At 33.1% G+C, this 70,238-nt stretch overlaps 10 protein-coding genes across 11 annotated transcripts in view; 7 read left to right on the top strand and 3 right to left on the bottom strand.

Moving 5' to 3' along the window:
• Positions 1–1,932: 1,932 nt before the first annotated feature.
• LOC111695721 (collagen alpha-1(XXI) chain-like) lies at positions 1,933–5,054 on the top strand. The gene is made up of 3 exons (XM_023465133.1): positions 1,933–1,960; positions 4,405–4,853; positions 4,899–5,054. Exons 1-3 carry the CDS (start codon positions 1,933–1,935, stop codon positions 5,052–5,054), a joined length of 633 nt encoding a protein of 210 aa, XP_023320901.1.
• Positions 5,055–5,888: 834 nt separating this feature from the next.
• LOC111695707 (unconventional myosin-XVIIIa) lies at positions 5,889–20,336 on the bottom strand. The gene is made up of 20 exons (XM_023465117.1): positions 20,326–20,336; positions 19,262–19,386; positions 17,856–17,955; positions 12,656–12,703; positions 11,554–11,638; positions 10,897–10,943; positions 10,489–10,696; positions 10,068–10,247; positions 9,685–9,806; positions 9,471–9,618; positions 9,228–9,416; positions 8,973–9,173; positions 8,625–8,743; positions 8,501–8,574; positions 8,272–8,429; positions 8,039–8,198; positions 7,873–7,978; positions 7,644–7,796; positions 6,837–7,100; positions 5,889–6,167 (listed from the first exon to the last, which is right to left on the bottom strand). The coding sequence occupies exons 6-20, from the start codon at positions 10,927–10,929 to the stop codon at positions 6,087–6,089; spliced, it is 2,196 nt and encodes a 731-aa protein (XP_023320885.1). The 5' UTR covers positions 10,930–10,943; positions 11,554–11,638; positions 12,656–12,703; positions 17,856–17,955; positions 19,262–19,386; positions 20,326–20,336; the 3' UTR covers positions 5,889–6,086.
• LOC111695709 (dynein light chain 1, axonemal) lies at positions 12,715–16,981 on the top strand. Its single transcript, XM_023465118.1, has 5 exons — positions 12,715–13,218; positions 14,189–14,308; positions 15,238–15,295; positions 15,567–15,625; positions 16,521–16,981. The coding sequence occupies exons 1-5, from the start codon at positions 12,967–12,969 to the stop codon at positions 16,647–16,649; spliced, it is 618 nt and encodes a 205-aa protein (XP_023320886.1). The 5' UTR covers positions 12,715–12,966; the 3' UTR covers positions 16,650–16,981.
• Positions 20,337–30,423: 10,087 nt separating the features above from the next.
• On the top strand, positions 30,424–36,634 carry LOC111695720 (serpin-Z1B). The gene is made up of 9 exons (XM_023465131.1): positions 30,424–30,500; positions 31,059–31,282; positions 32,415–32,477; positions 32,842–32,961; positions 33,473–33,862; positions 34,152–34,243; positions 34,368–34,435; positions 34,997–35,114; positions 36,200–36,634. The coding sequence occupies exons 1-9, from the start codon at positions 30,426–30,428 to the stop codon at positions 36,466–36,468; spliced, it is 1,419 nt and encodes a 472-aa protein (XP_023320899.1). The 5' UTR covers positions 30,424–30,425; the 3' UTR covers positions 36,469–36,634.
• Positions 36,635–37,535: 901 nt separating this feature from the next.
• On the bottom strand, positions 37,536–48,602 carry LOC111695706 (arylsulfatase I). 2 transcript variants are annotated; one of them, XM_023465115.1, is made up of 15 exons: positions 48,471–48,602; positions 47,263–47,397; positions 45,922–46,050; positions 44,617–44,662; positions 43,776–43,842; positions 42,805–42,857; positions 42,255–42,316; positions 42,089–42,175; positions 41,515–41,581; positions 40,579–40,643; positions 40,175–40,363; positions 39,924–40,052; positions 39,765–39,853; positions 37,890–38,030; positions 37,536–37,726 (listed from the first exon to the last, which is right to left on the bottom strand). In XM_023465115.1, the coding sequence occupies exons 1-15, from the start codon at positions 48,559–48,561 to the stop codon at positions 37,571–37,573; spliced, it is 1,506 nt and encodes a 501-aa protein (XP_023320883.1). In that variant the 5' UTR covers positions 48,562–48,602; the 3' UTR covers positions 37,536–37,570. The 2 variants fall into 2 exon arrangements, with proteins under 2 accessions (XP_023320883.1, XP_023320884.1); XM_023465116.1 differs by lacking the exon at positions 48,471–48,602 and having other exon boundaries at positions 45,926–46,050; positions 47,263–47,380.
• A 1,289-nt stretch (positions 48,603–49,891) lies between these two features.
• Positions 49,892–50,860, top strand: LOC111695703 (actin, muscle). Its single transcript, XM_023465112.1, has one exon. It carries the CDS (start codon positions 49,991–49,993, stop codon positions 50,762–50,764), a length of 774 nt encoding a protein of 257 aa, XP_023320880.1. The 5' UTR covers positions 49,892–49,990; the 3' UTR covers positions 50,765–50,860.
• Positions 50,861–52,180: 1,320 nt separating this feature from the next.
• Positions 52,181–52,869, top strand: LOC111695704 (actin-1). The gene is made up of 2 exons (XM_023465113.1): positions 52,181–52,379; positions 52,435–52,869. The coding sequence occupies exons 1-2, from the start codon at positions 52,254–52,256 to the stop codon at positions 52,867–52,869; spliced, it is 561 nt and encodes a 186-aa protein (XP_023320881.1). The 5' UTR covers positions 52,181–52,253.
• Positions 52,870–53,012: 143 nt separating this feature from the next.
• Positions 53,013–59,881, top strand: LOC111695711 (arylsulfatase B). The gene is made up of 15 exons (XM_023465120.1): positions 53,013–53,395; positions 53,508–53,555; positions 53,991–54,034; positions 55,397–55,437; positions 55,940–56,141; positions 56,457–56,502; positions 57,016–57,154; positions 57,215–57,341; positions 57,397–57,481; positions 57,543–57,648; positions 57,707–57,787; positions 58,221–58,319; positions 58,790–58,935; positions 59,131–59,172; positions 59,754–59,881. Exons 1-15 carry the CDS (start codon positions 53,193–53,195, stop codon positions 59,806–59,808), a joined length of 1,464 nt encoding a protein of 487 aa, XP_023320888.1. The 5' UTR covers positions 53,013–53,192; the 3' UTR covers positions 59,809–59,881.
• A 98-nt stretch (positions 59,882–59,979) lies between these two features.
• Positions 59,980–66,493, top strand: LOC111695733 (phosphatidylinositol 4-phosphate 5-kinase 7). The gene is made up of 9 exons (XM_023465160.1): positions 59,980–60,090; positions 60,880–60,971; positions 62,049–62,093; positions 62,575–62,643; positions 63,821–63,900; positions 64,459–64,516; positions 64,574–64,643; positions 65,684–65,751; positions 66,137–66,493. The coding sequence occupies exons 1-9, from the start codon at positions 60,010–60,012 to the stop codon at positions 66,420–66,422; spliced, it is 849 nt and encodes a 282-aa protein (XP_023320928.1). The 5' UTR covers positions 59,980–60,009; the 3' UTR covers positions 66,423–66,493.
• A 3,643-nt stretch (positions 66,494–70,136) lies between these two features.
• The window catches only part of LOC111695701 (U1 small nuclear ribonucleoprotein C), a 1,410-nt gene continuing 1,308 nt past the window's right edge, over positions 70,137–70,238 (bottom strand). The window contains exon 2 of the mRNA XM_023465109.1: positions 70,137–70,238. This exon is cut by the window's right edge and continues 377 nt beyond it. Within this exon, the coding sequence (XP_023320877.1) occupies positions 70,151–70,238 (88 nt within the window). The 3' untranslated portion in view covers positions 70,137–70,150.

Genomic DNA, 70,238 nt, shown 5'->3' with positions numbered 1-70,238 from the left:
TTTTGTTAGCCTTGGATTAACTGCTAGCTGCCCAATTTATTTAAAAACTTTTGTTTCGGTTACGCTCTGTCCAGGACAATAGAGAGAGATTTGATACACAACCTTATTCAATATTGCACCCCCCCCCTTCTCTTTATTGTTTTCTCAATCCCTCCTTATATGTATTCCCCCTATATATAACCCCTAGACAAAATATGGTTCTTTATTATATTTCTAAATTGGGTTTAAATAATTCTGTTTTTCCCATTTTTTTATAGAAACTCTTTAAATCTTGTGAATAACTCACTAATGGCTGCTTAAAAACAAAATAGCATGCTAACTAGCGACAAAAATCCTGCGAATAAACTGCGATTAGAAAGGAATTGAGTCTTTGCCACAAAGGCATATTTTTTAATCCATATATCTTAGCAACCTGATGATGTAAACCTTTGATATTTCAAACTTTGATTATTTGATCCAACAGAATTCATAGTTTGAAATATTAAAGGTCTTCGAAATTTGGTTGGAAAAATCTCAGGATTAGAAAATCAAAGTTTGTGTCAAATACTCAATTCCTTTGTTACAAGAATGTTACTTGTAATTTGTCACTACGCTTTATAAAATGTCAGAATACAGAAAATGTCACTTTTTACGCTATTCCATAAAGAAGCTAATTTACAGCAAAACAAAAAAATCTACTTCAGACGTGTTTTGAAAAAAAATGGAATACATCTATAATGCACTAGACGGTTCTAAACTCTTAACCTTGTATTGATGGATTAATTGGTTTAAATGTATCTAGTGGAGCAGAGATGAGAATGATGAAAAGGTTTAATATCGCCCACCAAGGGTTCGGGGGCCTAATGATCTAGATAAATTAGTCTGAACATGTCTAGACGGAGAATAAAATCTTATCGCGTGGGCGATTCATTTTCAATATTTTTAATATAAGGAAATAGGAATTAAACAAATGTTCAAGTGATTTCGGATTTGGAAAAAAAATTAAGAAATTCAGATTGTCCGAAAACCTTACTGTCAGAAATAATATATGTCAAGCATAGCAACAAGGAGGTTAACAGTATTTAACAGTATTTAACAGTATTTAACAGTATTTAACATTATTGCAAGAATTTATATGGAATCCTTCTGACTTATTTTCCGTAAACAGGCTTCTATTTAGTATACATAAAGGCTTCTTTATGGTAAAAAACTTACATTTTATTTGTCTTTCTTAGATCAAAAAAAAATGAAAAAAGCTTGACACCAAGAAACATTTAATTTTGTTGTATGGAAAGATTTGTTCCGGAAACATTTGTGCGGAAATATTTGTAAGTTCTCATGTTGTCTATCTCCATAAAATGCTTAAACCCATAATTATAATTTTCAGATATTATAATCTCTGGTTTTGGTACGATGTCCATATTTAAGTTTGTTCTCTTTACTTTTCATTCTGGATTCACCTTGTACTAAAATTACCATTCAAACCGCGCCTGTATGCAGAGAAGAAGGAGGAGGTTTATATCTGTTCAATCTAAACCTAGGGTTCAACCATAAACCAAATCCCACTCAAGCTTCAAAGTAGGATTAAACCTACGGATACATGTCCTTTTTTGCGTAATCTCTGTCAACCTAAATTTGTTTGCGTAAATGCGTATTGGTAACCGCCCGAGCCAAATAAGGTTGGATAAAGAGTTCAGATAAATGTTTAAACCGGATAAACTGAACCCGGCGTACACAGAATAATTACACTCTTTAATCATTTTAAACTAAACCCATGGATTTATTTAAACTCTTCCAATCTATTAAACTTCTTGAACTCTTTGAACTTCGTGTCAAAAAAGTTAAATTTAAGATAATGAAGGATAGCGCCAGTCTTCACACCATAAACATTATTCGTTTGTCACATAAATAGGTTTTCTGATAGAAAACTTGAGGGATGGACACTTTCAGAAGATGGTTAGGAGGTTCAGGATAAAAGAAGGTAGGAGGTTCAGGATACAAGAAGTTATTCAGGAGGTTCCGATAGAAGAAAAAAGGAGGCAACACTGAGGTCCAAGGAATACAAGGAGGTTCAGAGAAGACAAGAAGGTAGTTAGGAAGTTCATAGAAGACAAGAAGGTAATCAGGAGGTTCAGAGAAGACAAGAAGGTATTAGGAGGTTCAGAGGATACAAGAAGGTAGTTAGGAGGTTCAGAGGAGACAAGAAGGTAGTTAGGAGGTTTAGAGATAATAAAAAGGTAGTTAGGAGGTTCAGAGTAAACAGGATGGTAGTTTTTAGACGCAGGCTTGATTGATAGCCTGGAGTAACAATTATTCAGTTTGTCTTGGACCTTGTCTCCTTAAAGGATTATTTTAACGTGTTCAAAGAGATTTAATCTTTACAAATCAATTCTAGGAATGAATCTCTAAAATTGATATATGACTTGAAATAAAGAATAGAGATATTTTTATACATGGGTATCTTCTAGATACTGAATCCATAAAATAGATTTTATCGTACATTGAGGTACATAATTTAGGTTAAAACCCCATTTACCATAAAAGTTAAGATTTACACATTAAAAAGAATGGATTGTGCTTAGCAGTATTAAGGGATGAAAGAGTAGAGATTAGAAAGAATTAGAGCATAGAGATATGAGATTTCAGAATCTAGGTTTAGAGAAGTTTAGTTAGAAGTTCGATGGAGCTAAGTTTGCGGATAGAGGTTATATGTGAGATTATATGAGCTAGGTTTAGTGATAGAGGTGTAGAGATCAGATGGAGCTGGGTTTAGAGATAGAGGAGTAGAGATGAGATGGAACTAGGTTCAGGGATAGAGTTATGAAGATTAGATGGAGCTAGGTTTAGAGATAGAAAAGTAGAGCTTATATGGAGCTAGGTTTAGAAATAGAAGAGTAGAACTTAGATGGAGCTAGGTTTAGGGATAGAGTTTAAAGAATAGATAGAGCTAGGTTTAGGGATAGAGGAGTAGAGATTAGATGGAGCTAGGTTTAGAGATAGAAGAGTAGAGCTTAGATGGAGCTAGGTTCAGGGATAGAGTTATAAAGATTAGATGGAGCTAGGTTTAGGGATAGAGTTTAAAGATTGGATGAAGCTAGGTTTAGGGATAGAGTTTAAAGATTAGATGGAGCTAGGTTTAAGGTTAGGAAAGATTTAGGAATGGAGGATTAATTTAAAGAAAGAGTAAGATATTTTGAAACAAATGCTTTTATTTTTTTCAGTTGGGTTTAGATCTAGGATCAATGGTTTGCAGAGGAGTAAACTTGGAACCCAATCCACGATCTAGATTATAAAATGCAGGTGGGTGGAAAGAAAATCCAAGATATGCATGTTTAACTTTTGTCCTCAATGTCAACCTTGTTCAGTTGAATCAGATTATTCAAATTGCTAAATAATATATCATTCAACTTTACTGTACATGATGTAGGTGGATTCGTAACTTCAAATGGTTGGAATATTATTTTTAAATCCAATTTAACGGAAAAATAAAGTTAGCTAGCTATATTGCACACTCTGTGCGATATATATAACTGTATTTTTTTTCTTTAAATGTGATAGATATATCTATTGGAAAAATAGCGTTTTCGCTGCAGTGTCTGGTTAACACCGGCCGGGGCCTTTTTTGTTTTCTTTTCAAAAAACTCAAATTGTCTAATTCCAATATCTTTTCAACCTGATGACGAAACCTTTGATATTTGGGTTACAAAGATATAGATTAGAAAATCAGAGTTTGTGTCAACGACTCAATTCGTTTGAAAATTTACAATTTTGGATTCTCTTTACAAGGGAACTGCAGATTTCTGCAGTAGAAAGAAGGAAGGAAATTGACAGAGATTATCTCTTTCCAAATAGAAAAAGTAGTACAGTCCCTGTAAAGTATTTGAACATCATTGAAACAATTGATCCAAAAATATTTTAAATAGTTCTTCTTAACCATTCATTGCCAACTCAGTGCTCATATATCAGTGAACAAATTATTATAATGTTCAAAAATCAACAGTAAACGGATCTATTTTTTAATTAACAAATTATTGTTGAACTCTTAATCTTTTTTCAGCACAGAGATTTAATTCATAATCCGTCCTCAAAGAATTCTCCATTTACAAATTGTTAACGACCGATTTTGATAAAATTATTCAAAAATCTATTAAATATTGAGTATCTATGGACCGGCATCTTTGTGCCTGTAAACTCTGGAATGGGATCAGATGATTAGTATGACTTGAAAAAATTGCAGGTAAAAACCGAGTTTGGAGAAAAATGATGATTCATGATTTTAATTTCAAGAACATGGAGACAAGAGGGGTTTAAGTATTCACTCTTAGCTGGAGAAAAATCTGAAGTAAAAAGTTTGGGTGGATCCTCTCAACTGCCATATTACCATTGGTCCTCAGTAAATCATTAGATCTGGAAATACACAACCAGGAGATCTCGGAACCAAGAATAAACCAGGATTTCACGGAACCAAGACTAAACCAGAATTTCAGGGAACCAAAACTAAACCAGGATTTCAGGGAACCAAGACTAAACCAGGATTTCTCGGAACTAAGACTAAACCAGGATTTCAGGAAACCAAGACTAAACCAGGATTTCACGGAATCAAGACTAAACCAGGATTTCAGGGAGCCAAGACCAAACCAGGATTTAACGAAACCAAGACTAAACCAGGATTTCAGGGAGCCAAGACTAAACCAGGATTTCAGGGAACTATGACTAAACCAGGATTTCTCGGAACCAAGACTAAACCAGGATTTCAGGGAGCCAAGACTAAACCAGGATTTCAGGGAACTATGACTAAACCAGGATTTCTCGGAACCAAGACTAAACCAGGATTTCAAGAACCCAAGGCTAAACCAGGATTTCAAGGACCCAAGGTTAAACCATGATTTCAGGGAACCAAAACAAAACCAGAATTTCAGGGAACCAAGACTAAACCAGGATTTCAGGGAACCAAGACTAAACCAGGATTTCAAGGAACCAAGACTAAACAAGGATTTCAGGGAACCAAGACTAAACCAGGATTTTACGGAACCAAGACTAAACCAGGATTTTACGGAACCAAGAATAAACCATGATTTCAGGAAACCAAGAATAAACCAAGATTTTAGGGAACCAAGACTAAACCAGGATTTTACGGAACCAAAACTAAATCAACAATAGTAACACAGTTTCAAGGCATATTAATAAACATAGAAACTTAGATGCGACATTGAATAGAGCAAATCTATTTAAGTCACCCCTTACTTTTCTACCATATTCATATATGAGACACCCTGAAAGTTGTTCACTTTTTGAAACTTTTCTCATCTCAAAGTAAAAAAAGAAAAAAATTCATTTACTACAACTAGAATATATTTCAACTATTTTTAGCGTACAACTCTAAAAGAACTATTTTTAACACTGTTATTTTGGTTCGCAGTGTTATAAAGTTTTTGGACAGAAATTTTCTCTTTATCGAGAAGGTTGAACCCTTTTAGATTTAGTTTTGTCCCAAGCTTTAGCGAAGGACAAAATATAATCTAAAAAGGCGAGAACCTTCGAGATATAGAGAAAACTTAAGTCCAAAAACTTTATAGCACGTCGTACCAAAATAATAGTGTTATTGGTATTTTTATGAAACGTTTGTGTACTTGTCTTATTTCTATGGCTTTTTCTAGATTCCATAAGCTTAGGAACAAAACAGAAGTCAAAATATAAAGTTTATCCAATTTTATTTTCATTTCAATTGAAAAAAAATATTCTGTAAATATCCTAAATTTTTTTGGAGAAATCCTTGAACCAATCAAAACTTTATTGCACACGTGCTATAATGTACAGCTAATTTAACTTTATAGCACGATGATTACTTTATAGCACGTTCATTATGAAATTCACGATGAAGCGAGGAAAAATGATAAAGTACACAATAGTTTCGTAATATATATATATTTATTATAACAGTTAACAAAAATTAGTATTCTAGATGTAATGAGAATATATACTTTTTTATTGAATTTTCTCTCAAAATCTGACCAATCTTTTTCCATCTAGTATATTTTGATTGCATTTTAGCACCGTTCGAAACAAAAAACACTATTTCTTGTAAACATTGTTCTATCTAGTTTTGACTAAGTATAATCTAGTAGACTCTGGAGATTTAGATTAAGTTTTCCGTTCTGAAGCAGGAGTAGTCCTGTCTCATCCACAACCTAGAGAAGGATAGATAGTTCTTGGGAGATCAAACAAATTGGGTTATAACCAGGAGTACAGATTAGAATTAAAACTAGAGAGGAATGAATTGAGATACAACCAGGAGTACAGGATATAATATCACCTAGAGAGGAATGAATTGAGATACAACCAGGAGCACAGAATAGAATACCACCTAGAGAGGAATGAATTGAGATACAACCAGGAGCACAGAATATAATACCACCTAGAGAGGAATGAATTAAGTTACAAAAAGAAGTGCATGATATAATACCACCTAGAGAGTAATGAAGTGAGATATAACCAGGAGTACAGGATAGAATAACACCCAGAGAGGAATGAATTGAGATACAACCAGGAGTACAGGATAGAATACCACCTAGAGAGGAATGAATTGAGATACAACCAGGAGTACAGGATATGAATACCACCTAGAATAATGAATAAATTGAGATATAACCAGGAGTACAGGATAAACTCGTACCGTACGGAATGTACTTTTTCATTATAAACTGAGGTGCAGATGGATATAGCTTGAAGCCCATGATATACTGGAATAGGAAACCTTATTATAATGGAATGTAAACAAGAATTAAAAATAAAATGAAAACCTAGAACTTTTTGATGAGAAAGATGTAACTCTAGCTAGACTGTAGACTGCAAAGTACCTGTGTAAGAGGATGGGATGGAAGACTAACAGTTCTTGTGATAGATGATATTGCTCTTTCAATAGAATCCAAGTTAGTTACAGCATTGAAGACAGCAAGCTGAATACACTGCCAGAGTTCCCCAGCCAACCCTGGTCTAGTGTTCATCTCCTCAACCCTGTAGATACAACTCTCAACCTGCTCCGGTAGGAGTGTAAAGGCAGGAGGACTGTGTCCTTGAGACTGGAGAGCATTTAGATAATCAAGGATCTGGAAACCTCGAATCTATAAAGCAAATTTTATAAAGAATTATGATGACGATTAAGAATTAAAAGGATTGTAAGCGTGTAATGTCAAGTTAGCCTCCATGCAAAGATGACAATGCTCGATACACAAGGGTACCCTTCAACATTTTATCTGATCAATAACGTGGAAGATATTGTGGTTTTAGAAAGGCGCAGTTGTAACTTTTGAAAAGAAACCATATTTGACAATGATCAGTTCTTAAGATTAAAAACATTGATATCTAATTAATACTTGATCAAACAAGGTTTTAAAGGGTATTGTTGTTTATCGGGCATTGCCAGCTTTGCATGCATGTACTCTTCGTCACGAAAAACAATGCGAAAGGTTTCTTTTCCGAAAAATCGGACATTGTCGAACTTTGATTTTATGACTTTTTTCGGACATTGAGAGGAGGTTCGACATCGAAGTAGATGTAGGAAGCAATCGGAACTGTTGACATAAATCGACAGTTTGTTTGGCGGAGTGAGATGTTTCTTGGGGATGGTCACTTGAAACTACGCTTACAGTCCCTTTGATGCCTACCTGGTCCCGTAAAAGCTTTTGATTTGAGTGTCTGCCCGGACTTCTTTTAAATAGTTCACATAACCCAGCCAGGTTGTGTGGAAGAAAACAGAATACAAAACTGATTTCAGTTTTAGCAAGGAGTTGGATCATTGCATCAACTTGAACCTGGATCTAAGATTATTCATCAATAGCTTGTGAGTTGATACAAATATTTATTTTGGATAAATATGTTTGTGATAAAATCTACCTGGAGACAAGACATTCTTGCTCTAACTTCAGAAAAGCTAAGAGGAGTCTGACCAAACCCTGCTCCAGGATAGAGAAGAGCTGGATTATCCACACACAATTCCTTACTGGAGAAAAGCAAAACATCTTAAAAAATTCTAAATAAAAGAACAATAAGATAAACCCACCGAGTTGATTTTCTCAGCAGCTCCAGAGCTAGGTTTGTACGTCCCATGGAGTATGATACATGTCTCCAACCCCGAACAGAATATTTGACTGGATTAGTACCAAGGGAGTGTCGAAGAATAAATTGATCTTCCCCAACCCTCTCCAACAGGTTTCCTTTACCTGAGAAATATACCATTATAGTTGTTAAATAAAAAATCAGAAAATTGAGATTTTATGAAATGTATTAACTTACAAAGATGTCCCCAGTGTCCCGAGAGCCTGTGGAGAAAAACCTCATCGTCAGACCAGGGACAGTTTCCAGCTCTGTGTAAGAGTGTAAACAAACCCGGAGCTGAGTTCTGAAACCGAACCCGTTTGCTCCCTCTTCTCCCAAGTGTACTGGTACTTTTACTAAATAAAGATGAGTTTAGCAATTCTAAACTGCACAATTTCCTTCCTTTTTTAAACATCAATTTTCTTACCTTCGAATTTCCTGTTCTTGTCTCTCTAGCAGGTTTAATATTTGCTCAGGATTGCCTCTGTTACTGAAGAGCATCTGGAACAAAAATCCTGATATTTCAAGTTTTCCACAGTTTTAATCCTTACCTTTCCTGCTCCCTTTGTCTTTGTAATAGTTTCAATCTTCTCCGTGTTAAACATATTCTGAACCTTCTCCTGGAGGTAGTTATAACAGAGATCAACAAACCCAGCACTTGGTTTATCTCCTTAACATTTACTGGAGTTAGTTAAACTCGGTAAGGGTTATGTAAATACTAGAATAGACGTGAGTGCACTAGAGAAGCAGTTAAACTAGCATCACAGAGTTCAACTAATTCTCCCAAATCATTGAATCCAACCTCAGATTGTTTTTAATAGCATTTCTTTCAATCAATAAATGTTTTAGTTTCATGTGAGCAAAATGTTTTAAACTATTTAATTTTTTTAAGAAATCACCTGATGTTGACGGGTTCTGAAAGCCCGGAGAATCAAAGAGAAATATATTACAGGGTTGTCTTGAGCTAGGCTTCAAACTTCTATTTATATACGTGACAAGGCGGGAGAGAAGGTCGGAGTAAAGGTTTACAGCCAGGCGTCTTACATTATCCACAGCTAGGGTACTACAGTCGGGTAGAACAGAACAAGCAGCTCTTAATCCTGTTCACAGATGGGGTACAGTTTCAGGATTCAAATAAAATTTAAATGTATTACCTAAAGACGAAGATGATGGAGACGGGGACGGATTTCTTGAAGAAGATGAGCTCAGGGTCATAGAAGATGCAGGACTGATTGTTCGGGGCGTATTTGCTCTGGAGAATACTAATCTTAAATCTTCTGGTTTAACACCAAGTAGGTTGGAGATTTTCTCTAAACTGGACGGATCTACTGATTCTCCTGATTCTGGAAAATGACAGGTTTAAGGTTAGTATTTTTAGTGACTTGTCAAAAACTCACCTAAACACTTTGCCACATATCCCAGGTTTGTTATAGCTGCAAGAATAATCCAGAATGAATCCTGCTCTTCACTACTAAACTTCAACTGGTCCATTGCTTCTCCAACCCGTCCCCAATCCTCAAGAGCCGTTAAAATCTCCATTTCATCCTAACAAGCAGATTTAATTATTTTCTTTTATCCGTGAAATATATCTGATATAATCTAATCTCTGACCTGGAGCGGAGTAAAAAATGCGTTCTTGTTTAGTGTCCGGGGAGGGAGAAAAAGGTTGGATTTGCCTAGAGCTGCTTGAATCTGATAAAGGATCGGAAATGTAGGTTCTCCTGCCATTCGTCCTGATACCAGAGATCTTATCCATTGGTAAAAATACAGTTATGTGATGTATAAAGAGAGTTTGAATAACATGAGAACAAAGTGTCAATTCATTCTTAACTTTCACCACAATCATATAATACAATTATATTTTCCGATAATTTATAATTTATATAAACAACCATTCAAGACCAATGACAAGATTAAAGACGTTCTAAGATTCCCATGCGATTTGAATCTTCCTAAAGTCTGTAAATAAATTAATCTTTGGATATGTTTCCTCCCTGTTCTAAGTAATCTACTTGTATCTGGTAGAGCAATCTCTAGTCCTCCTCCTTCCAACCCTCCGTCCAGGTTAAACTCCAACTCAGTGATGAGAACCAACCTGGAGGCGTGAGTGTTAAGACTAGTTCTGGTCGAACAAAAGCTCTCCAGGAGACAATCTACAGCATGCATCTTCTCAACTTAAAGAAAAAACGATTAAAAATTGTTTACATAAGATTATAATGAATTCAGTTAAAGTTATAGAAGGGGTTTCAAGACATGAACTGTGAGAAATTTGTAGAGCAGTTTTATTGGAGAACATAAGACAAGGTTAGGAGAACTATACTAGGTTAAGATTGAGAGAACTGTCCTAGGTTAAGAGAACTATACTGTACAATAAATATAAGGTTGAGAGAGCTTAAATAACAAAAGAGCACTAACTTGTAAACCTTGACTGTTCAGGTTTCTGTGTAGTCTCCAGGAGGTATCCGAGGGACTGTTTAAAGTTACAGGATTTCCCTGAACCTGATCTACCCAACATTACCAGGGACTGAGTTTTACAGGATAGGATGGATCTCCTGTACAGCTGTTCAACCTGATCTTCTAGCGGAGAAGAACCCGTCCCACCACCAGAATGTTTCCTTCGTGCCTACAGAAATACAATCTGGTTTTCTCATCTACATTTAACAACCGTTCAATCTTTATCTCAACAAATAAAATAAAATGTACAATTTTAAAGTTATTTTTATCATTGAATTTTATTAATCAACAAATATATTTTTTTTCTTCAAATATTTATCCATGCATTTGAATATAGTTTATGATTAATTCCTTGAAATAATGACCCACCGTTCTACCACACCCACTGTCAGTTCGCCTCATGGGGTTTATGGAGACTGGAGAGAATACAATCATTAATCAAACATGTATTATAGTCACAGAATATAAATTCCAATTTACCACTTTAACTTCGCAGAATCAGTTTGCAGCAATTTTTCAAATTGTCAACATAATTTGATTTGATTTTGACTTCAGTTATTCACAGTTTGTAAAATTTTATTAAATGAAAAAATGAAATATCCAAAAGTTTTTAACCATTTTATTTTTAGCCCCTTTTGAAAAGCGTTAAATATTCTTTTTATATTATAAATAAAGTATGCATCCGTTAAAAATGAAACAATTTTGAAAGTTTGATGATTTATATGGGGAATAATTTTTATTTCACATGTTAAAGAAGCACAAAAAATAAGACTTGAGAGACACCTTGAGAGAAATTATTTTGTCTTTGCTTTAACATTTATGGTTCCCTGCTGATATCAACATGTCTTTAATTTTGCCAGTACATTTAATGGCACCAAAAAAAGGAAATTTGTTTAGGTAAAACCCCAAATTCAACCTCTGGATAGTAATATATATTGGTTTTAAGTTACATATTGTCATAATTTTATTATCTAAAAAAAATAATTTTAATGAAAAAATGTCTGGGTAGAATTAATGGATATATTCCTAGAGATGATCCAAGTTTGGTCTGATATTCACCCTTAGAGAACCTGGCGGATAGGCTCGCCAGAACCTGACTCTCGGATACAACCTACAATCAGACCAAAAGATCTATGGAATAGGAAGACGACTTTCAGACTCCAGTTATGACTTTAAAAAGTCCAATAAGCATGGAACACAGCAAATGTGAAGTGTAAACAGACCCATTTTACTAAATTCATATTTTGATAAGTGTCTAGTAAAACTATTTGCTAGGTAACAACATCAAATACACAATTAAGTATCGCTATAAAGTCGTCTTCTTATTCCAGAGTTTTCTGGTTATCACTGTATTAAAAGTACAAAAATATGAAACACAAGCAATTGCATACGTAAACACAGACCTATTTTACTCAATACGTTGATTTTCAGTTACTTGCTTTGGAACAATATGAAATAGACATAAGACCATACTTAACTTAAACTGTATTTATCGATGATGAATTAAGAATTAAAATTTTAAAAGTTTATTAAAATTTTGTTGAGTCAAAGTGCTGAATGATTAATATTTGTGTCAAAAATTTCTTTTTGTTTAAAGATTGTTTGTGCTGCAAACTATCTAGATTTTAAGTAACCATTGCAATGGTTTAACTTCAGATCGTTTTTAAACAAATCCCAACCCTACTCTCTATCACTAGAATTACATCATTTTATTCTCTTAACAATGGTTAAGTGATATAGCGTTTTTATTCATTTTTAAAATCTGAGGTTTTAAAAATATACTCCCACTGTGGTTGTTATTGTTTTCCCCAGAAATCTTGGAATCAAATCATATGAAAAAGTAAACAGTAAATAGTACCTTCAGATTTGAAAGATCAGTAAATTGTACCTTCAGATTTGAAAGATCAGTAAATTGTACCTTCAGATTTGAAAGATCAGAAAATTGTACCTTTAGATTTGAAAGATCAGTAAATTGTACCTTCAGATTTGAAAGATCAGTAAATTGTACCTTCAGATTTGAAAGATCAGAAAATTGTACCTTTAGATTTGAAAGATCAGAAAATTGTACCTTCAGATTTGAAAGATCAGTAAATTGTACCTTCAGGTTTGAAAGATCAGTAAATTGTACCTTCAGATTTGAAAGATCAGACACATTTTCATCTTCTGAGTCCCAGGCCTGCAATAAAAAAGAAAAAAATTTGATAAGACGACATTTTGAATGATCTCTGGAACTGACATCTAGCTCAAACCGCATTTAAAGTATTTTAGTCATTGATAAAAAAAAAAATCAGAGAAATATCTGCATTAAGTTTTGAATATCAATGGTGACTTTCTCTTTGACGTTATAACTTGTATCCTTGTATCCAACCCGTGTTTAATCAATATCTTGTTTACAGCTGGAAAAATCCAGAGAATACAACTCCCTAGTATATCCTTAATATGCCGACTACTATAAAAGCTGCTCTCAAGAAATGGGAAGAGGCGAGTGGGAAGAAATCTTCTGAGGCTCGTGAGATCAAGTTGATCGGAGTTTATCCTCCCATAGAGAAGATGGAAGGACCTCTCCATATCCTTGTCAACTGTGAGAAGCTATCTCTCTCCACCAACCTAATCTCACAAATACAAAACCTCTCGGTTCTTAAGAACCTGAAAGTTCTCTCTTTGGGTAGAAATATAATTAAGACCCTTCAGGTAAGAGCGGAATAGAAAGATACAGAATTTTGAATTTATTTATGACATTTAGTTGTCTACCTACTTGTATGATTATTTAAACAATAACCACTTCTTCTAGTCCTGGCATTTCCAAAATGTGGTCTGCCTTTTTTTGTGCTGTATGTATAACCGGAAATATTAAGCATTTCGTTCAGTTTTCCATTTCATAAAAATATCTCCGGTAATATTAAAAGCACAAAAAAGACAGACCACATTTTGGAAATGCCAAGAATAGGGGTATTTTGTCATTATTAACTCTAGAATTTTACTTTTAGAATAAGGTTTACGACTAAATGACGCTAATAATTTCAAAGATCAAATACGTGGGACACCCTTCATATCCATGAACATGCATATGACCAAGTGTACTGCAAAAATTTTCAAAGAAATGTAAACAAACTCAGTCTTAGCTTAGTTGCTTGCTTCAATGACAATTACCAGATAAAAACTGATTACTCGGCCCAATGCAATCTCTAATTTTATGATCCTTATATCTTTGAAACTGGAAACATTTAAAACTATGAATATCGAGCTGAGCTTGGAACGTTTGTTTTGGATTCTCATAATTCCGATTGCTTGATCTGAATATCCACTGTGGGCCTTTTCAATTTGAGAATCAATGCTTTTAATTCATTTCAGTTATACCTTCAGAGTAAAATTACACTGCGGTATCAAATAAAGATTAAATTAATCTGCAGATTAACAAAAGATCTCAATATCCACGCACACAAATGGTAGATGAGCAAACCACCAGTTTGCAAAGATTGGATAGGTGAGTGAGTTGCTTTATGGTTCGAAGATTGCTTCTCCTACTTCTTAAGGGTATAGGGAGCTGCTGAGTCCCTGGAGCAACTATGTATCTCCTATAAAACTAGATTGTTTAGGGTATAGAGGGAGCTGCTGAGTCCCTGGAGCAACTATGGATCTCCTATACAACCATATTGTTTAGGGTATAGAGGGAGCTGCTGAGTCCCTGGAGCAACTATGGATCTCCTACAACCAGATTGATAAACTCAAACCTTTACGAAACCTTACTCGACTACACACCTTATATATGGCGCATAATATGGTATTATTTTATCCTCTCTAAAAGGGACTGTACACGCAAATTTGAGCGACTTTCCATTAACAAAGTGATATTTCAGATTCACAACGGTACCATTAAAAGCTTTGTCTAGACTCCATGTGATATTCATGTTTACAACTTCAAAAATTGATTATTTTTAATTGTGGTTAGTCTATTTCGGTTTCCTTTTTATTCCCTGCAATTTTCAGCTTGGTTTTTTAGACAAAGCTTTATAGTGATACTATTGTGAATTGGGCCTACCTTGAATGAAGTAGGTTAAAGGGTACCATTGTGAATTGGGCCTGCCTTGAATGAAGTAGGTTTAAAGGGTACCAATGTGAATTGGGCCTGCCTTGAATGAAGTATGTTGAAAGGGTACCAATGTGAATTGGGCCTACCTTGAATGAAGTATCAATTTAAATTACAAGGACGGTCTCTTCGTGAAAAGAAAATTATAATACGTATAATTTATGTATAAAATAAAGCTCTTTTTTGTATGTATGTATAGTATATATGCATATATGTTAGCTCTATATAGCTGGAAAAACGGCTGGACCGAATTTGCTGAAATTTTTTTGTTCTCTTCAAAAATCAAATAAATCTTTATTATATTGAACTGTTTTTGCAAAAAGATATTTCTGTCAATAAATTGCGATTTTAGATATTCTGCCTGGAGACTAGAAAATATTATAACAATTTAAATTCTTAAATGTTTTTGTATTCAGTACTTTCATTAGATATATTTTTCTTTTATATTTGCAAATTCCTTAAAAATACAACTTGGTTGTTTTAAATCCGGTTTCGTCCTGACGCACATTTAAACTTCCGCGGCCATGCGTCCATAATACATTTGTTATGAAACTTGGTAGATGCGTCAGTTTGGACATTTTAAAGTTTTTGTGTAGAAGTCTCATTTTACAAGTTTGATTTAGGTTCGGGAATGGAGAGAGTTTGAACATTTAACTGATCTTCCAGCTTTAGAGGATTTAGGAACAATATTATTTACAAACCTCTTTAGTTGCATTAATGCTAGATTATTCGAACTTATCTTTATTATTGGCGATAATTGTTTGTACATTAACTTGCCAAAACTAGTTTTGCAGCTTTTCTTTTACATGGTGAAATCTTAAGCGCGTCCCAAAAATTCGCTATATACCATGCCTCTTAGTGTATGGTTCGATTTTTAGATTTACACACATCCTCAATTTCCTTCAGTTCAGTCTTTAAATTTTGTGATATAAACTATAATATATTGAAATAGTTTTTATTGGGAACCCTTTGGAAGAGGAGGCAACTATCAATGGAAACTACACACAGCAGGTACACTCTTCACTAAAATCTACTATTTCTTCGGTCAGTGTACTGAATATCATTATAGTACTCACAGAAAGCTTAGTTTAGGGTGGGTGCCAATTCGAGACTTTATTTTCTTGGACTTTTTTTCTGGCTCCAGTATGATTTTATACAAAAAAGTCCTCGGAAAAAAAGTCCTCTAACAAGTGAAAATGCATGATTCACAATTCTAGGTTTTTCTTTTCTTCGGATTTATTTTCTTCAGGACTTTTTTTCCTGAGACTTTATTGGCAGCCCCCATACTATATTAGGAAAAGAAGTCCCAGGAATCCAAAACACAGGACTTTATTTCCAGTGACATTTTTTCCAGTGACTTGATAAAATTCGGACTTTTTTCTAAAGTTTTTATTTTCAGGTTTTTTTTCCAGAAACATTTTTTCCCGGGACTTTCTTACATAGATTCGTGGATTGTAAGGCCAAATAGATTAGAATAGAAAAAATTATCCCAATAAACATAAAGGAGTAAGGGATGACCTTAAAATTTGCTTTGATTTTTAAAAATGATGATATTTGCATGAAAGAAAGATTTTCAAAATGTGGTTTACTGTCGTTGTATCTTTGGAAAATGGCGAAGAGATTAAAAAGAACCTGATTCCTAGTTTCAAGAGATTAAGAAGAACCTGATTCCTAGTCTCAAGAGATTAAGAAGAACCTGATTCCTAGTCTCAAATTCAAATTTTCTAATTTCTTAAACATCTTTCAGGCCGCATTGTAATTCTTTAATATTTAACAACAAAATTCTGTTCGATCAAGTTAGAGTCAATGTTTGAAATATCAAAGGTTTAAACCATAAGGTTGCAGAGTTCTTGTAGACGATTTAATTAATAGAACATGGGAACAATGTTATCTCTGTATATTCCAGGTTTCTAAACGACTCCTGCTCTTGAAAAAGCTGGATGGATATCCTATAATACGAGAAGAGGACGATCAAGATGAGGACGATAAAGCAGGAGCAGAAGGAGATTCAGACGATTCAGATGTGGACCAATAAATAGTCCGGACTTGTAAACCAATAGTCCGGACTTGTAAACCAATAGTCCGGACTTGTAAACCAATAGTCCGGACCTGTAAACCAATAGTCCGGACCTGTAAACCAATAGTCCGGACCTGTAAACCAATAGTCCGGACTTGTAAACCAATAGTCCGGACTTGTAAACCAATAGTCCGGACTTGTAAACCAATAGTCCGGACTTGTAAACCAATAGTCCGGACATGTAAACCAATAGTCCGGACTTGTAAACCAATAGTCCGGACCTATGATGATAAACCAAACCTCTTCAAGTTTCCTGTTATCTATGTAAATAAATATTTTCGTATTTTAAAGTTTCTCCAAATTTATAAATCCTAGAACATATTCCCTAAAGGCATTTTTAGCCAAGGAACTGTTAAATCTCCTGTGTCCGAATTTAATGAATTTGAGCCGCGTCTTAAATCCATCTAAAAACCGGGTTCAATTGAGCACCGGCTTAAATCTTGAAACATTGAATATATTTGGAACCAACCATATTTGACCCGCGTCTCAAATTTAAACCGCGGCTCAAATTCTTTAAATACGGCCTCTAATTCTCTATTTTCCTATCCTATCTTTGTAACCTGATATCGAAGATCTTCTATATTTCAAACTTAACCCCTAAATGCGTAATGCCCGGAGGTGAATCCCTATGTGTATGTGATCCCCTAAAATGGAAACCTGTATGCGTGGTCCCCCTAGAAGTCAGCCACTGCGCGGCGTGAGCCTTAGGAGAATGGCTCTTATGAAAGTGAGCTTCCCTCTGATGAATGAATTAAACCCTCTCCATTATCAGCTGCTGGATACTCAACCCCCAGGATTACAATTGTAAATCAAAATAGCAAAAATACAAAAAAACTGTACACAATAAAAAAATGAAATAAAATAGAAATTAGTAAGACTCAAAAAAAAGATATTTCAAACTTTGAATAGTCAAAGTTTCAAATATCAGGTTTCAAAGATTTAGGAATTCGAAAATTATTGTGTGTGGCGAGAAATTAGTTTTTTATGAAAAAAAAACCTTTAGATTTAGATAATATTTCAAATGTTTATAAATTTTACACAATAACCATACAATGTCAGTAATTATATTGCAGATACTAGGTTGAAAACAATAATCAAAATGTCAAGGAAACTTGAAAATTTGATAAATCAGTGTAAATGAATGAATGAATAAATGAATGAAACCTGATCAAGGAATTTCTTTTCCACATCTAGAATTTCTCCTGTTTCCTCCAGCTCCACCCTAACCAGATCCTCTCTATCTGTTTTACTGCTCGGGTTCTCTCTAAACTTCCAGAATTAGTCAAAGAAACTCTCTTTATTTAGTAACCTCCGATACATGTATTTTTACCTCCGATACATGTATTTTTACCTCCGATACATATATTTTTACCTACGATACATGTATTTTTACCTCCGATACATGTATTTTTACCTCTGATACATGTATATTTACCTCCGCTACATGTATTTTTACCTGCGATACATGTAATTTTACCTCCGATACATGTATTTTTACCTCCGATACATGTATTTTTACCTCCGATACATGTATTTTTACCTCTGATACATGTATTTTTACCTCCGAAACAAGTATTTTTCAAAAAATCACAAATACAAAAAAATGTCAAAATAAAAAACATATAAAAATCAAATTGTAACTAATTTTTACTTATAATGAACGATTCTACCTAAAACAGGTTTGATTAACCCTCTGTATTTGTATTTTTTACCTAAACCTTGTTTATTAACCCCCTGTATATGTATTTTTTACCTAAACCTTGTTTATTAACCCCCTGAATATGTATTTTTACCTAAACCTTGTTTATTAACCCCCTGTATTTGTATTTTTTACGTAAATCTTGTTTATTAACCCCCTGTATCAAGTATTAACCTTGTTTATTAACCCCCTTTATATGTATTTTTTACCTAAACCTTGTTTATTAACCCCCTTTATATGTATTTTTTACCTAAACCTTGTTTATTAACCCCCTGTATATGTTTTTTTTTACCTAAACCTTGTTTATTAACCCCCTGTATTTGTATTTTTTACGTAAACCTTGTTTATTAACCCCCTGTATATGTTTTTTTTTTACCTAAACCTTGTTTATTAACCCCCTTTATATGTATTTTTCACCTAAACCTTGTTTATTAACCCCCTGTATTTGTATTTTTTATTTACCTAAACCTTGTTTATTAACCCCCTGTATTTGTATTTTTACCTAAACCTTGTTAATTAACCCCCCTGTATTTGTATTTTTTACCTAAACCTTGTTTATTAATCCACTCTGTATGTATTTTTTACCTAAACCTTGTTTATTAACCCCCCTGTATTTGTATTTTTTACCTAAACATTGTTTATTTACCCCCTGTATATGTATTTTTTACCTAAACCTTGTTTATTAAACCCCTGTATTTGTATTTTTTTTACCTAAACCTTGTTTATTAACCCCTCGTATAAACCTGGGATTAGTATTTGTATTCTTTATCCATAAGGTAGGGTTTAGTAACACCCAGTATATATGTATCTATGTATTCATAAGGTTGGGTTTAGTAACACCCATTATATGTATCTATGTATCTAGATAGACCTGGTTTTATTAACAAGTTTGTCTTGTTTTCTTGTTGGAACTGTTTTTAGCAAAATATCATCATTTTTCTCTCCCTCGCGTGCTAAATGTATAATCGAATCCTCTAGCTCTGTGTTCGGTTTCTCCTGAACAGAACAACTTGAATAACTAGGATTAATGTTTGGTTCCATTCCAAACTGCAAATTATATCAATTAATATATGTAAATAACTAAAACTACATAAATTCTTTATCGAAAGACTCAACAAAGATTCTGATGACTAGTTACAAATTAAAAAAGTAGACATTGAAAGCAAGAATCTAAATCCACAATTGCAAAACAGCTTACACAAAAATGACAAAAAGTGTACTTGCATTTTGGGGATTTTTCGTCCGTTAGTGGACTGCTAAGGTAAATGAAAGGGAGTATAGGCTAAAGCCTAAAAATCACGACCAATATTAGTTCTATCTGATGTTCCCATGTCTCGAAAAATTGATATAAAACTGTGTCAAAGGAATTGAGTCTTTGCCACAAACTCTGATTTTATAATCCTTATATCTTTAGAATCCAATGTCGTAAATCTTTGATATTTCAAACTTATATTATTTGATCTAACAGAATTCATAGTTTGAAATATCTAAGGTCTACGACATTGGAATATATAGGATTTAGGAATGCAGAGTTTGTGGCAAAGACTCAATTCCTTTATACCAAAACTCGTGTATAAGTGATATGGTATCAAAGTTTTAACCAGATCATATTCAGCAAATGCAGAACAAATTTGAAAATTAGGATAACCCAGAGGTGCCTAGAAATTTTAGGTAAGCTTCTATCATAAGTTGAATATAATACTTATTCATTTTGAATAGATATATCACTTAGATTCAGCCTGGTTATAAACAGTCTCATACATGGTCGACTTTGAAGTGTCGCAATCAGGCGCGCAACTAGAGATTTTGTTATGAGGGGGCAAAAAAGAAATATTTCGCCCCCCCCCTAAATTTTTTTTTTGGGGTGGGGGGCGCGGGGCGCGAAGGAAGTGTCCGGATAGCAAGAACTGTGTATAATCTGTAATCTATAATTACCGAAGGAAGTATCCGGATGGGGGGGGGTGTATTGAAAATGTTTGTAATTTATGCACTCAGTTTATTTAAGTTTATTATTACAAGTCAGGTTGTTTAAAAAATGTTCATTTTAAATATTTTGGAGTTTACTTCAGTGCTTAAAATACAACCAGAAATCAAATGATAGAAAATGTTCAGTAAAAGAAGTAGACTTCAAAAAGATTTTATTGGAAGTTCATAATAAAATTTTGTTCTCAAGTTAATATGTTCAATCAGGAGAATTATTGGACATTGTAATCTTTTTGTTTGTAAACAAGGTTTAAGAAAGCTATTTTGAGAACTGATTAGCTCTCTGACTGTTGAGCATGTCACTAGAGTTGAACATGTCCGGTCACGCCAAACTCATTAGAGTTGAACATATCCGGATACGCTAAACTCACTAGAGTTGAACATGTCCGGACACGCTAAACTCACTAGAGTTGAACATGTCTGGTCACGCTAAACTCACTAGAGTTGAACATGTCCGGTCACGCTAAACTCACTAGAGTTGAACATGTCCGGATACGGTAAACTCACTAGAGTTGAGCACGTCGGGGCTTGTATAGAATTAACTCAAGTTTGCTATCTATTTCAAGATTAAATTAACAGAGAGCAAAATAAATTATATATATTCAACATTAAAAACAAATAAATAATTATACATTATAAAAAGCATGTACAGTAAAACCTAATTACGCACATCTATTATTTTGGATGAGTTTTACATTAAAAGAGACTGTACACGTAATTTCGAGTGACCCTCCATTAATAGAGTGTCATGTTCGATTCACAACGGTTCCATTTAAAGGTTTGACTGACCAAGTATGAATTAGAAATACAGGTTTTTGATTTTGAAAAGTGATCGTTTTCATTTCGGGGTTCTTTACAAAAGTGACTTGAAACTAGACTATTGATCAGATTAAGGTTTTACAGGTAATTCTGTTAGTGGGCATTGCCCCCTTTATAAATGGGGGGGGGGGGTCACAAAATTGCAAGGCAGTCCCTTTAATAGTTAAAAAATGGCAAAGGCTCACAGAGTAAAAAACATGAATATGTAGTTTAACTTGTCAGTTTAATCCTTAAATATCTTACTTGGAGACTTAGATCCTTGATGTGAAGACGACCCACTCTGTACAACAGAAGAGTATCCACTATCCGCCATATTTTTAATCCTGCCGACATTCATCAGAATTTGATAAATAGTTTTAAAATCAAAATAGAAATCAATTTACATTCGGTAGTTCCCCAAAAATGCAGGAATACAACGATAACCTTTGAACAATAAAGATGGTTGAAAAAGTTCAGTGATCGCTAATGTTTCAGTATGACGTTTTTGTATCTGTTTAATTGACATATCACCAAAACACCAAATTTAAAAAAAAGTTGAAAAAACGAAGAAAAATATTTAAAAAGTTTAAAACTCCCGGATTTTCTAAAAATAATGAATTAGTTTGATAACTGATAAAAATTCCTGAGTTGTTTATGTTTCAGATGTTTTGATCTCTCTTGAAGGAATCTATCTCGACCCTCCAGAAACTCATTCTTCCGCCCGTTTTCCTGAACACAATTATTTAATCTTCCGCCCGTTTTCCTAAACACAATTATTTAATCTTCCGCCCGTTTTACTAAACACAATTATTTAATCTTCCGCCCGTTTTCCTGAACACAATTATTTAATCTTCCGCCCGTTTTCCTAAACACAATTATTTAATCTTCCGCCCGTTTTCCTTAACACAATTCTTTAATCTTCCGCCCGTTTTCCTTAACACAATTATTTAATCTTCCGCCCGTTTTCCTGAACACAATTATTTAATCTTCCGCCCGTTTTCCTGAACAGAATTCTTTAATCTTCCGCCCGTTTTCCTGAACACAATACTTTAATCTTCCGCCCGTTTTACTGAACACAATTTTTTAATACATAGAGATGCGTACACATTGTTGGGGCTGAGCCACCATAGTCCCCTGGATCAAAAAAAAATGTATGTTTTTAAAAGGGTTTTCATGTCCCAATGAGTGCTGAGTCTCCCCACTCCTTCTGGAAAGAAAAACTTCCCTTAACGCATTTTATGGTTTGTATAAAAAATGTTTTTCTGTGATATCGATCTTAGATTCTTATTGTTTTATTTATTAAAATTTATCCAAATTCATAAGAAAAGTAATCTGAATTAATTTAACCATCATTAAATATGTTTGGACATTTTAGGTTCAATGGCAAATAAATCGAATCTTGAAAACTGATGATTATGTTTTACCTGTTCCAGTGGAACCTCAGGTTTAGAAGGATTTGATTTTGATGCATTCCGATCTAAATATTTAAATAAATTTAGATCCAAATATTTATATAAAGATTTAGATCTAAATATTAATATTAATATTTCAATCTAAATATGGAAATTAAATATGTATGAATTGTAACAAAAACAGATTTTAATTGATTTCAAATTTAGAATGATTTATACAATTTAACTTGTTGTTTTAAGTTTTCGATTCTGGTTTCCTGCCTAAATGAATTCTGGTTTCTGGCCTAAATGAATTCTGGTTTTAAGTCTAAATGTACTCTGGTTTACGGCCTAAATGAATTCTGGTTTTAAGCCTAAATGTATTCTGTTTCCTGCCTAAATGAATTCTGGTTTTAAGCCTAAATGCATTCTGGTTTCCTGCTTAAATGAATTCTGGTTTTAAGCCTAAATGCATTCTGGTTTCCGGCCTAAATGTATTTTGGTTTTTGGCCTAAATGCATTCTGGTTTCCGACATAAATGCATTCTAGTTTCCTGCCTAAATGATTTCTGGTTTTAAGCCTAAATGCATTCTGGTTTCTGACATAAATGCATTCTGGTTTCCGGCGTAAATGCATTTTGGTTTCTGGCCAAAATGCATTCTGGTTTCTGGCCTAAATGCATTTTGTTTTCCGTTCAAAATGCATTTTGGTTTATGGCCTAAATGCATTCTGGTTTCTGGCCTAAATGCATTCTGGTTTCCGTTCAAAATGCATTTTGGTTTATGGCCTAAATGCATTCTGGTTTCTGGCCTAAATGCAATCTGGTATCCGGCCTAAACGCATTCTGGTTTCCGACATAAATGCATTCTGGTTTCCAGCCTAGATGCATACTGGTTTCCGGAATAAATTCATTCTGGTTTCCGGCCTAAATGCATTATAGTTTTTGGCCTAAATGCATTTCTATTTACGGCCTAAATGCATTCTGGTTTCCGGCCTAAATGCATTCTGGTTTTCTGCCTAAATGCATTCTGGTTTCCGGCCTAAATGCAATCTGGTATCCGGCCTAAGTGCATTCTGGTTTTCGACATAAATGCTTTCTGGTTTTTTGGCCTATATACATTCTGGTTCCCGAAATAAATGCATTCTGGTATCTGGCCTAAATGCATTTATATTTACAGCCTAAATGTTTACTGGGTTTCCGGCTTAAATGCATTCAGGTTTCCGGCCTAAATGTATTCTGATTTCCGGCCTAAATGCATTCTGGTTTCCGCCCAAAATGTATTCAGGTTTCCGGCCTAAATGGATTCTGGTTTCCGGCCTAAATGCATTCTGGTTTCCGGCCTAAATGTATTCTGGTTTGACCTCTGGATTTCCTCCTTTCAGGAGATCTGTCCGTAGTTAGTAACTCATATTTTATAATTTTAATTCCATAAAAGTTTTAAATCTTAACACTATTTTTAATGGTTTCTTCACCTGCCCTAAAATACTTTAACTGAAATAATAAAAGTTTTTAGTTTTTTCGTAATTGGAAAATCTCATTCTTCTGAAAATGTGCCCTAAACATTTCAGTAGATAGATAGAAACATGTTAGTTAAAATAAGAAAAGTGAATACGTTTATTAAGTCTGAACAACAATGGGGAAGATATCGTCGTTTTTCTAGCTTCACCAATTTTGTTCTTTGTCTCAACAACTTAAATCCCTTTCATAGATTTTTATTCTGAAACGCGTTCAATTCAGTGAATTTTCTTCAACGTCTCTGTGCATAAATCTGCAAGCGTAGACAGTACAATTGAAAATTATCAAAATTATGATTTTTTTCAGACAAAGAGTTTATGGATACTGTAGTGAATCTGGCCTATAACTAAAATCCATTTAATATAATACATTTAATATTTATATATATGCATGTTTTGACGGGGTCTCGGCCTTCATTTCTACCAAAGAGAATAGAATATATATTCTATTCACTTTGATTTCTATAGAATGATGGTTGATCCAGGTTGATCTTTTTATTTAATTATCTATGTGTGTGTGTACTGCAGTTTTTACATTTCTCCCGAAGTCGACATAAATGTATTCTGGTTTCTGGACTAAATGTATTCTGGTTTCCAGCTTAAATGTATTCTGGTTTCCGACATAAATGTATTCTGGTTTCTGGCCTATAAGTATTCTGGTTTCTGGACAAAATGCATTCTGGTTTGACCTCTAGTTTGACTGTAGTTTGTAACTCATATTTTATAATTTTAATTCCATAAAAGTTTGAAATCTTAACAGTATTTTTAATGATTTCTCCACCTACCCTAAAATACTTTAACTGAAATAATAAAAGTTTTTAGTTTTTGAAAATGTGCCCTAAACATTTCAGTAAATGGTTAAAATAAAATAAAAAATTTCTAAAAATCCTGCCACACATTTCTGTTTGAAAGAAAAGTGAATACGTTTATTAAGTCTGAACAACAATGGGGAAGATATCGTCGTTTTTCTAGCTTGAACAATTTTATTCTTTGTCTCAACAACTTAAATCCCTTTCATAGGGATATCGTATTTTTTATTCTGAAACGTGGTCAATTTAGTCAATTTTCTTCAATGTCTCTGTGCATAAATCTGCAAGCGTAGACAGTACAATTGAAAATTATCAAAATTATGATTTTTTTCAGACAAAGAGTTTATGGATACTGTAGTGAATCTGGCCTATAACTAAAATCCATTTAATATAATACATTTAATATTTATATATATGCATGTTTTGACGGGGTCTCGGCCTTCATTTCTACCAAAGAGAATAGAATATATATTCTATTCACTTTGATTTCTATAGAATGATGGTTGATCCAGGTTGATCTTTTTATTCAATTATCTATGTGTGTGTGTACTGCAGTTTTTACATTTCTCCCGAAGATAATGTAAATAATAACATTGTAACTGAAACTGAGCTAGAGGTTGTTTACTTATCCCCCAAAACTGCAGTACAGTTTCTGTGTAGACAAAACTTTTAAATATTTAAATTACAAGAATTTTTTAACCACAAGCATTAAAATATGGGATTTATAATTTGCTTGTCAAACGTAAGATATACTGTGTACTGTTAGTATGTGAGATATACTGTGTACTGTTAGTATGTGATGTGAGATATACTGTGTACTGTTTGTATGTAAAATATACTGTGTACTGTTAGTATGTGAGATATACTGTGTACTGTTAGTATGTGAGATATACTGTGTACTGTTAGTATGTGAGATATACTGTGTACTGTTAGTATGTAAGATATACTGTGTAATGTTAGTATGTAAGATATACTGTGTACTGTTAGTATTTAAGATATACTGTGTACTGTTAGTATGTAAGATATACTGTGTACTGTTAGTATGCGAGATATACTGTGTACTGTTAGTATGTGAGATATACTGTGTACTGTTATATGTGAGATATACTGTGTAATGTTAGTATGTAAGATATGCTGTGTAATGTTAGTATGTAAGATATACTGTGTACTGTAAGTATGTGAGATATGCTGTGTACTGTTAGTATGTGAAATATACTGTGTACTGTTATATGTGAGATATACTGTGTACTGTTAGTATGTAAGATATACTGTGTAATGTTAGTATGTAAGATATACTGTGTACTGTTAGTATGTAAGATATACTGTGTAATGTTAGTATGTAAGATATACTGTGTACTGTTATCATGTGAGATATACTGTGTACTGTTAGTATGTAAGATATACTGTGTACTGTTAGTATGTGAGATATACTGTGTACTGTTAGTATGTAAGATATACTGTGTACTGTTAGTATGTAAGATATACTGTGTACTGTTAGTATGTAAGATATACTGTGTACTGTTAGTATGTAAGATATACTGTGTACTGTTAGTATGTACGATATACTGTGTACTGTTAGTATGTGAGATATTCGATATAAGCTTGTTGCTAAGGGACAATATTTCTCTTCCTAGCTCCAACACATAGTGAATAATAAATACCATCACTTTGGCTCAAACATGATAACCACCAAAAAAGTTTTTTGAAAAAAGTTTTCGGAATTAAAGTTCTAAATTTTGGCACTAAAAAAGTCCTTGACATAAACAGTCTCTGGAAATGAAGTCCTACCATTTTAAGACTTTATTTTGTAGGACTTTTTTTAAGTTCCAGTATGATTTTATACAAAAAGTCCCCGGAAAAAAAGTCCTCTTATTGTAGAAAATGCAGGGGAACAAAAGAATGTTTACAAAAAAAGAGGCTTGATATTAAAAATACCTCAGGCTATATTCAATATGAAGATGCATAGAAGAAAAGTCCTTTTTATGAAAACGTATCAGACTTTACCTCTTTTTCCCAGGACTTAGGACTTTATCTCTTGGTTTTTTTTTCTTCGGATTTATTTTCTTCAGGACTTTAATTCCTGTAATCTTATTTCCTGAGACTTCATTGACAGCCCCCATATTACTTTAGGGAAAAAAGTCTTGGGAATCTAAAACTCAGGACTTTATTTCCATGGACATTTTGTCCTAGGACTTCAGAAAATTGGGACTTTTTTTACCAAAGTTTTGATTTCTAGGTTCTTTTCCAGAAACTTTTTTTCCTGTGACTTTCTTGCATAGATTCTTCAAACAGACAGTATTCAAAAGAAATATAGGTTTTAAAGAATTAAAGTGTTAAAACGTTTATGACAAAATCAATAAACTAGAATATCAAGGTTACATTATTATCGTTAACCTGAGACTATTTGTCCGATTCTGCCGAGTATACTTCCCAATAACTCCAGTTCCATGATAACTATGTATCCAGGTGTATCCCGGAGCTCTTCTCCTTGATAGATGTCAAGGTGAACCAAGACCTTGATAAGTGAACTGTACGGAGGATGGATTAAAAACAACTGAAGTTCGGAGGCCGGGAGAGGTTTGGAGAGGTTTGGAGAGTTCTGATCCAGTGTAAATAGTTAACAGATTAATAATTCACGATCTAATTTATTAATCTAAACTAATTGTCAATAATTTTTTGAATCATTACTTACCCGCCCTAATCCTTAATAATACCATTTAAACCTATTTAATTTTTACTTATCCATCTAATCCCAATATTACTTATCATTACTTATTCTTACTAATCCTTATTAACCCTACTAATCCTCACTAATTCTTACAAATCCTTATCAATTCTTTTCAATCCTAACTAATCCTATTTAGCCTGTACTACATATAAAATACTTATCCTCAATACCCCTTAATAATCCTAACTAACCAATACTAATCCTAATTAATTTTTATTAATCCTTAGTCCATCCATATCAATCCTTAATAAGTTTTACTGATCTTACCAACCTTTACCTATCATGACTAATCCTTATTAATCCTTACTAATCCTTATTAAGCCTTACTTACCCTTATTAATCATTACTAATCTTTACCAACTCATACTAACCCTTACTAATCCTTACTAAACCTTATTGATCTTTTATTACTCCAGAGCTGAAAACTTTAGAATGAAATATCCAGATATCCCGTCGAATAATTAATCTGGAGTTTAAATTCATGTGGAGAACAAGCAATATTTAATCTGGATATCAAGAAATTATGAGCTTCTCTGGATATTTCATTCTAAAGTTTTCAGCTCTGCTAATTTAAACTAATCTTTCCTAACCCATATCAATCCTTACTAGTTCTTACTAATCTACAGCAATTGATATCGTATCTTTCCTTATTTCGTTAACTCTCTCTTTTATTAAAATCTTGCATTAAAAGTTTCTCATACTGGAATCCTATCTCACTGTCCTACGTGACTAGGATGCATTCTCTGGGTGCATGTGATAGTTGAGAGATCGGAGAAAGCAAACCTGTCTGGACAAATTCACGTTTTATTCATGATTGCCAGGAGAAAACGCATAATATGGTCACGCAAAATATAACATACTTGACCTTTTACAATAACAAATTTTACTTTTAGCTTTTGCTCTTCAATTCCTCATTTGTCAAATTAGGCTCACCATAGACCTTTCCTCGGATCAAAAAACGGGAACCCGATCAGTCCGGCCGTTCGGCCGTTTATAGTTACAGGTAATCATGAATAAAAGGAAAAAGTATAAATTTTGTAAAGTCGTCTTTGAAGTCTGTGGAACAAGAAGATTACATTGAAACAATCTCATATTAATTTGATGCTTGAAAATAAGCTTATTAGATTATATTTTATGTTTTATTGTATTATTAATAATTATTTACAACTACTTTACAAGGAATTTAGTAAAAATTTGTAATTTTCCGAAAAAGTAGTTAAACAATATTTTATCGTCTTTTAAAATGAAAATGCTCGAATGTTTTAACGAAAACCTCGCAGAGCAGGTCGTTATTCTACTTTATTGTCTCAAGGGACGTAACATAACTTAACGTCCCTGTGATGGGGAATCATAAGTCGGTTATGTTTTTAAAAAGGCGGTAAAATCATAACTTGGTTAGTTTCAAGGAGAATTGAATACAAGGAGGGGGCAATAGGGTTTCCGTACACTTTGCTGTGACGTATTTGGGCTGCTGGAGAACTAGTTTTTGCGTAACATACTAATGTGCGGGTAGGTAGGACGGAGACGGGAGGATTCTGGACTAATGTGCGGGTAGGTAGGACGGAGACGGGGGCATTCTGTTCTAATGTTCGGGTAGGTACAGGACGGAGACGGGGGGATCCTGGACGAAAGAACATGTAGGAAGGGCGGAGAGAGGGGATCCTCGACGAAAGGACAGGTAGGAAGGGCGGAGAGAGGGATCCTGGACGAAAGACGGAAGCAAGGGCGGAGAGGGATCCTGGACGAAAGGACTGGTAGGTAGGACGTAGAAAGGGGATTCTGGACGAATAAAAATATGAAAATATTAACAATTTTACTACTTTGCTTATAATATTTGTTTTGCTCGATTAGGATGCCCGGGGGGGGGGGGGGGCGTGCACGGCGTTGCCCCTGGAATTTCAGAAAAACTTTTGAATTTTGAAGAAAAAAATAATAATTTCGTCTTTGTTACTCCCGGGGAACTCAAAGGTTCCCTTAAAATATTCAGCCAATTTGGTTCAGCCGTTTGGCCAGCTATACATATATATATTTATATACATATAGATAAGCGAAAAACTTTATTATATAGATTAGATATAGATATATTTATAAACTGCGCACACACTTGATGTCAGTGAAACCAAGCAGAACCGTTCTTCCACCTACACACCTATACACATGTATAGATCTAAAACTGGTATTCAAAGAAAGAGCTGGATTGTTGGCCCCGGTCCGGGAGGGTTGGAAAACAAGATGTGACTGGATTCACTGGGCTCTGTTATACATCATCTTCAACTTTCTTTATTCTTGTTTAATTTTTGTTGTGAATAAAGGCTGTATAACCTCCCCTGTTATATTTGTTGCGTGAATTCTGAGTAATTTATCTAGTTTTCAAAATGTGATTCCCCGTTACTAAACCAAGTTTCAAGTTTTCCAAGATTCTCTCAACCAGACACTGGAACCACTGGAAACCTGCAGTACTATCACAGGCAATGTGGAGATCAGATCTCTTAGGGTACATCACATTGATATTGATTTTGATATTGATATTGATTTTGATATTGATATTGATATTGATTTTGATATTGATATTTATATTGATATTGATATTGATATTGATATCGATATTGATTTTGATATTGATATTGATATTGATTTTGATATTGATTTTGATATTGATTTTGATTTTGATATTGATATTGATATTGATATTGATATTGATATTGATATTGATAATATTTAAAAATAATAAAATAATGAAATTAGATATAATAATAAAGTGATAACCATAGTATAATCATGATAATTTAATTTATAAAATATTATTTCAGAATGATTAAAATGTTTAAGTTATGGTTGTTTAATATTTTAATACAATTAGCAGTAGCTCAACAAGTCCCTGGCCAGGTATTCAACATATTTTTTTAAGTCGCAAACAGCAAAAAGTAAAATGAAAGTTTTCGAAGTCTAACTTTGGATTTCTTAACTTGTAACTATGAGACAACTTCTAAAATATTCCCTGGTTTCAACTTGTATTTCAATCCCTGGATCCAGCAGTTTTGTGGTCCTAAGGATTACATTTTCCTTTTCAAATCCCTGGGTCAGATCGAACCCAGCATGGATGTTTTAGGAAATCTCGTAAAGTTTACTAAACGTAAGAATGGAATAAAATTTTTGATAAAACACAATAAATTTCCAAAAAGTTTCAAGTGATGGACCAGGTAAAGATGGCAATGCTCGATTTACAACTGTACCCTTGAAACCTTAATCTAATCAAAATGTGGAAGATATATTCGTTTTTTTTCTGACTCAAAAAAGTTTTTTCCATCTTTGCATTAATGGTCACATTGAATTTAACTTACAGTCCTTTTACGCTTTTCATATTATTTTTGATGTAAATAGATTATCTAAGTATTTTGTATCTAAATTTAAAATCCTGAATTTTTAGTTTTCTTCTATTTTCAGGTTAGTTCTACTCCAAGTCCTAGTTCTACTCCAGGTCCTAGTACTACTCAAGGTCCAGTATCCGGAAAACCAACGCCACGAAACGAAACCTTCAAACCTAATACTGAACCTGCTGAAATTGGAACTGGTGCCTCGGGGATCGAACTTCCATTGGTAAACCCGAACCCGAAAAATGAAGAAAAAAAGGTCATAGAAGCCTTATCCAATGCCATGTTGGACTTCAGGTTGGTTTAAAGAAATATTGCCAATATACTAACCCCGTACCATCCGAGCGGGGGAAGGCAGGCGGCCATGAGCCACCGCTATTTCCCCTTTTGTGCCACATATTAGCTTTTTTCTCTTCCGGGCCACCACATTTGACTCTTCCGGGCAAAATGGTATATTTAGGGCCTATTCTGAGTATCTTTCAAACTTTTATCTAAGAAACAAATAAAACTTTAATCTAAAACCATTTGGGCCGCAGACTCAACTGGACAGATGGAAAAGGTCAAGTAGATTCAACAAAAATCAATGACACGACTTTATTACCTCATAGCTCCTCGATAGTTTTCATAAGAATGCAGAAACATACAATTTATTTGTTATATATATATATACAGTGCCACTGTAATGCAAATCAGAAGAATAATACAAATGTTTTTGATAATAAAAATATAAACCTATATTTTATTGCTAGTCAAATCAATATTAAACCAAAGCAACTGAGTTTTTAACCCAAACTAAATTTTTCACTAAAATTTTCCAATCCCTATATCTTTGCAACCTGATAGTATAAACCTTCCAAACTTAGATTATTTGGTCTAACATAGTTCATAGTTTTAAATATCTAAGGTCTACAACATTGGATTGCATAGATATAGGAATTAGAAAATCAGTTTGTGGCAAAAACTCAATTCCTTTGTCCAAACTTTCCTGAAATTGAATAACAAGTTTTTGCGCATGAAAACCTGAATTGATACTCTATTTGATTCTAACATGAAAGAAATTGAGTCTCTGCCACAAACCCTGAATTTCTTATCTTTGCAACCAATGTAAAAGATCTTTTATTTTTCAAACTATAAATTCTGTAAGATCAAATACTCAAAGTTTGAAAAATCAAAGGTCTGCACTATCAGGTACCACAGATAAAGGAATTAGAAAAATTGGGTTTGTGGCAAAAAGTCAATTCCTTTGCTTTAATTTTACGGGCCATGGCTTTTCTTGAAATCAAATCCAAAGCAAAGACAGCATAACAATTTTCAATTCTAAGAAAACTGACTAAATGAATTCCGTACAGTAATTTTCTGAAGTCTCATCCTTTGTGGGTAACCCTGTATATTAAGATTCTACGTGGAATTAAGATATTATTATTTTCAGTGAAAGATTCTACGTGGAGCTGAGTAAAAGAGAGACTGGTAATTTTGTGTTCTCTCCTCTCAGGAAATTACAACTTAATAAAGCAACAAGAAAAGCCTAAGGGGAGAGATTTGGTATGGGTCTATATGAAGATTATGATTTTGTATGGGTTTATATGAAGATTATGATTTGGTATGGGTTTATATGAAGATTATGATTTGGAATGGGTTTATATGAAGATTATGATTTGGTATGGGTTTATATGAAGATTATGATTTGGAATGGGTTTATATGAAGATTATGATTTGGAATGGGTCTATATGAAGATTATGATTTGGAATGGGTCTATATGAAGATTATGATTAGTTAGTGTCTTTTCAACACGATATAAAGTACAGCAAATATGCAAACAGTTTTGTATCCGCATCTAAGTTTAATACGTGAGTAGTTTACACTCGGCCCTGAGTTTGATGGCTCTAGGCTCTACAGAGAACTCCACCACTAGGACGGAGACATTATCCGCTCTAGGAGGAATCACCAATACCTCGAGACTAATGGAGGCTTATAGGAACGTTAATATTCAATCAATGCAACAATTATTCCATATCAGTCCTTAGTTCTTGTGTCTGTGCAGTGAACGTTTTTTAGCCCCAGCCTTCCCCCCATCTAATCTCTTATGTACATAACATCGATTAGGTTAGGTTAAGGCAATTTCTGGGCCAAGTTCTGCGGTTAGGATAGGCCAGGGCCGACAGCTGCGGCTAGGCTAAGCTAGGGGCCGAGCACCGTGGCTGGGATCGGCTAAGGGGGCCGGGCTCTGCGGCCACATGTCCAACTATGTCCATGTGTTACATATGAGATGTATTTAAAAATTGATAAAGGGGGGGGAGGGTGTAAAAAGCGTTCTCTAGGAAAGTTTAAATCTCTTTAGAGAACTCTTATTTGGTTAATTAATTTCTTGTTTACAAATTATATAAACAAAGGTCTGAGAAACCGATGCAATGTTAATAGCTCCAAACTATTTAAAGACATGGAAATAATTACTTATGTTCCTCAATTGAATATTCAGAACTTTTTAGGAATATTTTAAATAATTCCGACCCTGACCATCTGGCTTACGGGAACCATATCTGGGTAAACAATAATGTTGAACTACAAGATAAATACAAGGAAAAAATCAAAAGTTTAGATGCTCAAATATCATCTCTCAACATGGCAGATCAGAGCTCTCTGAACGCTGTCAATGATTGGGTTGCAAAACTAACCCGGAACAAGATTCCCCAAGTTCTCTCCGATCTGCCGTCTGAGACCCAAGTTCTGATAACAAATGCTCTCTACATCAAGGAGGCTTGGACCTTGAAGTTCCGAGAGGCGGATAAACGTGAGTTCTTCAGGACAAATGAAACGAAGCCGATAGATGTAAATATGATGGAGAGATTTGGAACTCATGCTGCTTATGGGCTTTTTAAGTAATATTAATAAATCTAAGAAACAAATAAAACTTTAATCTAAAACCATTTGGGCCGCAGACTCAACTGGACAGATGGAAAAGGTCAAGTAGATTCAACAAAAATCAATGACACGACTTTATTACCTCATAGCTCCTCGATAGTTTTCATAAGAATGCAGAAACTTAGACTGTAGACTGTAGACTGTAGACTGTAGACTGTAGACTGTAGACTGTAGACTGTAGACTGTAGACTGTAGACCGTAGACTGTAGACTGGGTTAAGATGTTTAAGTAACAGTCTAATTAAACATTTTCAAATTATGAAAACAATTCAGATTTTGAAATGCAAGTTATTCTTCCAAATGAAAAAATAGATTTGGGCCTCATGGAGAAATATTTAGGTAATTCTAGCGACATCACTTTAATTCTTAAATCATGCTTTGCAATATTTTTTTCTCTAAAACTAAAGAATGACTTTTTCAAATAAATTATAAGTAGCAGCTGTAAAGCTAGGATTAATTTTAGATGACAGTATTTATCAAAGTATAAACGAGAAAAGAGGAGGAGGATTCCGTCTTTTTAAATCCGCCAAGGTAAAGTTGACATTTTATTGATCATTAACGAGTTGTCAACTTTTTCACTAATTTAGATATTCATAAAAAGACTTGTTTTTGGAGTAAGGTTAACATAACTTAGTCTAACTTAAAGAAACGTTATTCTAAGTGCCAAAATGTAGAGGCTTTTAAAAAAACATATTTTACAAAATATCTTACTAAATGTCTTACATGCATATTGTATATTCTACTAAACATTTTTAATTTTTCAAAATAGTTTTTGCGATTTTTCTCATAATTCTGCAAATTCTTAAAAGAAGGTACAATCTTAAAAGGACTGTCAAATGATTTAAGTTACCTAGTTGGTGTATGCCAAATTTACAAAGTTACCCTTTAAACCGCAAAAATGATGAGAATATTGTTGATTTTCTATCTGAAAATTGATCATTTTAGTTGTAGTTTCTCTGTTAAAGAGACAAAGAAAGAAAATTACAAAATTCAACCCTTTTAAAGATGATATCTTCTTCATAGTTGCTCAGATAAAGGGTAAACTTGGGAAAACATTTCATTTTAATGAATCTTTATTTTTTATTTGTTTAGGATACAACGAGACGAAATTTCGCTGAAGTTCGCATAAAAATGCCAAAGTTTAATATTGAAACCGATATTGATGCATCGCAGGTTTTGAAGAAATTAAATGTAAAACAAGTTTTTTCAGGTAAAGTTAAAAGGAATTGAGTCTTTGCCACAGACTAAAAGTTTTTAATCGCCATATCTTTGGAATGTATTGTATTAGACCTTTGATATTTCAAACTTATATTATTTATTCTAATTTAATTCATAGTTTGAAATATCATAGGTATCCTAGATTGGGTTACAAAGATATTGGGATTCGAAAATTAGAGTTTTTGGCAAAGACTCAATTCCTTTGTTGGAAGGGTTGTCCAAAAAAATTAAGAGTAAGTTCATCACATAAAGATTGATCAATAGAAAAAGTTTCTGAAACCTTTAATTTAAACATTTTGGAATTCTCCATATTTCTTTAATCAGAATAATGCACGGGGATTTGCAATCCATGGTTTTGAACCATAAAGATTTTATTAAATGAAAAATGAAGATGAATAGGATGGGGGTTTGAAAAGTTAAGAATGAATAGAATATTTGATCAATTGTGGTTTAACAAGATTATTTTTGTGTATGGGTGGGGGTCAGTTTGTACAATCTTATCTTAATTCTTTTTTCAATCATATTTTGATCCTTTAAATTGATCTAAAATTTATTTATTTAACTGAAAGTAGTAAACTAAGCATGAATCATTACCAACTGATGATCAATGGGAACTATTTATCTTTGATATTTCTCTGTAAATAGAATATAAAATTCAATCATGGTTTATTCTATTCTCTTTTTCATTAAAAAACCAGAGTTACCCACAAGGATGAGACTGTAAAGAAGACCTGAAACTCATTTAATATGACTATCCATAGGTCTCATCCTTTGTGGGTAACCCTGAATATGTTTTTTAAAGGGCTTATAGAAGTAGTTTTTATATATATCAATTATTCTTTTATTGTACAAAGGAATTGAGTCTTTATAACAAACTCTGATTTGCTAATACCTATATTTGTTCCACCTGATGGTGTAAACCTTTGATATTTCAAACTTAGATTTTCATAGTTTGAAATATTGACGGCATTGGATTACAAAGATATAGAGATTAGAAAATCATAGTTTGTGACAAAGACTCAATTCCTTTAGACTTGTGGTGGTATATAAGTATTTATGTATAAATATTTTTTTTAGCTGAGAGTGAGTTGGGAGAAATGGTGAAATCTAAGAACCTAAAAGTTGACAAGGTTGTTCATAAAGCTCTTGTTAATGTTGACTACGAGGGTACTGAGGGTGCTGCATCTACAGCTATTAATATAGTTCCACTCTCAGCTAATTTTGGAGACAGGGTTGAGTTTATCGCAGACCGTCCGTTCATGTTCCTGGTTTTTGATAAAGTAAACAATATTCCTATTCTGGTCGGCAGGGTTGTTAATCCACAACAGATCGCCCTGATCAGTTAAACTAGTATATTATGATCTGTGCTAATTATATCTAGATATCAGGATCGTAATAATATCTCTATAGTTCTCCTGATAAATCTTTTAACGAGTCTTTTTTAATTTTTGATTTTTTCCTGTTTTTCATTTTTTCAATTTCAGTTTTACAATTTCAGTTTTTCAATTTCAGTTTTTCAATTTCAGTTTTTCAATTTCATTTTTTCAATTTCAGTTTTTCAATTCCAGTTTTTCCATTTCAGTTTTTCAATTTTAGTTTTTTCAATTTCAGTTTTTCAATAGTTTGTTAAACTATAGGTTGAAGTTTAGGAATATAGAGGAGTGGTTGAACTAGGTAAAAATAGTTAAACTAATTTTTATTGTGGCCAACAGTGGTATAGAGAATTAGTTCATCTAGCAAAACCTAGTTCATCTACTTCTCCATTTCATAAAATCCAACCTTTTAAGGTTTTTAATCAGGAATTATATAATGAGAAACATGTATTTACAAAAATAATCAATAAACATTCTGAAAACAAACAACACACTTTCTAGTTCTAATGAGCTAGTAAAGGGTTTAAAGAAGAGCGAAGGAGTAGAAGATGAGGGAGGGAAGAGTTTGAGTAAAGAGCAGAAAAGAGGAGAGTGGAGAAAACGGGATGAAAGAGAGGGAATGTGTGAAGAATGGGGAAAGAAGGAAAGAAGGAGAAGAAAATAATTGGCTAAGAATTATAGAATTAAAAGTAAAATGAATCATAAAGGTCGGACGAATAAAAGGAGTAGATTAAAGAAAATAAACTGCGTAGAGGTCGGACGAATAAAAGGAGTAGGACAAAGAAAATAAACTGCGTAGAGGAAAGGTCGGACGAATAAAAGGAGTAGATTAAAGAAAATAAACTGCGTAGAGGAAGGTCGGACGAATAGAAGGAGTAGATTAAAGAAAATAAACTGCGTAGAGGAAAAGGTCGCACGAATAAAAGGAGTAAGATAAAGAAAATAAACTGCGTAGAGGAAAGGTCGGACGAATAAAAGTAGTACGATAAAGAAAATAAACTGCGTAGAGTATAACGAGTGTTGTAATGAAGAACAATGAATAGAGTTTAAAATATATTTTAAAGAAAAGAGTTTATCATAAAGCTTGGACGAATCTCCCCAAAGAGGTAGATTCAGAGTTCCACAATATTTTCCACCATCCAGTTCCACACCAACCTGGAGATAGTAAACCTTCATGGTACTTAGGGAACCCAAGATTAAATCTATTCGGGTGAAAAGCAGTTCGTGTCTCCTGAAAAAGGGACATGAGGTATTTTTTTATTATCAACTTCTATATTTCTATATTACATTATATCTAACGGTATATCTTATAATGTAAAATTGTATGATTGTGAATGGTAAAAAAAGTAAAATATTTATGAAAAAACACTATTAAATGATTTTAAAAAACTCACCTTGGTAAGATTTTTCACAATTTTTTTCAATTCTTGAACTATAGATGGTTCGCTCTCCGCTAGGTTTTCAGTCTCGTTCGGGTCCCTGGCCAGGTTGAAGAGAAACAACTCATTTTTTTCTTTCTTGTGAGGTTTAAACTCCTGAGTACAATATCTTCCAAATTGTTCTTGGTGAAATATTGAGAGTATTAGGAGGCCGAGGAATATGTTGAAATAAAAGTCATTGTGAAACTCCATTTAAAGAGTGCCAGGTCCTATTCACAACTTTACACCTTTATCTGATCCAAAATGTGGAGGATATCGTCGTTTTTCGAGCTTGAAAAGTGTTCAGTTCTTACATTGCTTTTTTACCAAGAAATGCGAAAGTCTGAGTCACTGTTACAGATAAACCACAATTTAAAATAACCAATTTTTTAAAGAGAAAACATGAATATCTCATTTGTTCTTGATCTGATATAGCTTTTAGGTACTTTAGGGTACCGTTGTGAATAGGACATCCCACTCTTCAAAGATTCCACATGTAAGTTGAGTTGCATTTTTATATCAGAAATTTTTCTGGAAAAAGTCGGCTTTCTGTCCTTTCTGTCCTTTCTGTCCTTTCTGTCCTTTATGTCATTTCTGTCCTTTATGTCCTTTATGTTCTTTCTGCCCTTTATGTCCTTTATGTTCTTTATGTCTTTATGTCCTTTATGTCCTTTATGTTCTTTATGTCCCTTAAGTCATTGATGTCCTTTATGTCATTTTTTTTGTACTTTATGTCCCTCAATTAATTTATGTCCTTTATTTCCTTTATGTCCTTTATGTCCTGTATGTCCTTTATGTCCTTTATGCCCCTTATGTTCTTTATGTCCCTTAAGTCATTTATGTCCTTTATGTCCTTTATATTCTTTATGTCCATTATGTCCTTTATGTCCTTTATGTCCTTTATGTTCTTATGTCCCTTAAGTCATTGATGTCCTTTATGTCCTTTATATTCTTTATGTACTTTATGTCCCTCAAATCATTTATGTCCTTTATTTCCTTTATGTCCTTTATGTCCTTTATGTCCTTTATGTCCTTTATGTCCTTTATGTCCTTTATGTCTTTTATGTCCTTTTCGTCCGTTTTGTCATTTTTGTCCTTTTTGTCCTTTTTGTCCTTTTTGTCCTTTATATCCTTAAAGTCCTTAAAGTCCTTAAAGTCCTTTATGTCCTTTATATCAGTGGAAATACAGTTGAGTAACCATTAAGAAAACTATAGAGAAAGAAAAGGAAGAGTTAAAGCGTATCTCATAATTCCATCAGATGTACACAACGGACCACCCTATTAATTAATTAAAAGGATGGTCGATTGTGTTTATTGTTTACGTATCTTGGCGACCACCCTATTAATTAATTAAAAGAATGGTCGATTGTGTACCTTGTGTACGTTTCTTGGCGACCATCATATTGATTAATTAATAGGATGGTCCGTTATGTACATTGTTTACGTATCTTGGCGACCACCCTATTAATTAATTAATAGGATGGTCGATTGTTTACATTGTTCACGTATCTTGGCGACCATCCTATTAATTAATTAATAGGATGGTCGATTGTTTACATTGTTCACGTATCTTGGCGACCATCATATTAATTAATTAATAGAATGGTCCGTTATGTACATTGTTTACGTATCTTGGCGACCACCCTATTAATTAATTAATAGGGTGGATTGTTGTGTACATCTATGAAATTATGAGATAAGCTTTAACTCTTCCTTTTCTTTCTCTCTGAAGAAAACTATCTTTTACGAGTATAGGGACTAAAGTTGTTTACAACCTTGCTCCGGAGTATAAAGTATAAAGTGTAAAGTATAAAGAAAAAATGTCATAATTCTTAAATTGGGAAAATATTCCTTTGTTTGTCCCCAAATCAGCTTCCAGTTATTTTTTCTAACCGCAAACTGAAAGGTTTTGCTTTGATCATCCAGGTCCAAATTATAAACTAAAAAAATAAATGTTGTTAACATATTCCAAATAATTAATTATTTTCAGTTTCGTTTACTAAGACAAACCTAATATTTCTCTCTGGGATATCTCTCCTGTCGTTAATGGTTCCCAGATATCAACTCCATCAGTTTCTAGGTTGGACAGTTTCTCTCCAGATAATCTGAGCAGGGTTGGGAACCAATCCACAATATGAACTAAACATCTTTTAATATTTTTATACTGATGGAAACAAATTTTATTCGTAAAATTAAATCGGAGTAAAGTTTTTGTTATTGGCCTGATGTGATTCGTTTGATTTTATATAAATATTGGAAACCTAGTGCTGAGCTTGAATACCCAGGTGTAACCAACATCTGGTGTAGTAGAGGTGTTCCCTGGATAAATGCTGGAACACGAACCCCTCCCTCAAACACGTAACCTTTCTTTCCTCTCAGGCTTCCGTTGGCATCGGAGTGCCCGGAGCCGTTATCGGAGCTGAACACAACCAGAGTATTCTCGTCCAACCCTGGAGATAATATCAAACTAAGGAGTAGACCCATCTAGAGTATTCTAGACCAACCCCTGAGATAATATTAAATTATGGAGTATTCTAAACCAACCCTTGAGATGATAATAAACTATGGAGTATTCTAAACCAACCCTTGAGATGATAATAAACTATGGAGAAATTAAACCTCAACCCCAGAGTAAAATTTTGTATTTAATTTGTTTTGAACGAACCTGTTGATTTGAGTTTGTCTATTATTCTTCCAACACTGTCATCTATAGCAGTTATCATAGCTTTCCTATTCAAGATTGATAAATAAGGTTAGCCAACAACAAAAAAGGGATCGAGTAGTAGAATTCTCATGTAAGCTAATTTATTCTTTTAGCAACACAAGAATATCAGATAAAAAACTCTTTAAAAAATAACAAAGTATGTATCTTAAATATATAGTTTTCTATCTTTACGTTGGCTAAATAGCATCAAGACGACATAGTTTAACTAATATAATGCCATACCAACGTAGAACCCTCAATGTTCTTCGTTAGTACAATCGTTGTACTCTCCATATAGTGTACATCGACCTTATACCAATGTTTCATGAAAATTGTAAATTGTTTGCGCAAACTGATTTCTACACAAATTGCCCAAATCACATGAAAACAGTTCTTATATTAAAAATTTCTATTCAATCCGCATACCCTCTTATCGTCAATGACTTATTATATGCTTTTAATGTTTTACTACTTCACTGGTGTACTCTCCAATTTATATGTTTTGCAAGATCCAAGTATCCTTGATTGGAAAATTTTTAATTTACGAAATGTATGTATTTAATCCTTATACAAATCTCTCAGAAATGTAAACGAATTTGTCGTTATTATTGAATACATGTAAACTATGTTGTACAATTTAAATAATAAGACAATAAATATTTAGATCTCAAAAAATTTTTTTATGTATTTAAACAAAGAACCAGAGGAAGAAAGAAATCTACCAGGTGTTGTTTTGAGTAACGTTTTTTTTTGTAAAAGTTGGATGTCTAATCTGTCGATGAATTTATTATTATTAGCTGATATTGTCCTGACCAGACCTATTGTTTAATCTGATATTCCTCCTGATCAGACTGATTGATTTACCTGATATTCTCCTGATCAGACCGATTGTTTTACCTGATATTGTCCTGATCAGACCGATTATTTTTCTGCTTTTTTCTTCTATTCTTCCTCTCGTACATTTCTTTAAAAAAAAGGATTAAAAGTTTTATATTTGTTGGAGCCAGGGGTCAGACCTTTTATTTGAGATTGCACAAAACTGCAATGCCTCTATTCAATGTCCACATTAGAAACTTTTAAATTGTGGCGATTAAGTTCATAAAAAAATACTGATGAAAGAAATAAGCTGAATAAGTCCGACCAGAAAGGGTTTAATATTTTAAAAGTTCTGAACTCGGATAGGGTAAAATATTTTCAGGGTGAATATACTTTCTAATATAATATAATATACTGGTAGGGAGGATATATACTTACTAATATATTTGTCAGGGGTCTGGTAAGGTGGTTATATACTTACTAATATATTTGTCAGGGGTCTGGTAAGGTGGATATATACTTACTAATATATTTGTCAGGGGCATGGTAAGGTGGATATAAGCTTACTAATATATTTGTCAGGGACCTGGTATAGGGTGAATATATACTTACTAATATATTTGTCAGGGGCCTGGTAGGGAGGATATATACTTACTAATATATTTGTCAGGGGCCTGGTAGGGAGGATGAGCAGCTGTCAGAGAAACTTCAAGAAACCAAGGATCTGAAGTCGAAGCCTTATCTAAGGGTTAAACGTATTATTTCAGAAGAAATAGAAAAACTAATAATTAATGACTAATGGGAATAAATATATTTTTTACCTAATATATTAATAGTTTCCTCTTCCCAAAGAAATGTGCTGTACAATCCAAGGTTCTCATAGCTATACAACAAATCAAAAGATCAATTAGAGCAAAACTTTCTATCTAAACTCTTAAAAGAACTGTTAAGGAAAAATGAAAGGGTATTGGCTGAAACCTAAACATTTTAGGAGTTGATCACGACGTACAAGAGCCCTATCTGGTGTCCGTGTTTTGAGAAATTGATATAAACTGTGTCAACGTTATACCAAAACTTATAATATGAGATCTGGTATGTAAATCAAAGTTTTAAACAGATCAAATTCAGCAAATACGCAACCAATCTGAAAATTAAGATAACCCAAAGGAGCCTAAACAGCTTAGGTACGCTCCTATTATAACTTGAATTTAATAATTTTTTGTTAATAGTTATAATTGATAATATAATTGATAAGATACGTCTTTATCACGTGTCCAAAACTTCCACCAATGGCAGTGCAGTTTCATTGTCACGTGTCTCCATCTGTATCACGTCCACGTTCCTCTTAATTACTTATTAAAACATTTTTACCTGACATTCTCTCCTCTGCGAAGATCATATCCAGTTCCTATATGACGATTCACCTGAAAATTAATTTAATTGCCAAAGGCTAGATTAAAAATCAAATTTTTAAATGTTCTAATGAATAAGAGATTTGAATGTTTTAATTAAGATTTTAATATATTTGGCATTGGTTAAGTTTTATTAGACCCAATGTTCCAATAATACCTTACCTTCAACCACTTTTTCATCATACACTATTAAAAAATAACAATTTAAGATTTCGGAGAGTTTCCTGTTTTCTTTGTGGATTCAAAACATTTAAAATCGGATCTTCCTTAAACCTTCCTTGGGAGAGCCCAAGCAAACATGTGGACAAATCATCGTTTATTGGATTCAAACGGTATGAATGTATCATTTACTCTCAATCAAATTAGAATCAATTGAACTTTAAACCCTGGGGGGATTCAATGATAAACCCGAGGACGTAAACTCGTAAAACTAATGTGAGAGGAAGGATTCAAAATATTAAATAGAAAATTTGCTTAAGAATTTGTTTTTAGTGTTTTTAAGAGAAAAATATAGGACGGACAAGTTAATATTGTTGCCTTTATGATTGGGTTCAAATTCTAACTATGATGTTTATCGAAATAGTAGATGTACACTGTACAATGTACAACCATTGAAAAACTGGCGGGATTCAATAAAATCTTTCATATTTAAATCGGTAGAAAAAAATTAACATTAGCGAGATTCAATGAAATTTGTTGCATACCAAAAAACCAGATTTTTATAAAGTAATTAGGTGGAGTGCCCGGCGTTGCCCGTTGAATTAAAAAAAATAGAATTAAGATATTTTTAAAGTCTATGTTACTTTCCAGGTACTCAGGGGTTTTCTAAAAAAATCAGCCCATTCGGTCCAGCTGATTGGCCAGCTATAGCTGACATATAAATATATACATGAGTAAAGAGCTTTATTATAAAGGAATGCACATATTTACCTCATGTTCTCTAGTATAATGATCGGCTTGTTGAGCGTATTCTCCGAAAAATGAATCAAAACCTCTTCTGTAAAAATATATTTGTTAAATAATGTGGATTTAACAAAAACAAATCATCCAAGTTTTTTTTGGTACTTCACAAAATAGTTTGTTTTGTTTTGCATGCATTATAAATGTGCATACAGTAATAAAAATTGATATAAAAATAACTAGATGAAGTTCCTGGCGTTGCCCGTGGAATTAATAAAAATCGAATTTTAAAAATCGAACTTTTTTAGCAGCTTTGTAACCCCCAGGGTACCATGGGTTTTCGCAAAAAAAGTTCAGCCAATTCGGTCCAGCCGTTTGGCCAACAATAGTTTTGTTATATAGACCACACGAAGACGAAACTCCGTTTTACAATAATCATGAACGATACAAGCTTTACCTAGTGGGTGGATAGTTTTCCATACAGTATCCTAGATACCATTTACCTGGTAGGAAGATAGTTCTCATTATAGTATCCTAGATACCATTTACCTGGTAGGTAGATAGTTCTCATTACAGTATCCTAGATACCATTTACCTGGTAGGAAGATAGTTTTCATTACAGTATCCTAGATACCATTTACCTGGTAGGTAGATAGTTCTCATTACAGTATCCTAGATACCATTTACCTGGTAGGTAGATAGTTCTCGTTACAGTATCCTAGATACCATTTACCTGGTAGGAAGATAGTTCTCATCACAGTATCCTAGATGCCATTTACCTTGTAGGTAGATAGTTCTCATTACAGTATCCGAGATGCCATTTACCTGGTAGGTAGATAGCTCTCATTACATTATCCGAGATGCCATTTACCTGGTAGGGAGATAGTTCTCATTACAGTATCCTAGATGCCATTTACCTAAACAACAAGAATAAATTGTTACACAAAACAAGTTTCCAGGTGGCTTCATGATTCATGCTTGCTAGAAACAAAGTTCCAGAAAAAAATAGCAAAATACATTAAATACAATAAAATACTATAAGGGGTTTGGTGGAATTAACAGTAATTTTCAAGATTTAGTGCACTAAAACCAGTATTGTGAATCTTGGGATGTTGCATTTATCTCCATCTTAATCAGACCTACGGATTAATCTAATTCCTCTTCAAAATACCGTATACTATAAGTCAATGTTTATACCCTGCAGGGATAACTAAAATGGAGGGATCAAGCGTTGATCCTCAAATCAGATCTAGCGTTAAAATCAACTATACTCCAGTCAAAAGTTACGATATCCGGAGAATTAACAATGTTACATTTTTGTAAAATCTATTTAATACTCTGCTGTAGTCCTAGATGTCTATGGTTTGATTTTAATTGAGGGTATGGTGCTTTTTGAAGACATAAACCTGACACTTAAAGGGAGTGTTCGCGAAAAATGAAAGGGGGTATACGCTTAATGCGATAAAAAAACGCTTTTGATCGCTAATAATCTTACTTCTATCTGCTGCGTCTATAAGGAGAAAATTGGTAAAGACGTCTCATAACGAATAACTTAGCGCCCATACAAATTCAGAAAATTGCAACATATGACTTAGACCGTAAAAAAATCAATTTAATTTCAAACAAATCATTCAGATATTACAACCATAGTCATCGATTATCTTTCGCCACATTTGTATATAGTTTATATTTTATGATATTTTTTAATTAATTTGTTTTGAATTTGATTATTTCTCTTGTCGCTTGCGCAACTATCTAAGAATGCCGCGCACCACTCACATTTTTCAAAATCCGTTAAAACGTTTTTTAAAAAAAGGAAATATTATAAAATATAAACTTTATACAAATGTGGCGAAAGATAATCGATGACTATAGGTTGTAATATCTGAATGATTTGTTGGAAATTAAATTGATTTTTTACGGTCTAAGTTGTATGTTGCAATTTTCTGAATTTGTATGGGCGCTAAGTTATTCGGTATGAGACGTCTTTACCAATTTTCTCCTTATAGACGCAATAGATAGAAGTAAGATTATTAGCGATCAAAAGCGCTTTTTTATCGCATTAAGCCTATTCCCCCTTTCATTTTTCGCGAACACTCCCTTTAAGAATTTATGTCTTTTGAGCTGTTAGTTTATATTGATTAATTGATTTATATGCTGTCTGAGGTATACTTGCCTACCAGATGTGTTGAATATCCCTGGTTTCTCAGTATCTCTGGTAGAGTAGGGAAGGGTGTAGGTAAACCTGTAGGACGGAAAGGTCCGATACTTCCTCTCTGCATCCCTGTTCTGAACGGATACAAACCTGAAGTACAGATTGTATGTGTTTAAAGGGACACTTTTTATAGATTAAAATAGATTATTTTTAATTTCGAGTTCTCTGAAGGTGAAAAAGACGGAAATTGTGAAGATATAATTATGAAGATATCTTCCTCACTGTTGTTCAGATAAAAGGTTTAATGGGTACCACTGGGAATCGGACACGTCACACTATAACTGAAGGATCACTTCAAATTTCGTCTACAATCTCTTTAACATATTTTACAGATTTCTTATTTTCTCTTCTTAAATTAATTATTCACTATATATAGCAAATCTGGATTTCCTCTGATTGTTTTAAACACAAGAAAAACCAAAAATGCGATTTTAAACTCTGGCTCAAAAATGCGATTTTAAACTCTCGTTCAAAAATGTAAAAGCTGAAAATGTCAAAAAAACTGTTTTATTGAACTATCATAAAAATTTGAATCTTTGAAATGAACTTTTAATTAAAAAGATGTAGAATAAAGATATATCATTTAGGGCCGATTTCTTACTGACAAAAATACCAAAAACATACTAAGGTTACAAGTATGAATCAACAAAGAGGTATGGTTATTGTCATATTTTGTTACTAGCTGAAGTGCACGGCGTTGCCAAGGTTACTCATAGTTACTCCCGCCGTTTACCCGCACTCGGTATTAAATCATAATTTTAGCTGAATGGCCCAGTGTTGCCCATAGAAGTAAAAAAAAAATATTTTTTTTAGCCTATGACACCCCCGGGGTACCCATGCATTCCATTAAAAAATTTCAGCCAATTTGGTACAGCCTTTTGGCCTACCATAGCAAACATATAAATATGCGAAGATTGTTAAATGTATATTGTTATATTTGGGTACTTATTGTTATATGTATATTGTTATATGTATATTGTTATATTTGGGTACTTCTTGTTATATGTATATTGTTATATGTATATTGTTATATTTGGGTACTTATTGTTATATGTATATTGTTATATGTATATTGTTATATTTGGGTACTTCTTGTTATATGTATATTGTTATATGTATATTGTTATATTTGGGTACTTCTTGTTAATTGTAACTTGTCGACTGCAGAACTCTAGTCCTAGATGTGTTATATGTGATAACAATTGGTCCTCGGATTAAATATTTATTACTTCAGCTAAGGTTTTAAAAATATTTACTTTACTTTTATATCTGTAAATATAAAAAAGTACTTAAACCTCTAACCTGTCATCAATGCAGCTCTTGACGGAGAACATTTAGGTTGAGTATAATACTGATCCAGGATAACCCCTTGACCAGCTAACCGTTCTAGGTTCGGGGTTATCATCTCTGGGTTGTTCCAAGATACATCTCCAAAACCTAAAGGATTTATTTCTTGCCACAAATATTCTGATTCTTATACCTTTGTAGCCTGATGGTGGACACTTTTTATCTTTGAAAAGGGTTTGCAAAGATATAGGGATTAGCAAATCAGATTTTGTGTCCAGAACATGCAGTTCCTTACTTTAAAACTAAATATATTTATGTAAAATCACTTTACATATTTGTTTTCCGTTTGTTATTTGTTTTCAAAGTTTTTTTTAGATTTTTATTTAGATGTTCAGATCGGGAATACCCATTTGGGTGAGATACAAATTTCTTGTTGAAGATTAAGCTATTCTTTAATAGATACTATTTTTTACTTTACATCATTTACTTCGTTAAATTCGGACTCCGAAGTTTCTAGAATGGTTTGAATTGCAGATCTAAAGAATTAAATATAACACATTTCATAATTATGTTTTGTTCCATGCCCACTAATAAACCTAATAAACAATCCTCTTAATTTTCTATTTTTTTTTGTCAAAAAACCTCACATTACAAGGGAGTGTTTACGAAAACGGAAGGGGTAGAAACCCAAAAATATTTTACTTGACTTTTCTTTATTATAGAATCAAAGTCCGACGAATTTAATGAATTTGAGCCGCGTCTTAAATCCGTCAAAAACCGGTTTCAATTAAATGCCGGCTTAAATCTTGAAACATTGAATGCAATTTTAAGTGGAACCAACCGTATTTGAGCCGCGTCTCAAATTTAAGCCGCAGCTCAAATTCTTTAAATTATTTGTAGAATGATTTTGTAAGTTTGGTCTGTAATCGAGTTTAAAAATACGAGATTTTTCCGGTCACAAAGAAATACATCGGATATAAAATGTGACGGTGAAAATTAATTATTAGTCTTTTGTTCTTTTTAAACACCTAATTTAGATAGTAATAAAGAGAACTAGTTTTTCTCCTAAAACTCAAACTCAAAATATGAATTTTGTTAGATCAAATACAAAAAGTCAAGTTTGTAATATTAAAGGTTAACAAAGGTTGCAAAGATTTTGAGGTTATAAATTAGAGTTTGAGGCGATTTATCTGTTTTTTTAAATTTATTAATTAGTGCGTCACCTAAATCGTCTGCTAGTATGAAAAGTATGTTTGGTTTGCTAGCACTGCTCTGGGTTAGGACAGATACTAGGATACACAGAACAATATTCATCCTGCTCACCAGGACGGATATATATCAAGGACTGGTTCTATCATAAACTAACCTAGGTTGGAGAAATCATTGTCTGGCTTTTTTATTATCTTTCGTTTGAATTATTTTCACAAGACCTTGTGAAGATGACACAGATCATGTTCGAGACCTTCAACTCATACAATTGTGTGGTTTCTATTTTAAGAGTTATGTATTTATATATATGTTTATATAAAGTTAAATATATATTCTTTCATGACAAATATTGAAGCAGTTCTATCTGGACATAATAAGAAACTTCTGAGTAAAACCTGTAAATCAAATCAAGATAAAAATGTAAAAGATTGCAATTGTCGTGGTTTAACAAAGAATTGTGTTCTAAAAGGAAAATGTCTGAGTAAATGCGTGGTTTCTAAAGCAGAAGTGATGTCAACAGGGATGACTGCAAGGTATATAGGTATAGCTGCAAATTCGTTCAAGGAGAGATATACTAATCACAAGTTATCCTTTAATAATCTTAAATATGAATATAATACTAGTTTATCCAAACATATCTGGGGCCTAAACAAGATAAACGAACCATTTACATTATTCTGGTTAAGCTAAACCAAAGATGTAATGCAAAGAAAGTTATTTCAGAAGTGTACGCATCTTTTGTACTACTGCAGTGTACTGTCTCTGGGTGGTAATGTAAACACAAGACGGATGTTACCGCCTGACATTGGATCCATTTTTCACATTAAAAAATCAATGAAATATTCTGGTCGTAGGAAACTATTATGTGAATTATCAAAATTATCAAATTTAATGCTTTTATCCTCCTCGGATACTAAAAGAACGCTGATGCATATATTCTTGTTTACAAATTCCGCCCAAAGAGAACTGGTTTCAATATGTACGCAAAGTATACACGACCGCAATTAACTTTCCTTGCATTACACCCTTGAGCTAAACCAAATAATCCTGTCGTAAAAACGTGCAATCTCTGTCTGATGGAAAAAACTTGTAAATTGTTATCTGAGGATGCAAACCTATTGAATAAAAGAAGCGAAGTAATAAAAAGGCACTGAGAGAAATTCCTACTTAGTAAATGCTCCAAGACCTGAGGAGAAATAAACAAGAGAAGAAACTTATGAACTGCCATTTCAAAAAGATTTTTTTAAGTAAAACAATATTTATCACTTTAAATGTAAAACAATTTTCATCATATTCTGTAAAAATCCGTGAAATCATTGTAAAAAATGCTCCAGTATCAGTTTTATTCCAACTGATGATTGGGTTAGACCCATGAAACATTTTGTCTTTGAAGAAATATATATTTAAACATCTAAAATGTATATTTAAACTGAAAAAAGTTGNCACCTTCTTTAACGAGCTCCGTGTCGCCCCCGAGGAGCAGCCCGTCCTGCTTACTGAGGCTCCCCTCAACCCCAAGGCCAACAGGGAGAAGATGACACAGATCATGTTCGAGACCTTCAACTCTCCTGCTATGTACATTGCCATCCAGGCCGTCCTCTCCCTTTATGCTTCCGGTCGTACTACTGGTATCGTCATGGACTCCGGAGATGGTGTTTCCCACACCGTTCCCATCTATGAAGGTTATGCTCTCCCCCACGCCATCCTTCGTCTGGATCTGGCTGGTCGTGAACTGACAAACTACCTCATGAAGATTCTGACTGAGAGAGGATACTCCTTCACCACAACCGCCGAGAGGGAGATTGTCAGGGACATCAAGGAGAAGCTGTGCTATGTTGCCCTGGACTTTGAGCAGGAGATGGCCACCGCTGCTGCCTCCACCTCCCTGGAGAAGTCCTATGAGCTTCCCGACGGTCAGGTCATCACCATCGGTAATGAGAGGTTCAGGTGCCCTGAGGCCCTCTTCCAGCCTTCCTTCCTTGGAATGGAATCCTGCGGAGTCCACGAGACTGTCTACAACTCTATCATGAAGTGCGACGTTGATATCCGTAAGGACCTGTACGCCAACACCGTCATGTCCGGAGGTACCACCATGTACCCCGGTATTGCTGACAGGATGCAGAAGGAGATCACAGCCCTGGCTCCCTCCACCATTAAGATCAAGATCATTGCTCCCCCTGAGAGGAAGTACTCCGTATGGATCGGTGGATCCATCCTGGCCTCCCTCTCCACCTTCCAGCAGATGTGGATCACAAAACAAGAATACGATGAGTGCGGTCCATCTATTGTTCACAGAAAATGCTTTTAGATAATTATGTTTACAATATAATCCTGTGTGATTAATCTTAGATGCAACAAAATATTTAAATTTCATCCCGGAGAATAAATCTTAATTAGGTTCGTTCGAAATGCGTATATTACGAGAAATTAAAATATGTTGATTTTCAATAAAAAAGGTTTCCAAATAAATTCATAAATCGCTTTATCACTGAAAATTAAGTATATCCTTTAAATTATCTAACTATTTCTATGATTTTAATTTTCCCCGGCACTACGTTTTATAATGTCGCCTTCGTCATAATAAAAAATATGATATGCAAATTTTGGACAGACTCTGTCTTAATCAACATGATAATTTCTTGATTAAAAGAGAAATTCAAGTCGTCACATCAAATTAAGAATAAACATACAAGCCTTATTTGTAAGCACGCACATATTATCAAATTATTGAAATCCAGCTTTTTGGTCCAACTTTCTATATAAAAAGTCAACCCACTTAATTTATAATTTTAAAATCAAGATTATTTGCATGGTTATACCGAGTGGCCCAAGCAAAATTTGAGCCAAATCGGCCAAGGGGTTTATGAGTTATGATCGGAAATATAAACAAACAGACAGAGATATTTATACATATATATATATATATATATATATATATATATATATATATAGAGTTATATAAACATATGATGAGACATATCCTGGGAAAATGATCTTTCAAATTAATCTTTTCTATTATAGATAATCTATTCAATTTTTATAAATGCCATTAAATATAAAGTAATTGTATACTTTGCAGCTTTGACGAGCTAAGAATAAAATAAGATAGATATGAAACCAGAAAATATGATCCGTCATCTTCAAAGAATGATACTTTGTGATTGTCTCTCTGTATGTTGAAAAATGCTGTACAATCTAAGAAATATCAATTTGTTGGAGCACCGGAGCCAAATTCAAATATGGATTGATAAATAATTTCATTAAAAAACATTTTAATTTGTACTTGACTCCGGTGCTCCAACATTTCTTAGAGTGTAAATAGAATAAAGACGACAATTTAGAATTAATATGCTTTTTCTGCTGTTTAACTATAAAAGGATAGGATAGTTTAGCTCAGGGTTCAAGTATACCCCAGCTCTTGGATTCTTTTAGAGCTTACTCAGCAGTAAACATATTACCAAATATGGAAGCAAGCCCCCTGAAAACAAGAAAACTACATTTCAAAACTATTCAAATTTAAAAATTACTGTTGAATAAAAAAGTTTAAGTTAAAATAGAAGAAAATTTATTGTTTTAGAGTGATTAAATTGTCTCTGTCCTGAATCTAGAGAGTTTCAAGGATCTGCTGATACCTGAGTAGGAGGAAACTGCTGATTCTGCAGAATACAAGAGAACCTGGAGCTGACCTGCACTAAAGCACTGCCAAGTCTTTCCAGGATACAAACTTCCGTCATATCTCTCAGTTCCAACTTGAACTCAGCTTCCTCCGGACCAGGATAAGAAAATAAACCTGCAGGATGTGTGACGAAGATGTTGCAGCTCTTGTCATTGACAATGGATCTGGAATGTGCAAAGCAGGGTTTGCTGGAGATGATGCTCCCAGAGCTGTTTTCCCTTCCATCGTCGGTCGTCCCCGTCACCAGGTTTGTAAATAAATAAATTGTGATTCTTTTCATTGCTACAATTTTTTTTGTTTAGGGTGTCATGGTCGGTATGGGACAGAAGGACTCCTATGTCGGAGATGAAGCCCAGAGCAAGAGAGGTATCCTTACCCTAAAGTACCCTGTCGAGCATGGAATCATCACCAACTGGGATGACATGGAGAAGATCTGGCATCACACCTTCTTTAACGAGCTCCGTGTCGCCCCCGAGGAGCAGCCCGTCCTGCTTACTGAGGCTCCCCTCAACCCCAAGGCCAACAGGGAGAAGATGACACAGATCATGTTCGAGACCTTCAACTCTCCTGCTATGTACATTGCCATCCAGGCCGTCCTCTCCCTTTATGCTTCCGGTCGTACTACTGGTATCGNATATATATATATAGATAAAACTAAATATTCAGACGGGGCCAAGTCTGGAAAAAAATTAAATGAAATGAAAGAAATTAAGATATACTTTGGAAAACCAATTTAAAATTAAAATTTATTTTAACCCTCAAGCAATAATATAAAGAGAATTTGTACTTCAAACATTTAAAATAAACATTAAATGAAAGTTAAATAATTGTGAGAAAATGAATCAAAAATTGTAAAAAATGCTGAAACTTTAACATAGCAATCAGTTCCAGTGTTTTGCTGGGCCCGGCGTTGGATCTATTGTGAATACATTTACTTTAAGAAAATAAGAGAGATTGAGAGAGCGTACCAGGTTTATGGCCTGTTTTCTCTCTCTCGGTTACTACATACTTATAACAGTCTAAAAAACACCCTGAGTGAATCCTAACCCTGGTTTCCAGGATGTTATGTTCATTCGTAGTTCTGTACTTGTTAATAGTGCTACCAGAGCCAGGACTTGGTAAACAACCAAACATTCTCTTCATCCTAGCTGATGATTTTGGTTATAATGATGTTTCTTGGAACAATGAGGATGTATTTACTCCGAACCTAGAGAAACTTGGAAGAGAGGGAGTTATACTTGATACATACTACGCTTCAACCAGGTTTATTTTCATATTTCAAGTATTGCACTCTCCACTAAAACTCACTATTTCTGTGGTCGGAGAACTGAAATTAAGATAAAATTATGAAAATAGAAAATAAGACTTTTTTTAGATGTTCTCCGTCTCGAGGTGCCCTCCTAACTGGACTTTATCCACACAGGTATTAACACTGGCATCAAACTTTAATTTTGGAATCCTGATACCAATATCTTTGCGAGTGATAGTTAAATCTTTGATATTTCAAACTTTATCAATTGTACGTCTAAAAGAATTCATAGTTTAAAATATTAAAAGCCTAGAACATCAGGTTGCAGAAATATTATGATGTAATCATTGCAATTGTAGTCACGTGTTCTGTTTCTTTTTTTCTATTTCTATCGGAATGTTCTAAAGCATTTCTAATTTGTGAACAATCTTATTCAAATGAAGACAACAATTTTAATTTTTTTAAACGTTTTCTACTCTTTTCAAACACTATTTTTAGATTTAAGATTTCAGCATTATAGATATTTTATACAATTGAAAATTATGATATGATGAAATTTTATTTAAAAAAATCAGACTATTATGCTAAAGTTTAATTTTGATATTGAAGACTTGGAATTCAAAGAGGAAATATTGGCACATTCCGTCCTACAGGTAACTTTAGAATTAAAGGGCGTATACGCGAACAATGTAGATATAGGATATACGCGATTCGGTTTTGCTACAGTGAAACCCTTAATAACGAATACATCGAAAGAATTCATCAAATGTCGTATTCTTCACTTTCTGATAATGGAATGTTGCAGATATTTAGTTTTTTAATTAAATGATTATATGGAACTCTTTAAAACTGTTCCCGCATATTCAAGGATATTTATTTATTTTCGCAAATACTGAAATTTACGTAATATAGTATAAAACTCATTGAAAAATTGTCAAGACGACATTTGATAAATTCTTCCGATGTATTCGTTATTAAGGGTTTCACTGTATATAGATAGATAGATATCTTTCCATCCGATGTTTTTGTATTTTTCACACACCCGGAAGAGCGCGGTAAAAAGAGTAATTCTTCGTTCTGGAGTGATTTGGATTAGAATTTATCCTGAAAAACATTTAATTTTGTTTTGCGACAGCTACCTTTAATATAAAGGAGATATATTAGGTTCTTCGACTAGTTAGTAGTTTTTTAAATAAAGGAATTGAGTCTTTGCCCCCAACTCTGATTTTTCAATTCTTATATCTTTACAACCCAATGTCGTAGACCTTAGATATTTCAAACTGTAAATTATGCTAGATCAAAAAATCAAAGTTTGAAAGTTCATAAGTTTACACCAACAGGTTGCAAATAAATAAGGATTAGAACATTTGAGTTTGTGGCAATGACTCAACTCCTTTTAAAGTGACAAGGAAGAAGAATTGAGATGTAAATCAAAACTTCTTGTTTTTTATTTCCCTAAGGTTTGTAACGAATTAAGTCTATGTCACAAACACTGATTTTCTAATCCCTATATCTTTGCTACCTAATGTTGTAGACCTTAGATATTACAAACTATGAGTTCTGTTGTATCAAACAATCTCTAGTTTGAAATATCAGAGATTTCAAAGTTTCAAAGACAAAGGTTGAATTCCTTCACAAGTACATGTTTTTATACAAGCAGAAAAGAATTAGGAATATTTTCTGATAAATTAGGATTGAGTATGTCAGCCATGCTTGTTTTGTAAAGATCAATTTAACTCTAGGAATTTTCAAAGGAAATGAGTTTTTTCCACAAATTCAAATTTTCTAATCCCTATATTTTTTCAACCTGATGATATTTCCAATCTACATTATTTGATCTAACATAATTCATATCTAAAGCCTACGCGCAAATATATAAGGATTAGAAATTCAGACTTTTTCGCAAAGACTCAAATTCTTTGATATTTATTTCAGCTACTTGTGTTTGTTCATTTCTGCATAAACATAAACTTTACATAACCTATTTCCTTCTTGATAATACTTTTTGCTTTTAGGTTTAGTAACGGATTTCAAAACCTTTCCAGAAATTCTACAGGTTTTTACATTGCTATTTTAGATATAATTAAGTATAAAGTTTTTGCCACAAATCAAAATTTTATAAATCAATATCTTTGCAACTTGGTGGTGTATACTCCTTTGATATTTCAAACTTCTACAATTTTATCTAGGAGGTCTACTACATCGGGTTACAAAGATATAGGGATTATAAAATCAGAGGTTGCGACAAGAACTTAATTCTTTACAAGAAGTGAAAGCTTTTGCATTGTAATTATTTGATCCCTAATATTTCTTGCCACAAATATTCTGATTCTTATACCTTTGTAGCCTGATGGTGGACACTTTTTATCTTTGAAAAGGGTTTGCAAAGATATAGGGATTATAAAATCAGAGGTTGCGACAAGAACTTAATTCTTTACAAGAAGTGAAAGCTTTTGCATTGTAATTATTTGATCCCTAATTTTCTAGAGAATAGAATATATTATCTAGGCTGCAGGATATACTACAATATATAGGATATAATAGAATATATTATCTAGGCTGCAGGATATACTACACATCTTGTTGGAAGATGGCATCTAGGATACTGCCATCCTTCCTACCTACCCACCAGGAGAGGGTTTACAACATTCTTCGGACAGTTCAGTCAACAGACTGATCACTACTCCAGGATATACCTGGAGAATGAAGAGATCGGTGAAGGATACGATCTAAGAAGAGGAGAAAATATTTCATATGAAGGTATATTTCTAGACTACAGAAATAATAATAATAAAATGATAATAAAAGAAACAGCTTTTATGTTTTCGCGGATTTTCCTATGAAACGGAAGATTTCTAGAAACATACATTGATCTGCGATTATGTCAATACAATGAAGACGACTTTTTATTAAAAAGCTCATAATTGACAACTTCTCTCTGTTTAAATGTTAAGTGTTTCTGCTGTTTGAAAGCTTGGTAGAAATATCGAGAGGTTGTTTTCATTGTATTGATAAATACGTTGCCGACTGGACTAAAATTTGTCTTTTTACTAATTGATTGTTTTTGTTCTTCAGGTGCAGGAAAGTACAGTACACACTTGTGGAGAGATGAGGCTCAAAGGAGAAGAGAAAAATATTTTTAGTATTTTCAAATAAATAAAGAAACGAAACAGATAGAAATTTCAAGAAATAAAAATAAATCTGTTTTCGTAGGAAATGATTAATTTTGTCATTCATTTTTCCTTTTTAGATCATATAACAAGCAATAGTGTACCGTCACTGTATCTTTATTTTCTATATTATATTAGGCTATCAAAGCGCCACCTTCCTTGCTCTGATAGTGGTCAATTTTAATCATTCTGAAATTTTGGCTGATTATTCTATTTAAATTGGCGCATTTTCAAAAATACCGATTGTCGAAATTTCTTCTGGGAAAGATTGTTAAACTTTGTCTGCCTTTAAACCTTTATATGGATCATTTAGACCCGATTGGTTCAGCAGTTTAGACGTTGATTGTATTCGAACAGAATATCAAACTGACAGACAAGCAAAGTGTATATATATAGAGATGTAGATACTGTCTACCATCCAGTCACGTCGTACACTATATTCTTATTGTCTCTTATTGATATAGTTTAATAGAAGGATGGAACAGTTCGAATTCAACTCCTTGGTTTCTCCAGGTGTCCTTTACAGCAGCCGGAGCTCCGTACCAGGTTCCTGAATCCTATGTCAAACGTTACAAAAAGAGGAGGTTTAGGAACCTTTCCGAGGTGAATATTAAGTAATTTATCAATTAAAATCCCCACACCAAGCACATTTCTTTATTATAGGAAGATACTATAAGATACGGAATGATATCTGCGGTGGATTCAGCTGTCGGAGATATTGTGAAAACTCTGAAGCAGAGAAACATGTTCGAAAACACAGTTCTGGTTTTCTCCTCAGATAACGGAGTAGGTACGGTAAATATATTTCTGTAGATTTAGAAAGAAACTATGGTTTTATGATTTAGGTGGAGATGTAGGAAACCTGCCCTTTCGAGGATCTAGAGGTACCTTGTGGGAGGGAGGAGTAAGGGTACCCGCCTTAGTCTCCAGGTATACCTCTACACCTGAAAAGTTATTAATCCCCTAACTATTAATTGTTTTCGTTTTTCAGTCCTTTGTTGAACCTGGATGAAGGCTACACTACCCGGAGCATGGTTCACATTACAGACTGGTTTCCAACTCTTCTAAAGTTGGCTGGAGTTAGTTCAGATGTTCAGGTTGGATTTATAAAATTTATAAATTTATAAAAGTTAAATATTTATTTTTTCCTTGAAGACGGACGGGTTCAATATCTGGGAAGCTCTGCAGCAGAGAGAAGAATTTTCTAGAAATTCTCTAGTTTACTCCTTGGATCAGGTAAATGTTAAACTCATGAGTTTAACATTGACAAATAGAAGCTGTCAACAATTGATTTACGATCCTGGTGGAGGAAAGGGAATGGAAAAACTCGTTTATTAGAAAAAAAGATTAACTCATTACATTAATTAAAAAGTTTTCGGCTCACGGTCTCAACATTTCCTGGATTTATATCTAATAATGTCATTGTCCAATGTCCAGAGCTAAGATTTTTAAAGTAAGGCCCGAACTTCTAACGCTCGGGTTTTTCTTACGCACTGTTCTCTGGTTGGGTCAATACTTTTCTAAACTTGATGACTTCTGATTGGTTGAACAAAAAAATATTCAACCAATGATAGACTTGAGATATTTTTAAATTTCAGAAATTCTAACTCAGGTTCCAGATATATCTAGAGGAACAATGTTGAATGATTAATCTATAAACTGTTTAAAGGATGATAAGAGCGGACACCTGCAGCATGGTATCCGGGAGAAAAATATAAAGTTTGTTTGGGGGAATCCAGACAAGTTTGAGGTTAACAAGAGATTCAAGGAAATCAGCTCAAGGATGTTTTATTCGGTTTGGTTAATGGTTATTAAGACATTATGACGGGTAGATCAAAAAGATTGGTGTGTTACTAAAAAAATATTTTCATATTTCAGGTCAATGCTGTTCGTTTTTCTCATATCTTTAGTCCAGAAGTGAAAAATACTTTCTGTAAGTAGCCTAGCTCTGAGTCCCAAGGGTAACGATATCCGTCCTCCTGACAGACTAACTCAGATATTAAATACAGGTGGCTGTACAAATTGTATGTATCTACTTTGCGCAAATATTATTCAGTAATCAATGAAGAAAAGTATGATAAAATAAAGTTAAGTCATTTTTGAAACACGGGGCCGAGGCCCAAATTTAATCGGCCAACCTTTTTGATCCACCCTATACGATGGTTGTCATTGTCCTCTACTCGAACATACTTGAACAAAAAACAATAATTTTAAAAACTTTGAGTTGTTGTGAATCAGAAAGATGTGTATCATCTATTCGACCTGGAGAAGGATCCAACTGAAACTGAGAACCTAGCTTCCCAGTATCCGGAGCTGGTGGAGAAGATGAAGGAGAAAGTTAAAACCCTGGTCAAAGATGTAAAACCTGCTTTCCAGCCTAACAGGTTACTAATCATTTAGTCCCAAACAACTTCACAACTAGGAGTATCTTTGCGTTTGTCAGATTATCCAAGAATATGTGAATTTAGCTAAATATGACTTGCAAATGTTTATTATTTATATACCCCGGAAAATGTGTTTACAGACACCCTGAAAATTAAGTTAGAATGGTTTAAAGATTACAAGCTTTTGTATTTTAGATACAGTTTGGGCTATCCTAAATATCATGATGGAGTAATAAGGTACAAAGGATCTGAGTTTTTGCCACAAACTCAAATTTTCTAATCCCTATATCTTTGCAACCGGTTTGTATAAACCTTTGATATTTCAAACTTGGATTATTTAATCTAACATATTTCATAGTTTGAAATATCATAGGTCTACAGCACTGGATTGAAAAGATATAGGGATTAGAAAACCAGAGTTTGTTAAAAAGACTCAATTCCTTTACTATTCCGTTTATTTAATTTTTTAAATTTTCATTTGATGTAAGATTGATTTTATGGGCTGATGGTGAAGGATGTATGTAAATGAAAAGGGATGAATAGTAATGTAGAATATGGATGAATTAGGGATTGGATGAAGTATATGGATGGTGGAGAGGAGAAAAAGATAGGAATGAAGTAGGATGTAATTTGAAGAATAGGAATAAAGTAGGAAATAATGGGAAAAAAACTAATAGAGTAGGATAAAATGTTAAGAAAAGGAAGGGACTAGGATGTAATGTAAAGAATGGGAATGGAGAAGGATGTAATATGAAATAAAAGAGCTGTTAGGTTTTAAAAAATGAAAAAAAAATGAAGAAGAATTTTCATATTTTTAGCACTGGGTGGTGTGAAACAGACTGGTGGAAAATTCTTTGGAGAAGCTTAAATTGAAGCCTGGTGTACAAATATATAGATTGAAGCCTGGTGGACAAGTAAATAGAAAAAATTGAAGCCTGGTGTACAAATAAATAGACAAATAAATAAAATTAAAAATTAAAAATTGTATTTTTAATTTTATTTTAAATGTTCTCTTATCAGTATCCTAGGGTGTAAACACTAAACAAAGATTCAGTTTAAGATGAGAACTAGACAATGTCAATGTTAAAGATATTATTGTTAATATCTGGAGTGTATTCCCAGACTACAGAGAACTATTCTAGCTCCGTGGTTCAGGTTTAAATAATATTTTTCACATTTGTAAATTTTTATAGTCTCAATTCTTACGATGCTTTTTTATCGGTGTATTACATTATTAATCGCAGTGATTAGAATCTGTTATATAAACAGGATAATTTAAGAAAAGTTTAGATTTAGATACAAAAAATAATAACAAAAATATTACGAGCCCTTCCGTTTATGGGCTTTATATCCATACTACATTTATATCTATATAATAAAGCTCTTCGCCCATATATATATATATCTATATATTTATATGTCAGCTATAGCTGGCCAAACGGCTGGACCGAATGGGCTGAATTTTTAGGGTAACATAGGCTAAAAAATCGAATTTTTTTCTTTTCTTCAAAAATCTATTTTTTCTTTCAAAAATAAAAAAATTCACGGGCAGCGCCGGGCACTTTAGTTAGTATATAATATATATATAGGAGGGAAGAGCTTTATTATATAGAAAGACAAGCAGAACAAGACAGCTTATATGACGCAATTATTTTAATCTAAACCGAACTGTTTCTTCATGAAGGTTAACTTCTACGCTTACTTTCCAAATCACCCAATGATCAATAATCCTACAGCAGCTAATACATTTTCTAATTACAAAGACAGTTTTTCTCTTAGACCTTTGATATAAATTCCGTTAGATCAAACGTCTAAGTTTGAATTTTCAAAGATTTACACGATTAGGTTACAAAGATAAAACAATTAGAAAATATGAGTTTGTGGCAAAAACTCAATTACTTTATAGAAAACTGTAGCTAGTTTACCATCCGTTTATCTTGTCAGGATTTGGTTTGGGGGAACGGAGTTTGTTCTTCTGGTAGATATAGCGGAGAAATTAATTCTGCAGGAGAGCCTCAAGGGTTTGGTAGTTACAGGTACATCGCTACCAGCTAAGGATGAAATTTCAAAGACGACTGGACGGCATTTTACAGACTTTTATCTTAAATTAATGTGTCTTTATTTTCATTCAAACGTTTTGCTCTTAAAGATAAATAATTCAGACAATGTTCAAGATCAAAGATCCCATTTTAACATAAGATCGTCGAAATTATAAAGTTCTAGGTTGTCATTATAGTCTTATTTTTGTTGGTAACCCTGTAGCAACAAAACAAAAATATAAGTTAAAGATTTTTTTATGATTTTAATAAACCAACTCCAGGTTTTTTTACACATCAGAAACTGGGGATTTCTGACTGAAGGAACTAAGTTCTTTTTGGTCAAGGGTGTGATGATGTTACCGATGAGAGGATACTGACAATTTATTGTTAAAGAAATTCAAACTTTGTCACAAACTCTGATCTTTTAATCCCTATATCTTTACAACCCAATGTCGTAGAACTTAGATATTTCAAACTATGCATTCTGTTAGATCACATAATCTAAGTTTAAAATATCAAAGGTTTACATCATCAGATTTTAAAGATATAGCAGTGGGCGGAAACGTCATGTGAGTGTGTTTGTACCAAAAGAGTGTGTGTAAAGTTAACCGAACCAAAGGTGTGTACTGTAGGTTTATACAGTACATAAGAATCTCGGTATTTGCACAGTCTAGGAGAGTACATTTGTTAATTGTTAATTGTTTACTTAAAAATAAGTTTAATATGCATGTAATATATTATTTAATTGACGACATTGTTCTGCAATTTCCTTGACTGTAGTCATGTTGTGTGCCTGTACCAAAAGAGTGTGTGTAAAGTTTACCGAACTTGTCTGCAAAGCAGTGCGACTGGCTTTCTCATGCCAGACCAGCGCCATTTCCTTTCCCTTTATTCCTATTCCCTGAGATATAGGGGTTAGAAAATTAGAGTTTGTGGCAAAGACTCAATTCCTTTTAAACTAATTAAAGATAATATGTTTCTTCCTCTTCATATAATCGTCCTAATCTTGTCAAATGGTTAATACACACATTCTGGAATTATTGTTTTTAATGTTTCTACAAATCTTTTTGTTAGATGTTCAGCTTACTCTTACACTGGGCACTGGGATCAGGGGAAACGGTAATTATAATAATAATAATGATAATCATGCACACACTAATAGTACATTAAATGCAACAATGCATGCTGCTCAGAGAGGGACATCAAAATATTTCGAGTGTTTATTATCTAACGTTTTATTCAGATCAACAGATTTATAAAACAATCATTTGCAATAGAGAATAAATTTCTTTCAAGAACTGTGTTAAAGGGGGTGTTCGCGAAAAATGAAAGGGGGTTTAGGCTTAATGCGATAAAAAATCGCTTTTGATCGCTACTAATCTTACTTCTGTTGCGTCTATAAGGGGAAAATTGTTAAAAACGACTAATACTAAAAGTAGTGCCCATACAAATTCAGAAAGATGCATCATTAAACTCGGATCGTAAAAAAATCAATTTAATTCCAAACATTCATTCAGATATTACAAACAGTAGTCATCGATTGTTTATGTTATAAGGTAATTTTTATATTAAAGTATGTAAGAAAAATATATATTGCTAGGAGCGGTAAAGGAGTTACAACCTACGCTAATGGAGACAAGTTTGTTGGAAACTATTTCGAGGACGTCAGGTTATTATTGGTATCATTATTATTATTAGCATCATTATTATTATTGGTATCATTATTATTATTAGCATCATTATTATTATTGGTATCATTATTATTATTGGTATCATTATTATTATTAGTACCATTATTATTATTAGTATCATTATTATTATTGGTATCATTATTATTATTGGTATTGTGGAAGACGATGCCTGGCCGCGTTAAACTAGTTCCACAAGATTCAACAGAATGAGATAGAACGGATACAGGGCATAGTACTGATATCATCATCTACAGTCTACACGTGCGATATCGATATTGACTCGAGTTCTGAACCCTCTAGTAATAAGTTATAAGAAATATATATACTGGAAGTTATTTATGCGTTTTTATTAGAGTCTGACTCACGTCCTCTATAGTATCATTATTATTATTGGTATTATTATTATTATTGGTATCATTACTATTTTTGGTATCATTATTATTAATAGTATCATTATTATTAATATTATCATTATTATTATTGGTATCATTATTATTATTATTGGTATCATTACTTTGATTGGAATCATTATTATCAAAAGTATCATTATTAATAATAGTATCATTATTTTCATTGGTATTCATTATTATTATTAGTATCATTATTATTATTGGTATCATTATTATTAATAGTATCAGTATTATTAATAGTATCATTATTATTAATAGTATATCATTATTATTATTAGTATCAATATTATTATTAATATCATTATTATTAATAGTATCATTATTATTATAGGTATCATTATTATTAATAGTATATCATTATTATTATTAGTATCATTATTATTATTAGTATCATTATTATTATTATTGGTATAATTATTATTATTGGTATCATTATTATTATTATTGGTATCATTATTATTATTGGTATTATTTAATAAATATAAAAAATTACAACTTTCCATCTTTTATTTTAGTTCTTTCTTCCTTTAACCCCTGACTGGGTACGATTAACATGCGGGATACCGAATAAAGATTAAATATTCTGTAAATTAACAAAGGATCGAGATGAAGCATTTATCTTGAAATCCAGAATACAAGAGTTTCCAGCTCCGGTAACACCGACATTTAGTAGTAACTCTGTCTGTTCTCATAATTATCAACATTAAAACTATAAAACTAAATAATATTATTTCTCCATTAAAAGACACGGTACTGGAGAAATGTTTTGGATGAATGGAAGAAGATATTCTGGTAACATGAGACAGGGAAGAATGCACGGGAAAGGTTAAGATCAGGACTTTTCAAATGATTTCTTTTATCTTAGATATCCTTGGTATCCATAGAGAATAGAATATATAGAGAGGAATTTACTAGAAAAAAGTGTAAAACGGTCATTTTGTTGTACTGTTTCCATACTGCAGGTGTACATATTTATGCTATATAACCTGTTGGGCCCTGAAATATCATTTTATAGAAAATCTAAAATTATTGTTAAAAGAAAACCAAATTATGACATAGGCTGGTTTCATCCTGGTATACCTGGTATACCTGGTATACCTGGTTTACCTGGTATACCTGGTATACCTGGTATACCTGGTATACCTGGTATACCAGGTATCCCTGGTATCCCTGGTATCCCTGGTGTCCCTGATATCACTGGTATCCCTGTTATCCCTGGTTTCCCTGATATTCCTGGAATCTCTGGTATCCCAGGTATTTCTGGTATCCCTGGCATCCCTGGTATTCCCCAGTATCCCTGGTATCTCTGGTATCCCTGCTATCCCTGGTATCCCTGGTATCCGTGGTACTCCTTGATATCTCTTCATAAAGTCTTTTATAAAGGTGAAATGTCGTGGCCGAGTGGAGATAAATATATTGGAGACTGGGACAACGACTCCAGGTAGGATCAAGAGCTCCGGGAAATTGATTCATATTTTGATACTCTTCTCCTGTTCAGAACTGGATACGGACTGTATCTTTACGCTAGTGGAAACAGATATAAAGGACAGTATGTAAACCGAAAAAAGGTGAGAAGCGAAAACTAAACTTTCTCCTCTTTCTAAATCAATTTTACCTTGATTTACAATTGTCAGAAGTCGGTTAAAGATTCTTTTTCTTTTAATTCTCCAGATTTCCAATTTTTAAACTTCCATTTGGATTCATAATTTTCTCTTGAAATTGATAATTTTGAGCGTAATTAAAAATCTATGATTTTGTCAGATAAATTCTAGAATTAACGAAGTAAATGTTACTGAATCGGAAAATATGAATATTCGAATATTCCCTTGAGTGTAGAAAGTTGACCCAGATTAAAGATACATCAGCATAATTTATCTCAATATAACAAGGTTCAAATACTTTTTCATGTCTTTGCATTTTGAAATTGATAAACTATTTTGATAAGTGTACAATTTATCGTAAAAAAGCAAGAAAAATTCAGTAACAATGTCAGAATTTAGACGCAAACGCAGAGATATAGAAAGGTCATGCATGATGCATAGGATATGCTTGGATCGAAAGAAACTTCTTGATCCCTTGCAACTCGATGGTGATAATTAATTAGATTTCCTGTAACCATTCTCAGTTTCGCTTAGAGACATTTAAGCTTTAACTGCTTTTAGAGACAGATGGAGATCTCATCTTCGATTTATAATAATGTATGATTACGTACTTAAAAAATCAAGAACATGAAAAGTTGTGTATAGATTATGAATGATAATCTCAAAATTAATTTAATCGCAACAGTATCTTATTTCTTTTCAATTTCGCTAATAAATCTTGTTTTCCAACTTTTAAACAAAAGGTTTATCGTATAATGAAAATTTATAATTAAAGGCAGAGACACCTAGTGGTGACAATACTTACCATAACAACAACACTAAAGCAACATCGACCAATCAGAGAGCAATGTTGCCTCTCCTCCCGTCCCCCTCACCTCTGGCCATCTCGGCCCCTCTTCCCCAAGATGTTTTCATTATACGCAGCTTCAAGGAAGATTCACCGGGAACCCATAGCTCTGTAAAAGCACAAAGTTCTTTACAATTTCATGATTTAATTATTAATTAAGGAAGGATTGGGACAGTTCTGGTGGACTGTTGGAGTGAATGCTGGAGATAAATACGTTGGACAATTCAGGTATCGGAAGGACTGAAACAGTTCAGGTATAGGGAGGATTGGAACAGTTTAGTTATAGGATGGATTGGAACAGTTCAGGTATAGGAAGGATTGGAACAGTTCAGGTATAGGAAGGATGGAACAGTTTAGGTATAAGGAAGGTTTGGAACAGTTCAAGTATGGGAAGGATGTGAACAGTTTAGGTATAAGGAAGGGTTGGAACAGTTCAAGTATGGGAAGGATGTGAACACTTCAGGTATAAGGAAGGGTTGGAACAGTTCAAGTATGGGAAGGATTGGAACAGTTCAGGTATAGGAGGGATTGGAAAAGTGCAGGTTAGGAAAGGATCAAAAATTGTATTCTTTGAATGAGGACGTTTTGTAGACTACATGCAAAATATTTTAAGAAATGATGAGAGAAACGGGGAAGGAATTTATTACTTCAAGAACGGAGATATATTTACTGGAACATGGCAGGATGGAAAACAGACCGGAGAAGGTTCGGTTGGGTACTCTAACGGAAACCTGCTCCGGGGGGTCTGGTCGAATGGGAAAAGGTCTGGAAAATTTAATTTTACATTTCCTAATGGAGAAAGGTTTAGTGCCGTGTTCAAGGACGGATTAAGAGAAGGAGGATGGACCAAAATTGATCCTGTGTCTCCAAACCTTTCGCTCCTTAATCGTTCTATTTAAGAAAACACCATCTTATTGTAATATTCCTCATACAATTATATTTTAATCCAATAAATCATCCATAATTGTAACATATATTAGAATATTTCCACTTTTAAAGGAAATAAGTCTTTGCAAAAAACTTAAATTTTCTAATCCCTATATCTTTGCAACATGATGGTGTAAACCTTTTGATATTTCAAATTTAGATTATTTGATCAAATGAATTTATATTTTGAAATATCAGCAAAAACAAAATTCCTCTGTCTTTTTTCCCACAGTCATAACTAGAAAGACCCGGAATTAATTGACAGTTACAGGGAACATTAGTTCCAAAACTAACACTGAGTGTTAGAAATGGGCACAAATTGAAAGACTGGGGTTTTGGGATCCTGGCCCATATTCAGAATAAAAGTCGATAATAAAACTATAACCAACAATTCCCAATTTTAAGCTTTTTTAAAATCAAAATTATAATAGGAGTTCTTGTTATATTAAAGCTCTTGACCGTTATCAGGACAATGTCAGGTTTTCCATTTTCGGACATATCCTGAATTTGAATCATTGTCGCGTTTTCGAGACAAAACCCACTTTCCCATTTTTGAGTATAATCTACAATTCTAAAGAAAAATCACTTTCATTACTTTCAAAATAAATCACTGAAACAAAAAATTATCTTATGAAGTCTAAATTAACTTCTGAATTATTTCTAATCTAAGTTTCCACATTTTATCTGTTAAATTAGAGAATATGGATGATTTATTTTCAAGCATTTTAAACAAACCTGTTCCCGCATTTCTAGTTAAATCTATATTTTAAGAACAAATGATAGTGTTAGTTTTGGAACTAATATCCACTGAGTTAATCAGACCACTTTACATATAAATATCTTTGGTAATTTAAACGCACAATAAAGGCAGACCACACTTTGGAATTGGCAGGATTAGGTCTATTATCGTTTAATTATTAATATTTGTAAAATTAGATCGTAAAGTCGTCTGATTAATAATAAGTTAATTCCAGGTATTTCTGATTATGACTGTAATAGAACTGATTTTTAATATGCGGGCATTATCTCTTGTTAACAGAATTATGATTTAAAATCACGAAAATAACAATTTTTTTTCGAATTCACCCCAGGGGCAATACCATGTCTAACCAATCGGTTCAGCCGTTTTTATTCACTGATTCACAAGACAAATATATTTTTCTTTAAGTGAGAATTTTGGCAAGTAACTAATGCACGTTTTGTTTTGCAACAATCCGTTAATAAAGTTTAATTGTCTGAAAACTGTTCCCTGGATGTCTTCTTCATTCATCTTGATTCATCCATTAAATAAATTCATAAGATATTAGAAACTTTGAATTCTGTTATATCAGATAATGTAAGTTTGCCCTTTATTTCAAAGGATAACACCATCTGGTTGCAAAGATTAGAAAACTTCCCTGAATTCCTATTTCTTTGTTTAAAGGACTAGAAGGGGGAGGGGGAGGGTTTTTTTTTGTTTCAATCTACAGGGTGTCCCAAAAAACATGGGAATTCAGTGACGAATTCGATATCGTCTTTTCAAATAATTCTTTGATTTAGTATAGTGATACCTACTGAGAAAGCTGTAATCTGTAATAGTTTCGTCTGCTATGTTTACATTTTGTTTGTTTATGTTTTGACTGCAACCGGTTGTACTTAGTAAAACAAGAAAATTACAGTATACAAACAGAGTAAACTTGTCTGTCTTCAATTGCCAAACAAATGTAATCTATTTTTTTTATACTATTGAGATTTTTTATATACAATTGAGATTTTCCGTTCAAAATTCTCCAATTGATGATTAAATTAACTAATTAAAGGTTAAAATCAAATAAGAGTATAAAACACAAATAATATTCACGGACCAGAAAATAAACTTCTTTTCTCTCTTGATAAGCTAAAATTCTTTATTTTAACAAATTATGATTATTAATTATAATTGACATATAAGTCAGAGACGGAGAGAGAGGAAACATTTAAAATGATCTTTTTGGCATTGTTTTAATTTAAATAGATGAAGATTTTTAAAGAAAGGCATTGAGTCTTTGCCACACAAACTCAGATTTATTACCCCTGTATCTTTGCAACCTTATGGTTAAAATCGTTGATATTTTAAAATTAGATTATGTGATCTAATTTTCATACAGTTAAACCCTAAATAAGCCATAAAAGAATTCATCAAATGTCGTAACCTTCACTTTCTGATAATGGAATGTTGCAGATATTTAGTTTTTTAATTAAATAATTATATGGAGCTCTTTAAAACTGTTCCCGCATATTCATGGCTATTTATATTTCGCAAATACTGAGATTTACTTAAAATAGTATAAAACCCATTGAACAATTGTCAAGACGACATTTGATAAATTCTCTCGATGTATGGTTTATTTATGGTTTGAAAGTAGTTAGACATTTTTAAGGTCCATAGAGACATTGGGTTGCAAAGAAATAGGGACTAGAAAATCAGAGTTTGAGACCTTGTTAAGATGATTATTATTTTATATCTTCTTTCATCTCAGAACATTTATTTGACTAGAAAACGATCACAGTAGGTTTAAAACATGCAGCAACTAGCTCAATGTTTTTTATCTTAATTTGTATATAACATCTTTTTGCATAGTCGTTCTAAATATTTTTATTCTATTTTAAAATAAGATGTTTCTTTCATGATCAATAATATCTTGCAGTAGGTGATATCCAGTTGATAATATCTATTAAATAATATCCAGTAGATAATATCAATCAAATAAAATCCAGTAGATAATATCCAGTAAATATTATCCAGTAGATGATATCCAGTAGATAATATCCAGTGGATGATATCCAGTAGATAATATCCAGTATATAGTTTATAGTAAACTATATCTTGTAGATGATATCCAGTAGATAATATCTAATACATCCTAGTATATTAGGAACTGTATACTAGCATATCAGGAATTATATTCTAATATATCAGGAACAGTAAACTAACATATCAGGAACTGTATACCAGTACATCTGGAACTGTATAATAGTATATCAGGAACTGTATACTAGAATATTAGGAATTGTATACAAGTATGTCAAGAACTGTATACTAGGACTTCAGGAACTGTATACTAATATATCAGGAACTGTATACTAGTATATCAGGAACTGTATACTAGCATATCAGGAACTGCATAATACAGTGAAACCCTTAATAACGAATACATCGAAAGAATTCATCAAATATCGTATTCTTAACATTCTGGTAAATGAATGTTACAGATATTTAGTTTTTTAATTAAGTGATTATATGGAACTCTTTAAAACTGTTCCCCCATATTCATGGCTATTTATCTATTTTCGCAAATACTGAAATTTACGTAATATAGTATAAAACTCATTGAAAAATTGTCAACACGACATTTGATAAATTCTTCCGATGTATTCGTTATTAAGGGTTTCACTGTAGTATATCAGGAACCGTATACTAGTATATCAGGAACATATATACTAATATATCAGGAACCGTATACTAGTATATCAGGAACATATATACTAATATATCAGGAACTGTATACTGCAGCAAGAATAATGAAGAATGAGTATTAACTTGTAAATTGTTTGATTCCTACAATTAAAAAGAAAATTTCAATAAAATTCAACAACCTTATGAGGTATACAACTTACAGAGCATTAAATCAGAAAACCTGATATTTCATATTTATAAAAAACAAGGGTAAAGAAGCATTGTCTATATTTGTTGTGGAAAGATCATGAACTGAAGAGGCGGAGGACGGAATGGTGATTGGAACATTGGAGAGAAGAACCCAGGAAGATGA

Source organism: Eurytemora carolleeae, unplaced genomic scaffold, assembly GCF_000591075.1.
Source record: "Eurytemora carolleeae unplaced genomic scaffold, Eaff_2.0 scaffold82, whole genome shotgun sequence".
NCBI classification, from domain to species: Eukaryota; Metazoa; Arthropoda; class Copepoda; order Calanoida; family Temoridae; genus Eurytemora; species Eurytemora carolleeae.
Note: the sequence above shows the minus strand (reverse complement) of the source record. Positions and strands in the feature narration are given on the sequence as shown.

Coding starts and splice junctions, on each gene's coding strand:
- LOC111695721 (XM_023465133.1), top strand. CDS start 1,933: ATGGTTAGGAGGTTCAGGATAAAAGAAG. Junction 1,961..4,404: donor GAGGTTCAGGATAAAAGAAG/GTAGGAGGTTCA, acceptor ATACACAACCAG/GAGATCTCGGAACCAAGAAT. Junction 4,854..4,898: donor CAGGATTTCAAGGACCCAAG/GTTAAACCATGA, acceptor CCAGAATTTCAG/GGAACCAAGACTAAACCAGG.
- LOC111695707 (XM_023465117.1), bottom strand. CDS start 10,929: ATGAGGCGAACTGACAGTGGGTGTGGTAGAACG. Junction 10,248..10,488: donor TGAACAGTCAAGGTTTACAA/GTTAGTGCTCTT, acceptor TTTTTCTTTAAG/TTGAGAAGATGCATGCTGTA. Junction 9,807..10,067: donor AAGTAGATTACTTAGAACAG/GGAGGAAACATA, acceptor CTCTGGTATCAG/GACGAATGGCAGGAGAACCT.
- LOC111695709 (XM_023465118.1), top strand. CDS start 12,967: ATGCCGACTACTATAAAAGCTGCTCTCAAGAAATGGGAAGAGGCGAGT. Junction 14,309..15,237: donor TATATATGGCGCATAATATG/GTATTATTTTAT, acceptor AGTTTGATTTAG/GTTCGGGAATGGAGAGAGTT. Junction 15,626..16,520: donor ATGGAAACTACACACAGCAG/GTACACTCTTCA, acceptor TGTATATTCCAG/GTTTCTAAACGACTCCTGCT.
- LOC111695720 (XM_023465131.1), top strand. CDS start 30,426: ATGATTAAAATGTTTAAGTTATGGTTGTTTAATATTTTAATACAATTA. Junction 33,863..34,151: donor GCTGCTTATGGGCTTTTTAA/GTAATATTAATA, acceptor GTCTAATTAAAC/ATTTTCAAATTATGAAAACA. Junction 35,115..36,199: donor TGTAAAACAAGTTTTTTCAG/GTAAAGTTAAAA, acceptor TATTTTTTTTAG/CTGAGAGTGAGTTGGGAGAA.
- LOC111695706 (XM_023465115.1), bottom strand. CDS start 48,561: ATGAATATTGTTCTGTGTATCCTAGTATCTGTCCTAACCCAGAGCAGT. Junction 42,317..42,804: donor CGCAGAGGAGAGAATGTCAG/GTAAAAATGTTT, acceptor TTTGTTGTATAG/CTATGAGAACCTTGGATTGT. Junction 40,053..40,174: donor GTATTCAAGCTCAGCACTAG/GTTTCCAATATT, acceptor AAAGATGTTTAG/TTCATATTGTGGATTGGTTC.
- LOC111695703 (XM_023465112.1), top strand. CDS start 49,991: ATGACACAGATCATGTTCGAGACCTTCAACTCTCCTGCTATGTACATT.
- LOC111695711 (XM_023465120.1), top strand. CDS start 53,193: ATGTTATGTTCATTCGTAGTTCTGTACTTGTTAATAGTGCTACCAGAG. Junction 54,035..55,396: donor TGGCACATTCCGTCCTACAG/GTAACTTTAGAA, acceptor TTTTGCTTTTAG/GTTTAGTAACGGATTTCAAA. Junction 57,649..57,706: donor GAGTTAGTTCAGATGTTCAG/GTTGGATTTATA, acceptor TTTTCCTTGAAG/ACGGACGGGTTCAATATCTG.
- LOC111695733 (XM_023465160.1), top strand. CDS start 60,010: ATGTCAATGTTAAAGATATTATTGTTAATATCTGGAGTGTATTCCCAG. Junction 64,517..64,573: donor GACTGGGACAACGACTCCAG/GTAGGATCAAGA, acceptor TCTCCTGTTCAG/AACTGGATACGGACTGTATC. Junction 65,752..66,136: donor AAATACGTTGGACAATTCAG/GTATCGGAAGGA, acceptor AAATATTTTAAG/AAATGATGAGAGAAACGGGG.